General features: G+C 26.8%; 4 protein-coding genes across 4 annotated transcripts; 1 reads left to right on the top strand and 3 right to left on the bottom strand.

Annotated features, from left to right (window-relative positions):
• Positions 1-13,608: 13,608 nt before the first annotated feature.
• LOC135929638 (transmembrane protein adipocyte-associated 1 homolog) lies at positions 13,609-20,474 on the bottom strand. Its single transcript, XM_065466313.1, has 11 exons — positions 20,342-20,474; positions 20,167-20,299; positions 20,037-20,126; positions 19,923-19,995; positions 19,782-19,861; positions 17,968-18,084; positions 17,194-17,254; positions 16,678-16,780; positions 16,515-16,595; positions 16,216-16,374; positions 13,609-14,011 (listed from the first exon to the last, which is right to left on the bottom strand). The coding sequence occupies exons 1-11, from the start codon at positions 20,401-20,403 to the stop codon at positions 13,750-13,752; spliced, it is 1,221 nt and encodes a 406-aa protein (XP_065322385.1). The 5' UTR covers positions 20,404-20,474; the 3' UTR covers positions 13,609-13,749.
• Positions 20,475-24,075: 3,601 nt separating this feature from the next.
• LOC135930110 (ATP-dependent DNA helicase pif1-like) lies at positions 24,076-25,362 on the bottom strand. The gene has a single exon (XM_065466896.1). It carries the CDS (start codon positions 25,360-25,362, stop codon positions 24,076-24,078), a length of 1,287 nt encoding a protein of 428 aa, XP_065322968.1.
• A 173-nt stretch (positions 25,363-25,535) lies between these two features.
• Positions 25,536-35,148, bottom strand: LOC135930111 (uncharacterized). The gene is made up of 5 exons (XM_065466897.1): positions 35,095-35,148; positions 28,349-28,438; positions 27,508-28,062; positions 25,829-27,399; positions 25,536-25,755 (listed from the first exon to the last, which is right to left on the bottom strand). The coding sequence occupies exons 1-5, from the start codon at positions 35,146-35,148 to the stop codon at positions 25,536-25,538; spliced, it is 2,490 nt and encodes an 829-aa protein (XP_065322969.1).
• A 169-nt stretch (positions 35,149-35,317) lies between these two features.
• On the top strand, positions 35,318-51,418 carry LOC135929439 (malate dehydrogenase-like). Its single transcript, XM_065466015.1, has 9 exons — positions 35,318-35,458; positions 43,507-43,794; positions 44,118-44,229; positions 44,589-44,698; positions 47,116-47,241; positions 47,859-48,035; positions 48,344-48,394; positions 50,209-50,310; positions 50,813-51,418. Exons 1-9 carry the CDS (start codon positions 35,375-35,377, stop codon positions 50,951-50,953), a joined length of 1,191 nt encoding a protein of 396 aa, XP_065322087.1. The 5' UTR covers positions 35,318-35,374; the 3' UTR covers positions 50,954-51,418.
• Positions 51,419-55,032: the final 3,614 nt, after the last annotated feature.

Here is a 55,032-nt window from a genome sequence, read left to right on the forward strand (position 1 = left end):
TTCAGGGTTCTCATATTTGAGTGAGGAATTGATAGTCAGTCATTGTATTACCGCACGCCAGATATATAATTTTTTATATTTCCCATTTTAACTCTATGTCTATTTTAATAATTCTCTTTTTTCTTTATACTGTGTACCAAACGGATTAAATTAATATATTATGATCTAAAATCATTGATAAAATTTACTGAATAAATTCTCTCAGTCACATTTTATTAAGGTTGGCCATCCTTTATATTACTATGCTGGTTAAAGGAAGACACTAATAAAGTACAAAACATTGTCATATTTTTGAATAGGGATTGTTTAGCCAACTCTAATGGATATTATATTAATACCACCGAAAAAACAATAATATATAAGAATTTATTTTAAGGAAGTCGGCCGAAGGTCGGTAAATATGGGGTTTAAAAAACTTTTTAACCCTTCTCCCCTCCTTTTGGAAATCCCTGCTACGCCAAGTAATACTATAATAAATACAAAGAAGTTTATTACAAGTATTCGCTTTACTACCAAACACTGGCTAGAGGTTTTGAGAGATTGAAGAGAAATTTGATAAAGAGTATATAAAGGTAAAATTTTTAAAATTAGAGGCAATCCTTTGACCCAGGGAGTGGAGAATTTGTTGTCTAAATTGAATGCTACATGTTCGAGTGATGAAGGAATAAAAGCTGGAAAAAGGGCTCATGTTAAATTTATCACACGATGGCAAATGTCTGCCTCTTTTAATGTAATAGAAGATATTTTAGGGGGAAATAAACCCCCAAGGTACAAGAAAATTTGGGAATCGATTGCCAATAACTACTGATATAGGAAGTAGAGATCTGCAAGAGTAGGCCCGAGCCCGGCCCTTCCCGGTTCGGCCGGAATATTTTTTAAAGAATTCGGGTTCGGCCGGAATATTTTATAAAAATTCGGGTTTGGCCGGAATATTTTTTAAAAAATTCGGGCTTAACCGGGCCTATTATTTTTTTAAAAAATTCGGGCCGAGTCGGGTCGGTCTTTTGAAATTTTTTTAAATATGTCTAAATTTATCAATTTTATGTTGAATTTTTAATGTTAAATAAAAATTTTAGATTTTATTTATAGAAACTAGACCCCATATAACATATATCATTTATTTTGAGTAATTATAAAAATTAATTTAAAGAGTGTAAGGTCTTATTATTTATGGAAGATGGACTGTAAAATAGAGGTATAGTCAGAAGGGGAGCCCAATTTACATTTGCTTAAGTTTAGTGATAGGGTGGTAGTTGGCATGAAATTTATTTTATTTTATACATGATACATAATTATATCACACAAGCAAAAATGTTTAAAAAAATATACGAATAAATTAATTACATTTTTTTGGTATAAAGTGTTATACAACATTGTAATTTGTTAATATGGTCATTTTTTCCATCTTATAAAAATTGTGATTTACTAATATTGTCAATTATTATTTTAAATAATTGTAATTATCTAATATTGTCAATTTTAAATTATAATTTACATTTGTCATTTTTTTTTCTAATCATAATAAAATTTTGGGTTCATCATCAAATCAGATGTCTCATAGTGAATAAAATTTATACTTCAATAATTGTGTACTAATAAGAAAAAAAAATTTAAGCTTTATGAAAAAATATAATAAGATGCGATTATTATCAATCAGTTTGTAATTTCAGATTTCCTGTAATTAATGACTAAACATTATATTTAAATTTATATGATGCCAAAGTTAAGATTCAAAATGTTAGGCACGACTCGTATTTTAATTTGAAGGCAAATAAGAAAATCTTTTTTAAATAATAAATCAAAATTTATTTTAAAATAATAATTCATTTTAAAAATTAATACCTCTATTATTTCATTGAAAATATGATCAAATATCAAAATTCTATATCTTAGAACTACTTTGAGATTAATATATTAAAATCAGATTTAGTCCAAAATAATCCTTCGCATTGAAATTATAGCATTTAAAAAATTTTGATTTATTAAAAATTATCAAATATCTGTGATATCTTAAATAATATATTCATCAAATCTAAACCAAACTAAAATAATAAATATTTATATTTTTATTGTAATTTAAAAAGTATGAGGTTTATTTATCCCTACTAGATGGCAATGACTAATTATAATAATATGGCGGATATGTTAATTTCCATTAGACACTGTATTTATTTTTTTTCTCTATTTATAAATGGTGGTCTGAGTATTTTTAGGTAAAAAAATCAAGACCGATTCCTTCCCTTTCAGCCAATAATACTGAAACCACTTGGATTATTAAAAATATGAAAATTTTTATTATAAAACGGATACTGAAGGTGTATATATACTATGAGATTAACCCCTTGGGTCACGTGAAATTTAGAGTAGACGTACCCTATTTAGAGGGGCCTGAGCTAAATGGTTAATTGAATGATATCTAATTATAGAGCAATAAACTATTTTATTCGAAAATTTAACATTATTTATAAAAAAATATCGAATAATTTTCAAGTATAAATACGGAATTTTAAAATCTTAGAAAAAATAATGAACACTCATAAAAAATAAAACGAAATGTCTTATGTCTTTTATTATATTTTAGGGCATAATGAAGTTGAATTAAATAGAGTTGAAGAGCCATATCTAGCTATGGAAATTATATAATGTGCAAACATCATTTTAATAATATATAAATAAAATTACATATGACGAGATATAATAGGGGGGAAGAGATTTATTTTTTTAGGAATGGAGATATCTATATAATGATTCACATTTTATAAAAAGCTAAAAATAATAATGCTGAAGGACTTATTCGTCAAATGTATTATAAAAATGAGTATAATTAATAAACAATAATTGCTAATCTCGATAGGGGCTTTTGTACTGTAGCATCAATTCATAACAAAAAATTATTCACATCGTCGTGATGTATATATTTCTGATTTATCTTGTTCCTTAGAAAATATATTAATATCATATTCTCAAAGAATATATGTAAGTTTCATATTTGATTATTCTTTTTTGAGCTCAGCTTAATCAAAAATTCGTATAACTTTTGACGCCCTATGAGCTATATTGGCATCACAAACTTGCATGTAATTTACAAACCATTAAGAAGGCTTAATGATTTAATTTGACATTACAATATAATTATATAATAAATTCAATCGTATTTGATTCTCTAGCTAAAATATGGTTTGCTTATATTTTATTAAACTTTCACCATTTTTATGATACGATTTTGGCCAATTATAAAAGTTCTATTTATTTTTGTTTTTGTAATATACCTTATATTACTTCTGGATTTCACATAGAATCTGACAATATTTATCATAATGCTAGCATTTTATGATCCTAACATCATTTTCATATTTAGACGATAGATGCCAAATGTAAAATTTTTCATCTAAGGGATCTATAAATAAAGAATTTACATTTAGAAAAAATGAGGCGCAAATTTTTTTCAGTGAAATCCAAAAAGTAAGAAAAATTCTCAATTTCTACCATAGTCCTAAAATATTATTTTTGAAATATCGGGAAGGATAATTATTGCAATCATTATTTATCTATTGTAGATTGGAGAAAATATTTATTGCACTGATTATTTTCTAGGTAAGTATATTTAAAAATGTCATCGTTTAAAGAGAGAAAAATTCTATAGTTGAATTTAGAATAATATCCGAAACAATTATTAACCTTTCGTGTATCTAAATTTATTCTATCTATTTAAGCTATTTAATAAAATGTATAACGACACAATTAACGTTATCCATTTTTTATATTAAATATTGCTAATTTTATTCAGAGCTATTTACCGATTGTTTGTTTTATTATTTTATAATTTTATTGGAGTGAATACCAATTTTGCAGTAAAAATAACTAGCAATAATATTTTTATAGCGAATTTGCAAAATAAATATGATGAGCAAATAAAAAATATCTAAGTTAATTAATTTTACTATAACTTGTTAACATAAAGCATCTCATGTTAAATAAAAATCAATCAACCAATTAACAAATAAAAATAATATAAAATAAAATAAACAATTTAAATGTAATATTATAAATTTGCGAACAATGCATATCAACTAGGTTAATGATGCTTACTACCTTAAAGTACTACATATCAAATTTGAATTTTATTATTTTTCATTTGGATAGGCACTACCAAATATATTTATAATATATATTTGAAAAATCGTAATTTTTGGAAAGCCTCTATGGCCTAGTCGGCTAGAGCTTCGCTTACTGATCCCATGGTCACGGGTTCGAATCCTGATAATAATTATGTTTTTTTTCTTATTCTAACTTGGTGGTTCCATCCTTGGGGGGATGATATATAGGATGCCGGACTCGACCACGTGATTCCATTCTAATACATTAAATAATAAGTCTTATTACATTTTAATAAATTTTGGTCGATATTTAGCAAATTATGTTGGTATTTAGAATATTTCCATACATTCACTTGGTAGTAAGCTTCATTAACCTATCAACTACGTATATCTTCTGATAGTGATGTTATTATTAAATAAGAAAAGTATTTCAAATTTAAGCTGATGTAAACTTTAAAATTAGGAAAAAGAGAAAATAAATCAAAACTATTCGCCTACCCCCCACATCCCCTCTAAATTTTGCTTGATATCGATAGTGTCATAACGCTAACCTCTCTCCAATTTATAATGATGATCTTGAATGATAAAGTTTTTTGTTAGGGTTTGTTGCATTATGATAATTTTTATTACAATATAAATTTTATTTTTGTTATAATCTAATTTTTATTATTTGATTTTTATTATGTGTTATAATCTAATTTTATTTTATAAACGACGTAACCTTACTTTTTTATATATTATTTTACTTTTTGTATTTCGTTTTATATTCTAATTTATATTTTAGAAAATGTATATATACCTTTAGAAAAGAAAAAGAAAGGAGTTAATAAAATATATTTTTTATTTAATAAAGTTAATAAAACATATTTATTATTTACCGGCACATAATTCATGTTACTCTACATGGTGCCTCCAGTTTTGGCAAAAGAAACTCGCCTTATGGAAATTTTTTTTAAAAATAAAATTTTTTTTTCCCTTTGTAAATATGGTTAATAAAAAAAATTATAAAATGGTACAAACAATTCTATATAAGATGGATAAAAAAAAGGGTAAGTCATTTCAAAATTATTTTCATCAATTATGTTCGCCTTCAAACTACTAAATGTACCCCATCAAATCTCCATCTACGATATTTTATTTGATTTAACCTATAATTGCGATGTCAACTTTTCTAGGATAAACGGTACGGAGGATGTGCTGTTTGAATTTATGAATTTAAGAGACATGATAAATTGCTTTGAATTATTAAACGGGAAACACTATATTTACGGCGATAGTGATTTCATTGAATTAATTTGTATATTCGTTAAAACATAAATAGTTATACCAAAACTTGAATTAATAAAATAATAAATGTTATAATTGCTTATTTATGTGTCTTATTAATTAAATATGGAAATTAAACAAGAATTTACACATAAGATCCCTAAGTTAGTGGGTCCTCTTACTGAAATTTATTTAGACAGAATATTAAATTACTTTTCGACCAGTACATTATCGGACTCTATTAAAATTAATACTTTGCTTAATAATTTATCAGACGAAGTTTTTGACGACATTAAGGCAATTTGTTCTGATACCGATATTTTAGATCTTAAAATTGTGATTAAAAAGTTAACATATCTTTTACCAGCGCTAAATTTAAATACTTTAATTAATAAATTTAATCTTCTTCAACAAAACTCATCAGAGAGTTTTATGCTGTGGTACATTAGAGTATCGAAACTTCATAAGAAATGTAATTTTTTGGACGATAGTAGATTAAAAGAGAAGTTACGGACATCTACTTTAAACGATAAAATTAAATACAAATTCTCCAAAAATTTTGACCTTACATTGAATCAGATGGTGGAATTAGGGGTGAAACTGGACTCTAGTAATATTAAGTCTGAGGATAATGATATAAGTTATATAAATAATGACAAAAAGTTCGATAAAGATAAAAATATTTGCAGTAGAAATGATAATAATTTTAGAAATAATTATGATAATAGATATAGAAATGGGAATTACAATAATAATTTTAGATACAATTATGGTAATAATAATTCGCGATACCACGATAATTATAACAATTATAACTATAACAATTATCGCTATAATAATAATAATCAATCGAATCATGGTAGAAATAATACATGGTATGATAATAATCAAAGAAAACAAATCCAATACGGTGACGGAAATCGTAACAATTACCAATCTTATTACAACAACTCAAATAATTATAGAGGTAATGATAATAATCAGAGAAAGCATATACAATATAACAACAACTCAAATAATTATAGAGGTAATGATAATAATCAGAGGAAGCAAACACAATATAATAACAACTCAAATAATTATAGAAGTAGCGACGAAAATAATAGAAAGCAAATACAATACAATAATGATTACAACATGAATATTGAGGAAATTATTGAAGAGAAAGTTGATTCTACAAATAACAAAGATGATAATGATTTTAATGTCAACAATTTATCTGGTGACGTGATTAATGACAAAGATAACGCATTTATGACTACTGTAAAAGTGAACGATGTTGTTACTTGTATGCAAGTGGACACTGGATCCAAATACACTATTATACCTCATGGTCTGGCTAAAAAATTTGGTATTAGAGATCTTAAGAAATCTGAGCTACAACTCACTGCTTATGACGGGAATTTAATCAAAATCATAGGAACTACTCAAGTTAAAGTGACTTATGATGGTATTTCCAAATATTTACAAGCGGTAGTGGTTGAATCAAGTAAAAATGCCTTGTTAGGACGTACGTGGATCAATGCTTTCAAAAATATTTTAAATAAATTTATAGCAAATATTGACACTAATTACGAAGATGAAATAAAAAAATTGATTAAAGAGTGTGAATCGAAATTGACTAATGGGCCAATCAACTAAGCAAGTGTCAAGTTACATTTAAGAAGTGATGCCCAACCTAAAATTATACCGCCTAGACGTATTCCTTATTCAAAAATTAATCTTGTTAATAATGAACTTAAAAAATGGATACATGATAAAATTATTGAGCCGGTGAATGATGTCCGATGGGCAAGTCCTGTTACCGCTGTCTACAAAGAAGATGGGAGCATTAGGCTTTGCGCTGATTTTAAGGATACTGTAAACCCAGCTCTAGAAGACTTTAGATACCCTCTACCACGAATTAATGATCTAATTGCTAAACTTTCGGAAGGAAAGAAATTTACGAAGATTGACTTTAAAAATGCTTTCTTACAGATTCCAATTGATAAAAGTTGCAGAAATATTTTAACCATATCTACGCATAAGGGGTATTACCAATTTACTAGACTTCCTTTTGGGCTTAAGACCTCATCTGCAATTTTTCAACAGATCATGATTTTACGAACTTAATTATAATTTTTAATTTTAATTTTTTATTATTTTAATATTTTTTTAATTAATTTAGTTTGATTATATTTTTATCATATTATTTAATAAAGATTTAGTATCATTTTAGTTCTAACGTTTATTATTGGACGAATATTATAGAAAAGTATATATAATCGAGGATATTAGTCTGATTTAGTATCATTTTAGTTCTAACGAGGATATTAGTCTGATTTAGTATCATTTTTTTCTAACCTTTCTTATTTGACAACGATTATAATCACCCAATCCTTCTAAATTCTTATTCTAAATATTCAAAATGTTACAAATAATATAATATCTTGATACGGGCCTAATATTAAGCTACTTATACATATTTTATAATTTTTAAAAAATATGAAAAATAAATTACTTGATTAAATTTAATATATAAATTAATAACAGAATTGACGAAAATGGGAAGTCTTAATATTTTTTATAAAATAAATATTACCTAAAGTGCCATTTATGCCATATCACAAAAGGTTTAGCAGATGATATGCATTCGATTCGATGGGCTAGCCACATGCAGATGGCTACTATATTAGAGCTAAGGCAAAGGGCTATGGATATACATAGCTGTTTTCCAGTCATGAATGGGGCCATGATTGGAACCGGGGATGGCTTCCAATCCTTCAAAGTCTGAGTTTGCTGCATTTATTATCATATTATCGGGATTCAACGAAACGGGAGGTCCTGGGAGAGGTCAGGATCTATGGGAGTAGGTACATTATTAATGATAATTTGAGCAGATAAACGGGATGAAATAAAGGTTGAAAGAGAAAATTGTAGCGCGGATCGGATACCACTTGCTAGGGAGGGTGGTCTGAAACTAATGAGTCGAAAAATTTTATGTTCAATATATTTATGAGATACCAAATCACTGCATTTGTAGATCAGTGCGAATCTCGGGGCGTATAGGATTTTGGGAATATTAAAATAGTTTTTGATTAAAAAAAAGTTAATGTGCAGGTGAGTGATTAAATAATATGTTTAATATAGGCAAATTATTGAGAGATTTGTTTTAAAAAGTTTCAATGGTATTTTTTCCTTCTATATCAAGATCCAAAATTTGTCATCTTATCCCTGTTAATGAAATGTTAGGTTGTGCCTAATGGAATAGATGTAGGATTTAGGATACATATCTCACATTTAAGGTGATTGAGTGATAGTTATGTAACATGTGAGACATCCTCGATTAGGTGAGATAGACAGGATTGTGGAAAGATTGCCAGCAACAATGCTATCATCGAGATACCAGAATTTAAGGTAAGGATGGATGGATTAAATTTCCTATATTAATTTGTGGATCCCAATGCAAAAGAGGACAGGGTCTAATGGGTCTCCCTGTTAAATTCCCTCTTGAGATTTGATTAAATTATTATTATTATATCTTAAAAATTTTGGATTTGAATATTTGTGTTGAATATATGCGTATTCAGAATATTTGTTACAGAACAAAGGAAGAAAGTGTTGTCGTTTTATTGCAATAAAAGCATTATTGAAATCAAGTTTTAAAACTGCATCATCAGGAATACCATTTGCAATAGCTATACAGGCAAGATGAGTAGAAACTGCGCTTCCAGGAACGCCATACCCTAGTTGAAGTGGTATCAGTAATGAGGAAGATTCCTTAATTCATGAAGCTATGGTTTTAGAAACATTTCTTCGGATGCTATTAGGTGAATCCCTCCGTACTTTTTTTAAGAGCTATTAGACGAGCACCAAAACGGATTTGAATTGTCTCCTCAATGTTGATGTCAGTAGCGATATGATTGTTTTAGTTTGAATAAAAGGGGTGTTTTTAGCTTCTAGGGTGCTCGTTGTTGGGAGATAAAGAAGAAAACACTAAGAGCTTAGTTTATGTTAATGCTATTTATTTTGAAAATATAATGGCCCTATGGGCAATAGGGAGTGAAGTAGATTGGTGAGTGTGGAGGCTGGTATAATATTCGGATTGAAGAAGGATATTAAAGTTTTCATATATTTAGATAACAAGATTTTCTCAGGGAGAAATTGGTAAATTACGGTCTATTAAAAGTTAAATGGAATTTTTTGTAAGAAATAAATGCTCCCAATAAGGTTATAAGGGACATAATGAATGTTGGATAATAAAAAAAATTAATTATCTCAAGATTGTAGGTTAGATGTTTGTTGTGTTAGAGGTGCATTAGTAGCAACTTTTGGGAAAGAAAAGCTCACTAGATTTAATAGACTGAAAGGAGAAGGATCTATAGGTGTTATGCATGGTGGCCCTGAACCTAAGCAGAATGGATGTCCATGAATTTGATACTTTCTAATTGGTTATATTTGTAGATTTATTGCATATGGGGCATATACATTTGAATCACCAAATATTATTATTTGCACTTACAATATAGCTTTTTTTTGCTTTAATTATCAAGTTCTCCAGATATTGTTATTAATATGCCAAGGACTATATTAAATCATTTGTTTTTGACTCATATTATTGAATGATAGTTTTATAATAAAAACACTATATGTGATATTTAAAAATGGTAGAAAATTAATGAATTTTTTATATATTAGAAAGCCATTTTAACTTTAACAATTTATGTTAACGCACCATGGCAAATGAAGTATTAAGACATGTATCTGTTATTATATAATTCTTTATTAAAGCAATTAAGATTAATTTGTATTTTAAGATTAAATATTTGAAAAAATTTAACTGCAATAATTATTATCAATATTGTTAATGAATTATCAATAGAGTTGGTGATGAGATTTCTAAAATTAATGAGTGGAACCAGTGTGTATACCTGGACACCTAGATGCAAATGATCCATGAATGGTGAATTTATGTCTTGTTAACAGTATAATCGGCTACAAAAGGGCAAAGGATGATTATGTGTATTTTAAAATCTCTAATTTACAAGATTAAACTGATTCATAAGAATGAGATATTAGATTAGGGTTATAATATTTTAAGTGGTTTTTAACTGATTAATATAAATTTAAAGCATAATTGATTATAAGAACATTGATAAAGACAGCTGTTGGATAGCATTAGCGTTCATTTTTTTAAAAGCACCTGGAGCGCCCCTCCTTAAAATTGAGGAGCAGGAGTCATCTCCTTTTAGGGTTGGAGTGGAGGAGCGCCGCTCCACCGCTCCTTTAAATTTTATGTATAAATTAAATTATTTTATAAATATTAATAATAATTGTTAATTAAAATTCAGTAAAAATGAAATTTTATTTTATTTAAATTTATCCATTATTAAATGTTTAGCCGAGTTTTATATTGCTTTTTCATCTAATCATTTTATATATTAACTATCGAGTTTTTCCTTTTTTTAATGAAAATTTTTTGGAAAATCTTGTAAGTCATATTTAAATTCATTTTATAGATATATAACAAAAAATAATTTTAAATAATATGGATTTAAAGATCATAGATGAAGAAATCGAATTTCCATTTCCATCATAAAAAATATTTTAAACTTCTAAAAGATGTTGATCCAAATGATCAAACAAATTTAAGGGCAAAATGCCTTTTGTGTTTAAATAAAACTATTTAATTTTCAAAAGTGAGCAGCTTCAATCTAAAAAAGCATCTAAAAGTAAAAAATCTTTCTTTTAAATACAAAATGATTTGAAAGATTTTTTTGGATTCTATGAAATAGATCATCAGGAAGATAATATATTGGACAAATATTTTTTATGATAAATTCCCTGAATTAAAAAATATTTTTATAAAATACAATACCTCGCTTCCCTCTAATGTTACTGTAGAGGCCTATTTAGTATTGCAAAAGAGGTCTTAGGGGAGAGGCGTGGATGTTTGTTAGATTCTAATTTAGAAAATTTATGACTTTAAGCTAATAAATATTTTGATAGATTTAATATAAATAAAGCTTTTTGATAAAAAAAATATGATTTTGTTTCATATACCTTCTAAAAAAATGAAAATCAAAGGAACGACTATGGAGTGCCACTCCATTACTTAAAGGAGCTAGCTTCTTTTGAGAAGGTAGGAACGGGAGCGGGAGCTAGCTACTTTTATAAAGGAGCGTTAACAACTCTGGCTATCTTTTTTTTGTAAAAAATTATTTGAAGATTTTTGTCAATTCTTTTTTCAAATTCTGTAGGAGATACATTTTTTATTTTATTATATCATAAATTTTTCATCTATTTGGGATCTTTTCTAAAATAAATATAAACTAATCTCACAAAAAGAAAAATAAGATATAAGAAATCTCGTTCATAATTTTTAATTTATCATAGATATATATATATGAGAGTTTTAAAATAATTTTGTATTTCATCTTGAAAAATTTTCTATGCCTGAATATTACAAAATTATTTAATCATTTTTTCCCAAAAAATTATTTAGGTAAAATTTGATCAAAAATAAAATCTAATTATTACAAATCAACGCCGTCTAGAACCCCCCCCCCCTCCTTCTTGAGTTAATGATACTGTATTCCACCTAATGGCTTTAAATAAAAATTATTCAATTATAATAGGTAAACTCAACATGTACAGAAACTAAGATTATCTCCTCCCTTGAGTTAGTCCATAAGATCTTAATAATGCAATAGCGTCGTAGAAGGTCCAAAGCTAAACGATAAAAAATTAAATGATATTAATACATATTTGAGGAATATTATTATTTGATATTGTTCATGAGCATTTTATCGAATTGTTATCAATTGTAAAAATCATGAGAAATAATAACTCTTAAAAAATATTTTTGCTCCAAGCGAAATGTTTTATAGTATGTTTGCAGTATGGAGTTACAGTAAGGAGAAATGAATAATCATATCTAGCAAAGGAAACTATATATGATAGATATAATAGAAGTGAGGTGATTAATTTTTTGTAGTGATGTAAACATTTCTGAAAAAATCTAACGCATTCAACAAAAAGCATTCATATCGTTCAAAACTTTATGAATAAATGCCTTATCCCCTAAGATATATACAATATATCACTATTAAAAAACTAATTTGAAAACAAAATAAACATAAGTTAATATTTTATTAAAATAATGACTATAATTCAGAATTAGAACATTTTTATAAGAATATAATATAACTACTCTCCAATAAATTCTATGGCGAAGACCCATACATAATTGTGTTTCCCCTATAGAAATATCTGGGTTATTTGTAATTATCTCCATTTTTAATTCATATTATTATTTTTATTTGTTTTAAATGCTAAATAGTTTTTTCAAAATTGGATATTTTTAGATAATAAAGAATTTAAAATAATAAAAAATTATATATTATAAAAAAACAAAATAACAATTATCATAATATTTTCAAACATTTGGGCATATTAGTCTAGATATTAGTTTTATAGGAATTATTTAATTATCAATATTTTTAGATATAACATTAAAAAGTATGTCAAAAAAATTATATTATATGGATCAATGTGATTAAATTACATTTATAGCCATTTTGGTATATATAGAGGATCGGCAATTAACGATATCGGCCGTTAACTGCCTCTTAAAAATAGAATTGATCGCACCAAAATCATAGCCCAATCTCTTCTTTTCGTAGCACTTTTATTTGGCAACAAACTGAGATAAAGAGATAATATATATTTTATTACATCTCATATATCTTCCATATGATTATTGTTTACCTAAAAAAAGATATATATATATAAACTAATAACAATTTCAAAAGGAAAATAATAGAAATTTCATTCATTATTAATAAATTTCTTTTACCAATTATTTATTGCATATTTTATTATATATATATCATTATCATTCATTACGCTATATTCAGGGTTGAGAAGGTTACTTTAAAATAAACTGTTGACCGGAAAATACAAGTAAATTACAGACAGAAATTTCCTGAAAAAGACTCCCGATCAATGACACTCGGCAATACCAAAGTTTGAAAAAAAAATCAATGTTTTCGTCTGAGATTCTACTTACCTAGAATATTTTACTGATTTTGCCTGTGCACAGTACCAGGGGCCGATAATTAACAGAAAAATATAATTATATTTTAAAAAAATTATCGTAAAAAGCATTCACAATTTTTTTATCAAAATTATTTTTAACCATTACCATTCGAAAACAGTATATTTATCAAAGTCAATATTTTCTATAAATATTTATAAGGAACACTTATATATATATTAAATAATAATATATTATAATTTATGAGAATTTACATCAAAATTTCATTTGATAAATAAATAACAAACATCGAATAAAAATATACACTGGTAAATATTTATCTTATAAATAAAAGCAAAATTATTTTCCTCATACACTATCTTTAATTGTATCATTCTCGCTTTCTTTCGAATAAGTCACGTCGTGGTTTCCTTCATTGATTGGTGTTAAATTCGGTTTTGTGTGATCGAGCAAAAACTTTTGAACCATAGGACTCATAGGACTGGGAAGCGTGTTAAGTAAATTATTCCTGAAATTTAACCTATAAGAGGCCTCCGTTTGGTCTTGGAGTCCTAACTTCTCCGTGTGCTGGGTAGGGTCAGAAAAATTATTATTGTCACACAATGAGAAGCTTGATTTATAAATTCAAAATTATTTTAGAATAATAGGTCAACAACAAATTTAAAAAATCTAGCCCCACATTATTTATTTAAAACACGTGGGTTTATTTATAAATTATTTTGCAATTGTTAAAAAAAACAAATAACGTTTAAATATATTCATTCCTCGGGCTTTTTAACATAAAATTAACATTCATGTTAACTGAAAGTCTTAAGACTTATTATATATCCATATAGTCAAAAAAAATGCATAATTAATGATAAGGGGATCCTTATATTTTATTTTAACCCTTCGTTAACTAGATGAAGTGGCTTATACAATCTCACACCCAATAACAATAAAACTATTTAAGCTTATAATTTAGGTTTTTTTAGTATCCTTATAATTTAATCTAAACAATATTCATGCAAAAATTTGGTATATTTTTGATAAGCACTTTGGATTATTTATCATTCCATATTTTAATATAATTGAAATATTTTGAGCTAGAAATAATTTTATTTTATTATATTATTTATGTTATAACCATAAATTCTTATAATTTATTTAGTGTTAATAATTTATAATTATTTATAAGATAAAAAAATTCAAATTACAACTCGGGTAACAATTATTCCTATGATTGTAATATTATATAAAAAATTTTAAAATAAACAATAAGATAAAAATTTTATTTAATATGATATATAAAATATAAATTAATTTTTTATCGAGATATATAGAACTGTTGGCGTTCCTCAAAAAAAATAACGCTATTACTTTTTTTAAAAGCATCGAAAACTTTACTATGTAAAATGCTTGAATAAATTACTCTTTTATTTACGACATGTATATAATTATTATATAAATCTCAAAATTCAAATAAATAAATAATATTTTATATATTATTGCTTTAAAATAGAAGTGATGATCTATTTTTTTAACAATTTTGATGGTGAATCGTTTTTCTAAGTATTTAAGTTTGTTCATCTCTTCACAGCACTTTTATTAGGACACCCGTTCAATAGCTAAAGCAAGCAAAGGTTTATTATATTTAATAAATAGGGTTTTAATGTTCGATAATTGTTAACGTTTTCTTTTATAAAGACGGATTTTTTCTATAGATTGAATTTTGATAGTTCGTCAATCCGACATATCTTCATAAAAAAATCTCTTATATTTTAAATAAGTCTTGGCTAATTTACTCCCTAGATTTTTTTATTAATATTTTCCTCAAAAAAACCAAATACTATTTTTTTCATTCGTATGGCCTTTAAAGGTAATAAAATTATGAAAATTATTTACATAATGTTGTCTTCATTAGCACTGCCATCTAATAGACCTATTCAAAAACCATGGTTCTGAACCGAATTTAAATTGAGCATTTTGAGACCACAGACCAAACAGAGACCGATTCATGGGCAACCCATCAAACCCGGGGTAATATGGACCAGCGTCGGGCCCAGAACTCAGTAAAAAAAGAATATAAATCGAATAGTGCATTTAATCGTATAAAAATATCGAATAATTTGATATTCATATTTTTATGAATAGTTAAATTTACTATTTATATGCGATAATAAATCATACGAAAATTATTTTGATAATAATTTGTTGATAAAGTGAATGAATGGATCATGTTATTAGATAAATTTGAAATGCATTTTTATTTAATTTATAAAGCCAAAGCCAATTTTAAGGCAGAGTTTATTTTATTGATTCTTATTTGTAAGATATACGATTTTTTTTTTGATGGCAAACAAGTTCTAAACTAAGAAAAGCCTTAATTCATGATGTAAACACTGTTATTCGAATCACTTGCCAGAATGATAGGTTACATATAGTGATGATTTTATTTTTAAAACATAAATTATTAAGAATAATTTGTCGTTTTATTAATCGAATAATTCTTTTTTTCTCATAAATATTAGGTCTTCAATAATATAAACAAAAATGATTAATATAATAAAATATAAATAAACGCAAAAAATAACTAGTAATTTAATCGGTTACCTTTTTAGAACAGTAACGCAAGGAAATGTAACGCCATTAGTAACGATGTTATTTTGTAATGAATTAAAAGCATTAAATATAACACATTAAATTTCTAGTTTTAAAATCCCTAAAAAGACACTTTTGAGTATTTTTTTATCTAGTTAACGAGTGGTTAATATTATTCATTTATAATATTAAATTAGGTTTGCGATGAACTGTAATTATGTCAAAAAACCTCACCTAGGCATGTTAGCCTTTTCGTTGTAAAAAGAAGAATGATTGGGAAGACTCGTGAGGTCATCATTAGTGTTGGTAGTGATGGTATCGTTGGATAGTCCAGAACGTATAGAAGATTGATTGATTTGAGGTCGATAAGCAAACAGGCTAGCGTATGTTATTCTTAAATTATATATAAAATTTTGTTTGAAATTTGGTAAATTATTATGATCTTATAATTAATCCCAAGTTTTGTTAAATTGTTGTTTTTTTTAGAAATATTAAACATTAAATTTTATTATTTCAAAATGGAGTATCCTAACTTGAAGACTCCTTTGAGAAAAGTTCTGTAGACTAATGGGGCGAAGGATATGAGATAGATGTAGGAAGTTGTATCTATTATACTTTTTTTTTGTAAAAGAAAGTACAATATATAATAGCTTATTTATTTTATATAATTTTTAGTGAGTAAATAACTAAATTTACCATAAGGAAAATGGGACATCGAAAATTAGCATACACGATCCCAAGGTTTGCATAAGATTCAAGATGGCCAAGAAAGCGCAATAGTAATAAAATGTTTTCTTGGCTTAAAAATATATAAATTAGATTTAGAAAAAATATTTTTCCTTCTTCTCTTAAGCAGGGCACCAGGAGTGAGGGAAGTCAGGAATTAGGAAAGTTAACTATGAAAGAAAGAAATAAATATTTTCATTCATTCATTATTTATGTTTACCATTTTAATTTACTATATAAATATATATATATGTGTGTATCTTTCATAGAATGTTTTTTTTGAACTTTCAAAAAAAATCCCTGGCTAGTGTCTACTTCCGCTTGTTTAATTTGTTAGTTATTTAATTCTTTTTTTGCTATCATTTTAGGAAAATAAATCCACAATTAAAACTTACTTTAAAATTGGTTTAATTTTATAAAAACAAAATGTAATCCAGTACTTTTATATAAAAATAAATTCGCGCGTTGAAAAATTTAAATTATTACTTGGTAAGGATAATTTTTCCCTAATTTTTGTTTTCGGCAACATCAAAATGCCCAGATACATCTGTTAAAATTAAAATTTGTTTAAAATAAAATAATAGCTAAATTAATAATAATAAAAAAATCATAACAGCTGGCCATATTTATCCATTCGACGTAGGTCCTATGCCCAGGCCCGGCTCAAACTAAGCGAAATGCCCATTTTGGCGAAATGATATTTATAAATATAATGTATAGGCTTGGCATAATATTTTATATTTGTGTTGACAGATGAAATCGGGTTAATTTCAATTAATATGAGCCATGCCATATTAGAACTAATTTTTTTTTTAAATTATGCTATGCTGATTCAATGATTTACTAAAATATTATTAAAATGATTTTATTTTAACTATAAATGTACCCAGTAACATTTTAGAATAGTTATTACTTTAACTGTAATGTAGTTAAATTAAATATTAACAGATAACTATTGTACCTAGTTGTTACACATAACTAAGTACTTTTTATAGAAAAGTAACTCTAAATAGTTGCATTCAAGCGTTTTAAATGCAATTATATAAAAATGTAACTGTCACTAGCTACTTTTAAAAAAAATTTACGGGTTACTGTTTGGGTATTTTTTAAAAAATAGAAAGTAACTAAACCCAGTTACTTTTTAATGATATAACTTGTAAATATAAGTTACCTCAATCAACTACCATTCGATTTTTCCCTTAATCTTATTTTGAGAATCAAATAAATTGCAATAATTATTTTAAAAATATAAAAACTCACGCATGTGAAGATGGCAGAGGTAACAAATAAAAATATGGAGCCTCCTTGCGCAAAAACATCATAATCTTTATTGTCAATATTAAAACGCTTGTCGGGCATATATAATTCCAAGAATCCCTATATTCATAATTATAATTGATTGAAGATAAAAAAAATTTTTTAAAAAATAAATATAATTTAAAATTCATATTAATTTAATAAACATTATTTGCAAACTTAATTTTTTTTCTTTTCAAATTATTGAATATATTTTATAACCCGATCTGAGCCCAAGTTTAGGCGTATTTAAAAAAAATGTATTAATAAAATAAATAGAGAGCCAAACCAATCAGATAATTTCTAAATATTGGGCAGGCTGCTGGGTTAAACAAATTTTTAAATGAATGGGTAGGTGAGCTAAATTTTTCTTAAATCAAGGACTGGTGGGATCAGGTTAAAACATGCCATTGCAGACCTATATAAATATATCCCTTAGAATTATGGGGTACTCTTAATTCTTCAAAGAGTAGAGAAAACTCTCTTAATAAATTAAATTCTTTCCCCTCCCTTTCATGCTAGAGATTGGTACTGAGGGAAAACAAGTGTCCCATCCCCATGTCAGGATGTTAGTCTTCAAGATCTCAGTCCATTCTTAAAAATTGGTCTTAAACTTTCATTGCGCCTGACAGATGCATCTGTCCTAAGAGCAAAGAAGACTAAAAAAAATTGTTTAAAAAGGAAAATTGAAATTTTAAAACTTTCACTTGCACTCTTTGCAATGTAGAGTTGAGCAGTACGATAAATGCTTAAATTTATGGTAGTAAACATGGTAAAAATATCAAACAATGGGTTCATTTTGGTCCATGGAAATATTCTTGAACCCAAGTTTAGTTCCGTGTTCAGCTCAGGATTAGAAATTCATTTTTTTAATTAAAGATATTCATAATTAAAATAACATAAACTTATTATATAAATTTTATTTATAGGCAAAATATATTCAAAAATATAACGCATAATCATGTTATCAATTTTAAAATATTTATTTAGACTTATTGCGGTGAAAGAATAAATTTCAAATGTGAAACAGATCTTTCAAAGTTAACATATTTTAAATATATTTATATGAAAATATATAAAATTAACTTGGGGGTTGCAGAAAGAGCAAATAAGATTTTAGACAAGGGAGTTTGATGCAAAATAAACTAGTACTAGAGGTCTGCAATGGGTGGTTTTAGTCAAAAGGACTGACCACTTGTTTTAATTTTAGCTCCACCAGCTCACTTAAATTCTATTAAAAAATATACCCACCTGCCCATTTACCTATAAATTTTGCTTAATCAGCCCACATGTCTAATGTTTAAAAAAAAATTTAATGGCTGGTTTAGCTCTTTATTTATTATAATATATTTTTAATTAAATATATATATAATATGCAATATTTTGAAATAAAATTATTACTTTTAATAAATTGAGTACTAAATGATATATCTACCCTGAATTGCATATACAAATTTGAATATTCTTACAACCCTTAAACTGATAAGTAAAAAGATAGAGGAAAGATCTTCTTGAATAAATAAATCTTATGGGATATGAGTTAGAATATCTTGTCTGGGAGCTTAGCAAAATCTAACAATTTCCAAGAATAACAAGATATAACACTAGTTACCATAACTCAGAGGAAATATGGTAAAACATTCTTGAAGTTTTTAAAAAGACAGCAGAAATTTTTTTTTATTATTTTTGTTTTATATTAAAATTTATTTGATCTTAGCCCTAATATTCACAATCATGCATTTAAAAATATTTGGTTTTTAAAATATACTTTTTAATACCTGTATAAATGAGAATATTAATGATATCATTGATGCAAAAAACATAACCCATCTTATACTTTTCTGACTTTCAAGCTTACCTAAAAAAATCAATTAATTATATAAAAATTAACAATAAATTTCAATATATTAAATACATACCAAATGCCAATCCAAATATTAAAACAGACAATTCAGTTGAAAGCAAAAAAAATCGTAGTATAAGCCATAATAACTACATTATAATTAATGAAAAATTGTTATAAATTAAATTACCTTGTCTATAGTATCTTCAACAGGATTTTTGGCTGATACAGACATGTATACTACACATCTTAGAATATTTAAAAGATTGCATAACCATATCTATTAATAATTTAGTCATATAAATAAAATATATAGATACTAAGTAATAAAAGGTTGATATAACTGGCATCCTTGTAATTCTCAATTTAATTCTAGCCTTTTTGAATCCATATATCAAAAATAAAGAAAATACAATGTTAGGAATTAGTATCATCAAATCCCATAACCTAACCCTATATAATAATAATATATTAAAATATATATCCATTCTTTACCTTGAAACACCTATTTCTTTAATTAGAATCCATTTACAGGGCATAAAATGTTGTATTGCCATGGTCCTTTTAATTAAATGGTTCGGTTCGGGCCCTATACAACAGCTGCTAAGAGTCAATATGAAGACAGATGGCAAAATACAAACAAGGCATCTTAAATATTTTATTTATTTTAATATATTTTGTAAAATATTTTATACAAATTTTCAAAATTATTAAATTATAAAAATAATTAATTAGATGTTATAAGATTTGATATATTATATTGTTTGTTATAAATACAATAGAGAATTTTAAGATATTTTTATAAATATATAAAATGCAATAAAACTATTTTTAACAAATATATTATATAATTAAATGATAATTTATGCAATATTCAATACTAATATAAAAGTAATATTTAATTAAATGTAAAGGAAAATATCATCAATATTATATCATTTAGGTCATGACTAGAACTAACGCTCGTGATATTTAGTAAGAAGAAAAAATAGATTTAGAAATAATAGGTTTAGAAAAAATTAGGTATTCTTGCCACTATGGGGTATGCAAAGCACAGTGACACGGACAGGTCAGATCCCAATTGTTGATATTTAATATAATATATATAAGAAGTACCAATGTTAATTACTTAATATTGAAAATTAGATTCAATGATTAGGTTATAGTTGAACGATATTATTGAGTTATTGTCAGGGGCCCCTACAACGGGGGGGGGGGGGGGGGTCCGAAGCAACTGCTTCAGTAAATTTGAGTGGGGGTACTTTTTTTTAACTTTTTTTAAAATTTTTTTAAAATATTTTTAAAATATTTTTTTTTAAATTTTTTTTTACATCCATCATATGTGATTTCTGGTTTATAAATGTAATAATAAGATCCCCCTCCCCCACTTAATATTTAATTTAATATATTGATGGAAATTTTGGTCGATGTTTAGTAAATTTGTTATCCGAGATTTCTTGTCATAAATTATTTTTCCAATTTTAAAATATGCCTAAAAATATTAACCAAAAAAAATACAAATGCCTAATAAAAAATTGCAAATCGCATAATATAAGAGATGATAAATGGATAGATCACATTAGAAAAAGACATGGTGGGCTTAATATTATATAAAGAAAAACTTTGAAATAGTAGCTTTTAAGAATGTTACTCAAAATTGGATAAATAGCAAAGTAATTTTTTTATTAAATATTTAATTGTTTATACATATCTTATTATAAAGGGTATTAAATCGCAATTTAAGAAGAAAGAAGTAAAAATTGGGAACTCAAAGCTGTTGGTATAATAAATATTTTTAATTAATATAATTATCTTTTAAAAGTGTCCTAATAATAAAGAAAATGTGTTAGAAAAAAATATAGTATCTGATGATTCTGATAATGATCATGGAATTAGTGAACCTGAGGTCATTTAGTTACTCATATTTTTTATCTACTATATTTTTTATAGGAAGACATAGAGCAGAGATTTGATAAAGTAGAACAAGAAATTCCTATTATCTCTCTACTGGTAATAAATATTCCTTGAATATCTAGTTGAGCAAAGTTATGATGGAGCCTCAAACATGAGTGGAAGAATCAATGGTGTGCAAGCCTTGATTAGAGCAAAGGCGCCAAGGGTAGCTTTTATTTGGTGTTATTGTCATCGATTAAATTTAATCGTTGTTCAATTATGCCAATCAATTAAAGAACTTTGAAATGTTCTAGGAATACTAGATGAGATTTATGTCTATTTTAATGGTGTAAAAAGATATGAGGTACTCAAAATATTTCAGTGTAATGATCTGAAAAAATCGCAACGATTTCTACGCGTTAAGAATACCACTCGGTAATAGTTCCTTATTTATTTAGATTTTATATGTTTTTTTTATTTAGAAGCTGGCTATCGTCATATAAAGCTATTGTAAATTTTTTTCAACTTTATGATGCCTTGAGGGCAGCTTTAACAAATTTAAAGGATTCTGAAGATCCTGCCACTTTCACTATGGCTAGTGCTATAGTCTTTAGAATAGAAACATTTGATTTTATCTTATCACTTTGTGTTTTGGATAAAATATTGTTGATAACAAGTTTGGCTTGTACAAAATTGCAAACCATTTCGAAGGATATAGAGTATGCAATAAATCAAATTCGGCAAAAGATTGCTTGATTAATTTGAGAAGTATAATATAAATTATTGTCTTAATTATTTTTTAATCTAATAGATAATAACACTGAATTTTTGGATGTTTTTCAAAGGCGCAAGATTTTATGAAGGAGAGAAATCTACCCTTTGATTTTGAAAGCTCTAGACTTCAAACATTACAATCCAAAAAGGAGAGGTATATATACTTTCATCATTAAATATATAAATTTTTTTTAGCTTTAAAATAGGTGTGTTTTATGCTGCACTCGATTTAATTATTATGCAGTTTAACGAAAGATTTAATGATGATTCCATGAAATTTTTACATCAAACATCATTTTTTACGCCGAAGGGAATGGCAGAAAAATCAATTATTAAAGAAGATATCGAGGATATCTGTGAATTTTACAATTTAAATTCAAGTCAAATTTTCGAAGAATTGCTCAATAAGATTCTTTTTTTTAATTTCCATGGTTGTAGCGCTTGCCCTAAAATTTTGTTGATTGTAGTTTGCTGTAAATATATTGTGTAAATTGAAAGTATAAAATAGAATTTACTGATAATGGTATCGGATCTTTGATGATTTTGCTCAATACGATTCTTTTTTTTAATTTCCATGGTTGTAGCGCTTGCCTTAAAATTTTGTTGATTGTAGTTTGCTGTAAATATATTGTGTAAATTGAAAGTATAAAATAGAATTTACTGATAATGGTATCGGATCTTTGATGATTTTGCTCAATACGATTCGTTTTTTTAATTTCCATGGTTGTAGCGCTTGCCCTAAAGTTTTGTTGATTGTAGTGTGCTCTAAATATATTGTGTAAATTGAAAGTATAAAATAGAATTTACTGATAATGGTATCGGATCTTTGATGATTTTGCTCAATACGATTCTTTTTTTTAATTTCCATGGTTGTAGCGCTTGCCTTAAAATTTTGTTGATTGTAGTTTGCTGTAAATATATTGTGTAAATTGAAAGTATAAAATAGAATTTACTGATAATGGTATCGGATCTTTGATGATTTTGCTCAATACGATTCTTTTTTTAATTTCCATGGTTGTAGCGCTTGCCTTAAAATTTTGTTGATTGTAGTTTGCTGTAAATATATTGTGTAAATTGAAAGTATAAAATAGAATTTACTGATAATAGTATCGGATCTTTGATGATTTTGCTCAATACGATTCTTTTTTTTAATTTCCATGGTTGTAGCGCTTGCCTTAAAATTTTGTTGATTGTAGTTTGCTGTAAATATATTGTGTAAATTGAAAGTATAAAATAGAATTTACTGATTATGGTATCGGATCTTTGATGGTATTGCTCAATGTGGTATCGTTATTAATTTGTAGCGACAGAATTTAATATGTCCTGATATTCGACATTAAGAGTAAATACTCTATTATCATTCAAAAGTGTGCCCTGGTATTTTGTAGGTAATATTTTTATTTTCATATTTTTTTTAAATCTGCAACGTGTTAGAGCGACATAGAGCTGACCATGGGAAAACACAGGTTCAGGAAGAAAGAGGCCGACATTGTCGAATGTTTGACCTTGACTTTTGTTTATAGTGATAACAAAAGAAGGAATTATAGGAAATTGGCGTCTTTTTAATATGAAAGGCAACCGGGAATCGCTCGGGGAAAAATTCGAGGAATAAAAACGCGATGGCCATTATGCGTTCCTGATAATATTTCAGAATCTATGAAATTATCATGTAAATTTTTGATAAGAAGTCGTGTCCCATTGCATAAGCCTCTGCTGGGATTCATGTTACGAAGAAGCATTATTATTGTCCCAACTTTAAGATTTAAAATATGAGGAGGCATTCCTGATGGGGTTTGAGAATGAAGAAATTCAATGGGGAAATTAAGTAAATCCTCAGGATTATCTGTTTGTATAGAATCAGCGCTAAAATATATCTTAGAATTTCCTGGTAGTTTTTGAATAATTTCGTTATTTAAATTTAGGGCTATGTTATTTTTAGTGGTTAATATAATTTTTTTTGAAAATAGGTTAATATCAGATATTTGTATGGAGTCTCCATATATTGATTTGATTAATGAATTTTCTAATAATGAATTTGGGATTTCAATCGAATCTGGAGGGAGTAAAGGATTGGAAACATTTGATAAAGATTCTCCAACATTCAAAATCCAGGAATTATACTCAACATCTTCAGAAGATAACAGCATATTTTCATTCAGATGGATAACTTTAAAATAAACCCATAAATCAGAAGACTCAAGACATGATTCAATAATATATGCTTTTGAACTGTTTGGAATGACAGGTAAAGTTTGCCTAAAATCGCCGCCCAATAATATAACTTTACCACCTAATGGGAACTGTATTTGCATTATATCTTTAAGTAATCTATCGATACAGCGTAAAGCGTATTTAGTCATCATTGTGGCTTCGTCGATAATAATTAATTTGGACCTTTTAATAACAGTAGCATCAGGGGAATGAAGACTCATGCGAGATACAGAGTTATCAACAATCGGAATAGGTAATTTAAATCCACTATGTATTGTTCTACCCCCTTTTAAAAGAATAGCGGCAATGCCTGTTGTTGCAAACGGTAAAACTATTTGGTTGCGTCCTCTAATGTAGCACATTAGGGTATTATACAAAAAAGTTTTTCCCGATCCACCTGGACCATCAATATAAAAACAACGCTGAGGAAAATCATTATTTTCGATAGATTGAACGATTAAATCAAAGGCTGATTTTTGTAAAAAATTTAATTTAGTAATTAGTTTCAATGCCTCAGCTGCCTCAAGATCATTATTATAAAAATCATCCTGAGCTATTAAAGTAGGAACAGGCAAATTGAAATTACTGCAACGAAAACCATGGTCGTGCAATACTTTTTCTATATCTGATAAGGCCATATTAATTGCAATAGAATCTGTATGGGTATGTGCGAAATCTTCTATCATATATTTTTTAAATTTTCCCAGAGGTTATTTGGATTTTCTGGCTGACAAAAAATACAAATAAAGGCAAAAGATTGACGCAACTGTATGGGCATTAAAAATGTTGACGCTTCTTTCATAAATGCTTCCTATTCCTTGTCATCAACCAATAAATTTCTTTTAAAAGCTGCCTCTTTAAAAGTATTATATAAAACTCCATTTACAGTTCTCAAATATTCAAAACTTGTGGCGCCAACAACATGAAGTAATAGTAAACGTAGGAAAAATCTCTCGCCGGATTTAGGATCAACAGTATACATCCTTGAAATTATATTGTTTTGTCTTTGCCTTGGTTTCCACTTATTAGCGCTGAAAGTATAATGATATGGTATAGTGACATAAATATTGACGGGCATTAACATCATTTTTATTTAATTCAAACCAGACAGTTAATGTAGTATTTCTGCCGGCAGATTTCTCTAATGCCTGACGTTCTTGTCCTTCTATAAAATATACCGGTTGATGAAATGGCAAGTGTATTGCTAATCGATTTATACCGTGAGATCGATCATGCATACGATTTTCTAATAATCTCCACATGGCTTCACATGCACATACATATCGGGCATTTATATGCATTCTAATTTCATCATGAGATTGAAGCGAATTAGTTTTAAGATCTATATTAGCGCAGTCGTATCCTTTGTAAACGTACTTAAAAATATATTTGACGGATTTTATTGATGTACATATTTCAACATTTATGTGTGCATTAAATTTTAATAATAGATATTTGTTATAAGGGATTACGTATCGATTATCAACTGGCTTACCTCCGACATGATTAAAACCCTTATCTCTACGTTGATAAAATGGATATCCATTCGCATTGTGTTGAGATTCTTTTTGAAAATCTTTCGGAAATTTTTTTGTACACGAACCATTTTCCATGCATGGTGAGTGAGGATTCAAAATACCACATGGTCCATGTATCATAAAGCGAGTTACAATATCATATAATCGGGGTTCGATATTTTTATCTGGGATTTCAGCTCGAACAAAATTATCTATACACTCGGTTGTTTCAATTTTATTATTTTCGCTTAATATAATGAGCAGATGAGCATGAGGTAATCCTCTCTTTTGAAATTCTATGGTATAAACATACGCCGAACATTTGCCAAAGAAATCTTTTTTAATAATATCGTGTAATAATTCAGATAATTTTAAATGAAAAACTCTAGCTAATAAATCAGGTCTATGCGAAGGGTTCTGTCCTTTATAAAGATTTTCTTTAATTTCCCTCCAATTGGGATTGCATGTAAAAGTTATAAATAAATCAGGCTTACCAAACTTAGAAACGATAGCCATAGCATCATGATATCTATCACACATGTTTCTTTCGGACCCCTGAAAAGAAGAAGGCAAAATAACGGCTCTTCCTAGAGGTAAATTAGTATTATCATTTGCTTTAGAAATATGATCCATAAACCCTGAATATTCCTCTACACGTAATTTTGATTGGTTAAATTTTATATAATTCAAATTATTAGCTTCGACTTGGAGGTAAGAATCAACAACATATTGATGAAATAATCGCCCAGCATAAAGAATAGGATTAAAAATGTTAGCACGAATAGCTAACCTTGATATTTTAAATTGTAACATAGTTATATTTGATCTTGTTCCCTTGTTAAATGGTCCATTAAATTTCATATCCGTATGCCATCCATGATCACCATAAGAAAATAGTAAAGGATACACCATAGGATCTAAATTTGGGCTAAGAATATTTAAGATAACTAAATTTGAATCATCATTTCGTGGATAAACTTTAACATCACGTTGAAAAGGTGGTTCTCCATCATCGTTATTAAAAATCATTGCTACTTCATCAATAGTAGGAATATTAAATCTTCTTCTATCATTAGCACGATCACGGCGAAAAATCATATTTACCTTTGATATAGGACGGTTTTCTAACCTAGCTTTCATTTCTTCGGCCTTCTCAACCTCACCCAATGTTTTAAAGCTAATAGCATATGGATTTATTTGACGAATTAAAATATCAAGTTTTTTTAATAAATGAATATCACAGGCTGAATTTTCTTATAAAAGTACATGATTTTCAATAGCCTGAGATGTTTCAAGAACATTTAATTGTGCATATTTTGGGGAAACGCCATTAGGAGGATATAAATGTGAAGTTCGATGATAAATTTGACCATGAACCCTAAAACAGTATGGGCCTTTATTTAATAAATTATCATTTTTAGCCCCCATCGAGGCAAAGGCCAAGGAGCTGTTGTATGAGCGGATATTCTGAGAGAAATTTTTATAATAATGATTGTCTAAATTTGAAAGTAAATCTATTAAAAAATCTGGATATTGTAGAGAAGGCAATAAAACACGACCTTTGTGGCAGCAATTTTTAAATTTTCCATCAGATGGTTTTTCAGAAATAAAATTTAATGCATTACAATATGGGCATAGAATATTTAATGGCCCACAGTAATGTTCAACTTGTTCTTGATTTTCAGTATTTTCAAGATGATTGGATGTTGAAGCAAATTGTTTATTTCCAGTATCTTCAAGATGGTTGGATGTTGTAGGAATAAGACTTTGTTCGTTCCTTTTCTTGATACGACAAAGTGCCTGTCTCTTTCTAGCTTTCTCCTTATGTTGATTTATTATTAAATTTAAAAATATAAGAATTACTCAATTTTATAAAAATAAGTTTAGTTTAAAATATTTATTATTGTGAACATAAAATAAAATTACTAAATATATACTTCATAAACATATTTATAAAAAATAATGGATAATATTAGAATAGCCCCTCACCTAATAAATATATATTTCGGAATCACATCTTATAAGATAGGAAAAATCTGATTCCTCGTCATTCTTGACGGGCTATCAGCTAACATACAATACAAATTAAAATAAATATAAAATTTACTCTTGTTGAAGCAATAATGCCTTCTTTAGATTTTGGTAGTATGAAACGTTCCATTGTTTGGTTTTGTTGAATGGTATCTTGTGTAGGAATCTAAAAAAAAATAATAAAATAGATTTTAATAGCCCACAGTAATGTTCAACTTGTTCTTGATTTTCAGTATCTTCAAGATTAAGATGTGTAAATTGAAAGTATATGGTTTTGCTCGATGTGGTGTCTGTTAAAAAATATAATTTTTACTGATGATTGAAGGTTTTGCTCGATGTTGTGTCTGTTAAAAAAAATATCAATTATTGTAATTATTATATTATTATATGTTTTGTAATTGTTTTTTGTATTGAAATTCTTTTTTTGAAAAAGGCGGTTCGATTTGGTTTATGAATGCGTGTTTGATATGTTTAAGCTATGATGATTTTTATTGAATATATATATCATAGATTTAATTCCTTAGCTCTTGTAAGATTATCTGCAAACATTTTTTTCATATTAATGTTCCTTCCTGCCTATTGCCTCAAAATACTTCTGAAATGCTTTCCATGAAAATCCATTTTGCTAATATGATCTAAATTGGCTTAAAATTGCTATGATAGATAGATAGATAAATTATAGATATATAGAAAGAACAATATATTTGACATCAATTAAGAAAAAATTCAACTTAGAAATATAATGCTATTTAAAATAATATATAATATTATAGATGGCGCTAAATATCATGAAGATTAAAACTACAATTTAACATAACCTAAATACCTCCGAATTTGTTAATATTAATAAAATATTATTAAGAATCACTCCCTATTTAAGTAGGACAAACGTCAATAATTAATAAAGAAGTTGAATAATACATAATATATTAACAAAATTATAATTGACTATTATCAGGTAAAATAATTGACTATATAATGTCACAGTTGTGACTGTGAATGTGACAAGCCTATTAAAAATTGATGCAATAAAAATTATTTATGAAATTTATGTGTGTCATAATCATTTTTTGGAGGGGGAGGGGATACTTTTCATGGGGGTATTCTGCTTCATTCGCTCAAAAAGTGTAGGGGCCACTGGTTATTGACAATCTCAAAAATTTATTAGGATATTTCCCTTTGCTGTTTTTTATAATTCTACAATTATAAACCCGATAGTGATATTAAAGTGGCTAGCCCTACAGTGTTATTCCCATAGGCAACACTAGCTTTTACAATCTCAGGGGCTTAAAATTTTTTTTTATATTACTTTATTTTTTTAGCAAATATTTTCAACAACTACCCTTATTTTAGATATTTTTAAAAAGAAATTCAAATTTTTGATGGTGTTTTTAAATTTCAGGGGGTTAGAACTCCTGGGGACACTTCTAGTTATGCATTACAACAGAGTTATATATAGTAAGAGAGCAAAGCTTGGTTCTCTCGAACAAAACCCCATTTGTCTGTCGATAGTGTTAAGAACTTTCAAATCCATGATTTTCCATTCTCTAGATGTCAAGAATCTTGTTTACCAAGAATATTATATATTCATTAGGCCTTTTAATTTTAGTAAGTCAAACTTACACCACTATTGCCACTGATATTTCATCAACACAACAAACACCCAACCCACAATCATGGGTTATAAACTCATAACTCTACCTAAATTCCAACTATCTCTCACATACTTTGTAGAGTACTTACTATTTTCGCGAAATCCTTCAATAAATTGATCCTTCCAACTAACTGAAAAAAGATCCAGAAATCTTTAATTTGTAAAACCTGATAGTTTTATTGATTTTACTCTTAAATACCAAGTAACAGAAATAATCATTTCTCCGAATTCATGTAAAACTTCAATATCCCTCTTCGCATTTGTAGTATTGTTAAAAAGCCCGATTTGGGTCGATTTTAAAAAACGGCCCGATTAAGATTATAACCAGAATAACATTATGTAAAATTAAAGATTTTGCACATAGGTAGCAGATGCTTAAACATCTATTTCTTAAATCTCGATGCTTACATAATATAACCAAATCGGGCTTTTTAACAACATTACTCATTTGGACAAAAGCTTACTGTGTTGAGAAATATTGAGCACATTTTTTGTTGGGTAATTTTGATATGTTTTTAAAATAAATTTTCTTATAATTGCATCACAATGGTCAGAATGCCAGGATTTAAAAATAAGCCAAATAATTATCAAGGTAAATTAATTGTATTTTAATTTTGTTTTTAATTTTAAATTAATAATGTCTTTTTAGCATATGAAGGGCAAATTTTCCTTTCTTCATAATTTATATTTTAGGTTTATATTGATACAAGATCTAGCAAATTAGTTTGGCTTAATATTATATTTCTAAAATAGACAAAGATTAAAATTTCCATTGAATATATCTATATTAAAATGGATTAACAATAAAAAAGCAGAGATCGTTTTTTATATATGTAAATAATTGAAGTTTATTATAATCATTCAAAAATTACATAATAATTATCATTTATATACACGATACAAAGCATATCTATATTATATCCCGATGTCCTCACTACGTCATCGTGACGTCATGTCATCGCTACGTATTTATTTTTATATTTTTTATTTGTTGATTTTATTAATTTATTTTATACAAACAGATGATCCTACCAACAGTCTTAATTTATTTTTAAATAGATTATATTTTTTATTATTTTTAGCGATTTATCACATTTGCTTTTGCAAAAATGGGTAGATATTTATAAATAATACTGCTTGGACGATGGTTTAACAAGTTAATCATTTTCCTTGAATTCCTGAAATCGGAGTGCCAGTATTTTAAAAAAATTCTCTAAATAAGGGCACTCTAGGATTTTCATGTGAAACAGACTGAAGGCTATGGATCATACAAGTATAATGTAAATCTTCAGGCAACTAATCCTTATAATTGCCTTATTCACTTATATCTGTTTGTTTTCTGAAGTTAAATAAGAATATTAAATTAAGTTAATTATACTAAATTTTTTATCTACTTTATAAATTTAGAATAAGAATCTTTAATTAGGTTAAAGCATTGTGTAAATTTAATCAAGAAAGTGTTAATTAAAAATAGGAAATTTGAATGCAGGTTGATCTTATGTGGTTCAAAAACATTATGACCAATGTAAACTGGGCTTTAACACTTACTTTCACTAAGTATCACTAAATATCACAAAATTTCAAACAACTACTTGATATAAATTGCCTTATTCAATCACATTCCCCTGTTTTGAAAATTTTAAATATTTGAATAAGTCTATTAAATTGTGTTAAATTAAACTGAATTTCTTATCACATTTTCCTGGTTTGAAAATTTTAAATATTTGAATAAGTTTATTAAATTCATCTATCTCATAAATTAGATTATGAATTATTAAAATTAAGCCAAACTGTTGTGTAACTAAAATTAATAAATTGATGACTAATAACGATACAATCTTCTAAACTTAATAAGGAAATACTTAATCTGAAAACAGATAAATTTAAACGTAACGTAGGAATGTAAATAGTTTTATTCTTCCTTTTCCTCCAATTTAAATCATTTATTTTTGGGGCCATTTCTATAAATGTTCAAAAAATAAATCACCCTTATCTTATTTTGTTTCATTCGCATGACTTTTGCGCACAAATAAATATAAAATAATTTTTAAGAATACAAACATAAAATAATTCTGGAAAATGTAAAGGAATAGTGAATAATTCAAAAGTATCACCTTCTATCTCCTGATAAGACTTAATAATTTAGGCAAGTCATTTTTTAACTTTTTAATTAAATTTATATTATTTTAATCATCCTACCTATTTTTAAGGCTATCCATTTTGTCAGGCTGCACAATATGTCCTTTTATCTCTTTGAATATTTTATCTAACTAACTGAAAAATATACAAATTATATTTTAAATATTTAACTAAATTAATATAACAATTTTTAAGGATCCTACTTTTTTAAAAGCTTACCATTTTGTCGAATCCAGAGATTTACCTATCTCCAGGTTTGGGAAAAAATTTTGAAAATTACTATGGGTTGGCCAGGCTTGAGAAAAATTTATAAAATTATTATGAGTTGGACTGGGCTTGGAAAATATTTTTATAAATTATATTGGGCTGAGCTTGGGGAAAATTATGAGCTTGGACGTTTGATAATTTTTTTTATTATTAACTATGGGTCAGACATTGGCCTAAAACAAATTATTTTGCAGGCCTGGGCTCGACCTAATCAAAAAACCAAGGCCCATGAAAATCTGATTTTTATTGTATTTATAAATTCATTATGATTATTTAAATGTTTTATTTCAGCTCTCAACTACCAAAATTATTATGATCGTTCATTCAGCTTGGATGAATTTTTCAAAATTATTATGAATTTGTACTTTACCTGGGAATTTTTTTAATATAAAATATTATGTATAAAATCAGTAAATTTGACATACTGGTATTATCAAGTAAAAACTTTAAATTTATTCTTACTAAACCATAGTATTTTGTCTTAGTTTTAATGGATTGAACCTGGCCTGAAGGGGGGAAGGGGTAAAAAGAAAAAAATTGGATATAATTTTCAAATAACAGGTAACATCTAGCATAAATATTAGAAGAAAATTCTCATTCCCCGTCATTTTTGACGGGCTATCTACTAGTATTTTTTAAAATTTTGATTGTAGTTAGCATTACAAACATGAATAAATCCTCTAAATTGCTGAATACAGCTAACATATGCTACCAGTGATTATAGAAAATACCTAGTTATTACGACATACCTACGATATTTTTATCGTATATTTTTTTGGGGCTAATTTACCAATATTTCTCAACGGTACTTTGGAATTACTAAATGATTTACCAAATGTAAGGGTATGCTTAAATAATATTATTATTACAGAACCCTCACTTAGAATATACAAGTATTACATCGTATGCTAAAATGAGAAGAAAATAACCAGCGAAAATGAAAAAATATAAGATATTTAGGACACCACAAAGTTTGTAAGCAACCCGTCTAATATTTATTAAATATTAAAGAACTATATGTTTTATATGGCCTAATTAATTATCAAGATAAAATAGATCAGTTCTATATGGTAAGAGTGTCAAATTAGATAAACTAAATGATACCAATACCTAGATACCATGGTAGATAATAGAATAAGAAAATGTGTAAGAATAAAAAATCATATAATTAACAAAGATCTAGTACCATACAAAACCGTTAATAGAGATAGCTTGTGATTTCTCAGATAATTGATTGAGGGAGGGGGGGGGGGTTACTGTAATTTTTTATAATACCAGATGAGACGCTTATGGGTTTTCTAACGTCTAGATAAGCGGAGGAGAGAGCATTTAGCTTCCAAATTTTTGAAGAGGGGTGTGGGCTAGGCATTTAATGGAGGTAGGCTAGAAATAGCATAATTTTATTAAGGAGTTATCATAACTCTTTAGATGGCAAAATATATTGCTGTAGAAAATTATTTCTTACTTTTATAATGAACCTATTATAAAACAATTATATAGCTTAACATCTACTAAATCAATATATTGAGACAATTATGGTCATTTATTTTTAAATAAAACTTACTCGATATTTTTCCGCTATCTTTTAAATATAATCTTAAAAGTTTCGATATTCTACACATTCATGCCAAACAATATACAAATAAATAATGCATTCGTCGTAAGGGATTTTAAATTTAATTTAGGTTCATAAAAAAATAAATAAATTCAATTTTTTAATAGTTGTAGAGTAGAAAGTATTGATAAATTAAATTATTATTTTTACAAATTAAAAGCAAGTTTTTGAGGTAATAGGTTTTTGAAAACTAAGAGGGGGGGGGGGTAGAGTTTGCTTCTAATAAATATCTTGTAAGGTAGACGCTGTGCGACCCAAACAATCAAGGAAAAATTGTAAGTTCCTATAGAAATGGAAATGTCAGCCTTAATATTTGCCGTTTTCATATTCTCTAATGTATTTTGGAGGAAATTTTTTTTAGCAGAACAAACCACTTGCAAGAATATGCAATCAATATACCTAAACAGAATTTGAATATAAAATAAGTAAAATTTAATAATTTTTTAAACAACAACTATAATTCAAATTTTTAGAAAATAAGCATTTTTATTATAAAAAAAAAGTGAAAACTCATGGTTATTTTTGTAAAAATATTACACAGCCAAAGGCCTAAATTAAGTGAAACAGAGGATCTCCAATAAAATGGGGAAAACGCAGTTTACTGCAAAATTGTGTGAAAGTCATAGTAGATATTCTAAGGATATATATTTCGGTTAAATCAAATTTTTAAATTTAAATATGGGCTTTAAAAATGATTTAAAATAGAAAAAATAGCACATTGACGGAAAAAATATAATGATGCCACCGCATACAATTATTATAAGCAAAAAAAACATTGTTTATAAATTTTATATAAAATGGGCAAAAAATAATCAAGCTACTCTAAAAAAGATAGTCAATAGTATATTATTTTTTGATAATGGTACCAATAATGTGTTACTTTTTTTGTCAAATAACGATACCTGTAGAGTGCTTCCTAAAAGTATATAAAATATAATAATCACCTGAGGGAATAGATTAGCCCCTATTTTATTCTCCGAATAAATAAAACAAAATTCAATAATTTTTAATACAATATTCATCAATTCTATAATTCCCCTCCCCTTCCCTCTTATTATCAATATTATTTTTTGGATTCCTTATCAACTATTTTATTCCTACTAGTCTCCTACAATTATTCAATTTAAATAAAGATTTTACATCATACCCTACCACTAGTAGTGAGCCTGAACACCAATTCGGCAGTATCGGGATCTGACATAGTATTGCTTCTTTTAAGCAATCTTTTATAACGTGTAATTTTAAATCTAAAGTCTTATATTAATATTTAAACTAATATCTATACTTACTCTATGCAGATAGGTATTATTCTTTAATAATTATGATTTTTTAAAAAACATATGTAATAAATAAATTATTAGGCAAATTTATTTATTTCTTTAGGCATTCTGTCTTTAAATAGTATCAACTAATTAAGAAGGTTTAAAATGAATTCACGTTTTTTAAATTCTTTTCAAGTTCGTAATAGTAATATAAGATGTTTCTCCCTTAATTCATGTAATCTGCAAAAGGTATCAAATTTTTTTTAATTTTAAACTGAATTTACATTATTAGTTGACAATTTAAAATAATGTATTAAAGGAAATGCTGAAATAAACCTCTTTATCTTTGTAATTTAAAAAAAATATATATTGTAACTTAGAACTATATATTAATATGTTTATTTTGGGCTAGAAACAATAATCATACCCTCATATTTCTAAAAATAAATCCCTAGATATTCTCTCCAAAACCTGTTTTAATCAAGATATATTTATAAATTGGGTTATAACAATAAATTATTTTGCCCTCCAAAATAAAATTGTTACCTTTTGCTTTGTTTTTATGGCACAAACTAATTTTCCTATTTTAGCTCATAAAATATTTTATTTACCACAAATTATTTTTTAACAATAAAAACAAATGATTAAATATTGACTTTGCAAAATAAATAATTTAATTATATATACTGGCATTTTAAAATTATATATTGAACTAAGAATAAGGTTTGTTAAACAAATTGTTTCAATATTATTTTTTCACAATACTATATAATGAAAGTTTAGATTTACTTATTATATAGCTTTTAAAAAAGAATAAACAATTGAGGAATCTAATGGCTTTTATCTTAAGCCACCATATAATATCAACTTAGAATAACATATTATTATGAATTGTAGTTAAAATATAATATTATTATGCAAATTGACTAGCTATGGCAAACATTTATTATTTTTATTAAATTCATTTAATCATACAAAGTTTTTATCATGTCTGTTATCAAAATAATATTTTATGAATCTAAGCTGATTTTTTAAATTTCTGGCAGTTCTAAAAGAGATCCTATAAAAATATTGATTCAGGGCCAATATCAGTATTTTGAAAAAATATCAGATAAAGCCATTATTTTTTAAAAACATCAGATCCAACATTTTTTATTGTTTTTGTTTTGGTTTTTTTATGATTCTATTATAATTATATTATTATACATAATTTCATAATAATAAATTAACAAAAGGAAAGAAAATTCAATTTATTTGTAATGTTTAAAAAATCAAATTATTAGAAAAAATAAAGTAGCTAAAAATTTGATTATTCTGTTATCTGTAACAATAAAATTGAACATATTGATTGAGTTGCATTTAGATAGTGTTTAAACAACTCGATTTTACTGATTTTTAATGGCTAACTCAAAATTATAACATCCACTAGTGTTGTTAAACTGCTCGTTTTGAGGCGAATTTTAAAAACGGCTAACTCAGTTTTTTATCCAGAAAAATATTACGCAAGCCTGAAAATTTTGCTCATAGAAGGAGCAAAGACATAGACATATAGTGTCGAAATTTCGAGGCTTAGTCAATATTTTTCTAGCGAAAATATTGAGTTAGCCGTTTTAAAAAATCGGCTCAAAACGAGCCGTTTAACAACATTAACCCAAGCTTTAAAATTTTTCCTACAGATGACAAAAAGGTTTGGATATTATTGGCGATATTTCAAGACTAAAGTCATTTCAGCTATTTACAAAATGTTTTCTGAGGCACGTTTTTTGTATAAATTTTTACTTCCAAACAAAATTTTTTTATAGCTTATTTTTTTTATTACAAAAATAATATCCCCAGAAAATGGACCAATGTTATTTTAAACCTAATATTATTTACTTGTTAATATATAAAACTTAAAGTACTTACAAGGCCTAATTATTTTCAAAGAGCCTATACAAGGAACAAGCAAACTGTTTATTTAGAGGAATAAGTTATTTAAGAGAAGACTTAATTCTTAAATAGATTACTTTTATTAAAATATTATTCACCAGATAAGCTTACATATTATTATAAAATTTAAATTAATAGAGATTAAAAAATGTTGGCAATGTATATCTTAAATTTATAATACATGTTTTACAATATTGAATTAAGAGATGCATTTAAGAAAAAATAAGGGATAAAAATAGAAAATCTATTGATGCTGCTATGACTTATAAAGAATTAAAATCATTGTTCTAAGATATTCTGGGATAACTGTAATATCTCATTTGCTAAATATTCATTTCTATAACGATGATCATTTATAGTTATCTAACAATTCTATTATCATAATTCCTTAAATTCATTGAATACCTTGTTTTATTAACAACAAAAGTATAAATTAATATATAATAAAATAATGATGCTTAATCAATTTAAAAATACTTTGATTAAAAATTATATATAAAAAGGTGTTTAGTAAAACTCAACAAGATATGATGCAATATACTATTTTACCTTTTCGAATATAAAATTCACAGTTCATCTAATACTTTACTTGAGTAATTATTTCACCTGGTTTAAAATTATTGCATATTCCACAATCGTATTAGGCGCCATTTAATCATTAAAAAAATGTCAAACTTAGTTTGATATTTTTAAAAAAATCTCATGCATTAAAAATAGGCTGTGTTTGAAAGGATACTTCTATTAGGCTATATCTGTTCTTTCTCTCTTTGGATAAAATAATGTTGTGTTTTGCACAGTGGCCTAAGGTAATAATATTTTGGCGAAAATCTTTATTTTGCCGTTTTTAAAATTTGGCCAAATCGAGTCGTTTAACCCTACATTGACAGTTAGAGTGAATTCGCGACGGAGTGTACAAAATATGATATAAATTATGATAATTTTACATCCATTTTTGTATACTTCGCGAATGCAGGGTAACAATTCTATATTCAGCCATAAACATTGCTGTTTGGCCAATCTTGCCGGTAAGCCCCGTAAAAAAATCCCCAATAATAATTCTTAAAAAATAATTCACCGATTTTTATTCCATGGATATATTTTATAAGGAATTTTTTTTCCTGTTTTATTAATTTTGTAATTTCTAATATCTTAAAAAACGGGGATTTTTTTCCTGGGGAATTATTTTCCTAGATTCAATCTTGTCCCTAAGAAGTCGTGTTAGACTTGAGTTTCGTTTATAGTAAACGCGATTTGTTCAAGCGGTGCGATATTTGCAAGATCAAGCCACTAATTTGGAATAGTTTATAAATACGGATCGTAACGATGAAAGCGATATGATAGAATTAGAAAAACATATGTTGCGACTTATATTTTAAAAATTATTACGCTATAAAGAATTAACTGATTTAATATAAAAAAATGAATTTACAATTGCGGAGCTCTATTACCACCCCCTCTAGGCATCTGTATAAATTCAGTCTCACCTTTCTCAATGTTCTCGAAATTGTATTCGTCGCATGCACAAAGCTCACTTTTATAAGAGAAATTAGAAATATTAATTTTCCTTTAAAATGTACTTAATTTTCTAAATATGTATAACCCTAAAATCCATCAATAGTTTTTTCAAATACTCTAATTTTTATCATAAGTATAATCTTATTAAAAAATTATTTTATATTCTCTTAATAAAGAAAAGAACAGTTTTTAGTACCTTTGCTCACCCTTTTCCAGATCTCACGATTTCGCTATGAGAATATGAATAATGCATTTGCCACGTTTTCTCGACACTTTTATAAAAATAATTAATGATACATTTTCAAATATTTAAGCAAACATGTGTTTTTACGAAAGCACGCCATATCACTGATGCTATTTTCTATGTATGCGCTAATCATTTGAATTGATCGATGATTATTTCAGACAAATATTGTTTAATTTGATTAATATATTATAAACTCGATTAAAATTGAATTTTTGAATTGTCAATATTCCCAGCCAAAGACCTGACAAATAGTTCGGGATTCTATTAGATTTCACCCATTTGAGCATAAATAAGTATTTCGATTTAGACAATGAAATATGATTATCGATTTCTGTTCTTCTCGAATCAATAAATTTATTTTTGTCTTTAAATTTATGGGATAGTGAAATCGAGTTCATTCAAATTTATCAAATTTTAGGTTATTTAAGTTTTGGATTATTTATTATCAAATTTATTTTACAATTGGAGGCCATTTATATTTCAGTTATTTCTTCTTTTACCAATTTATCGTTTCAATTTAAACAAATTTGATGCCATTTTAACCGAAATTTATTTTTGATTAGGGGTCTCTAGTATGTAAGTCACTTAATTCGAGATCTGAAACCCGACCCATGGTTTGGATCATTGCAATTAATTTTTATCTTGGTTGGGTCGGGAAATATTTTTTTCTGGTGGGTCAGGTTGGGTCTGGAATATGGATTTCAATTGTTAGGGTCAGGTCGGAAATAAAATTTTTTCTTGTAGATAGTGGTGGAAAATTGCCGGGAAAGAATGTTAATGATTTTTAATAAAAAAAATTGGGAATTTTGGGAATATTCCCTTTCCTTAATAAATTCGCAGGGAATATTCCCGAGTTTAATCTCCTTACTTGCACATCTCTAGTATATAATATTGAATGCCTTGCCAGACAGAACAAGGGCATTTTTATCATTCGATTCCATTTCTGGTCAAAAAAGTGTTCCAATCTGGGAATGTTGCTAAATACAGTTCTTATTTTATTTATTTCTATATTTATTATCAATTTTTTTATTTTATTTTTATTTGTTATCAATCAATCAAGGCAAGGCACATATCTAAACATTACCACATTTGTTTAAAAAATATTATTTTAATCTGTGTCCTGATTGGTGGAGTTGATATATTTTTACTTTTGAATAACACATTTGATAAACAAAATTAACCATTGAAATTTTTCAACTTTTCAAATTATTTTTAATTGACTTTTTTAAAAAAATATATGTTAGCGGTGAATCTTTTGAGCATTTTTAAAATTTAAAAATCTGATCTTCCCATTAATATATTCAAACATGCCTATCCTATAAATTTCAGATAATTTTCCCATGAACTATTGAATTTAACATAATTTATATCCGTTTTTTCACATAAATTTTTTATATAATTTATAAATGACAGAGTTTAATGGTAGAATTATCTATAATTCATAAGATACGTATTCTAAACATGCTTAATACAATTCCGGTAAAACCAGATTATTAAATTTAAAAAAAAACTTTCCAAAAAAAATTTAAATTGAAAAAATAGCACACTATAAATCTTAATTATTTACATAATATAATTAGTATTGTCAAGCAAACTTATTTTTTTTTTTCAAAAAAAGAAGAAAAACAAAATAAATATATCATATTTAATATGTAAAATCGATCTATGGTCCAAAATTGATTTTTTTTTAACTTCTACTTTTCATTTAGCTTTAATCTATTTTTGATGCATTTTTCCTAAACTGTTTATTGAGCAATTCCATTAAAAATAGATTATAACCAACGAAAAGTTAAAAAAAAACTGCCTTGGACATAGGCGTATCCAAGATTTTCCTTTGGGGGGAGGGCACTATTAGCAATGATATAAGAATACCTAGACGACGATGCATTCATTAAAAGTGTACATCAACGAAAACAGTTGGGGGACTCCATTTTGGTTACCCATATCATTATTAAAAATTTTAAACGAGAGGGCAATTCATTCCTATGCCTGACGCAAACTTAAAAAGTTGCCTGATCATCGAGATAATAAGGAAGCAAGTTATCAATTTAATAAGTAGTTTTAACTTGGAAATAATTACTATACGGGTTACCAAAATGGCGGGCCCAGCTGATTTGCATTCAACGACGCCTTCAAATGCAATATTATAAATGCATCGTCAGTCTAGGTATTATTATATGACATTGACTATTTGGCAGGTTTTTCCTCCATAAATTCTTTAGGAGGTTCTTAGGTCCACTTATTATAGTCCTTTGGCTATATTATATTTGTATAAAAATTTTGAATCATTCCTTCAAATTCAAGGAAATTTTATTATCTTAAAAATGATATTTATGAGAACAGGCAAATTTGCTATTTGGTTACGCGCTTGGACAGAGGGTAATATAAATTAGGAGATCTCTTTATTATTTTTTTTCGGAATGAGCATTCCCATTTCACAGTTTTGCCTAAATTCCGTTAGAAACCTTTTTAATAACCAAAGTTTTAAGCTTAATAACTAATCCACCAACCGTTACGATTTTCTGGACCCCCTCGGTTTGAACTGATTCATAACCATTTTTAAAATGGTAATTACTAATTATTATATTGTTTTAGAATTATGATTTAAAATATATTTTAACGACAATGTATTTTTTATAAATTATTAACGGCAAAATTGCCTACAATTCATAAGATAGGTATTATCTATACAAGCTGGAATACATTTCCTGCTTAATCAGTTTTTACAAATTTTTTTTAAAAAAAACGCTCAAAAAATGATAAAGTTTCAAAAAATAACATATTGTTGATATCGCTAACGTAATATACAATTTAATAATTGGTACGAAAACATTTAAAATACGATTTTTTAGATTTTTGTAAAAATTAACGCGCTTAAAAGATTATTTAAGGTTGAAAATTAAATATATTTTAAGTTTAAAAAAAACGTAAATATAAATAGATTGAAAATTTTTTTTTATCTAATATTACTGCGCACAAATTGGGCGTTTCAATTTTGGTCAACGATCAATTCTTTAAGAACTCCGCAAATTCTTGTTGTACAAATAATAATAATAAGGGTGGGGGGGGGGGTACACTAAAAATAGATTCCTAGTTATAATTATTTGTAAATTTAACTTAACCTTATATAAAATGTAAACTTATCTAATTAGAACGGAATATTTATACGAAATTAAAGGACAGACAATTAATATAATTTACAAAGACCAATTATCATTTTTTCGTAATTTACTATGCATTTATAGGAAACGCGTTATCTTCGATCGTTGCGTTATTTAACGGAACGTTATTACAGCTGATTTAGTTTTAAAAACTAATTTTAGAATAGAGATAATTATTTTATATAATATTTAAGAAAATTCATTATACCCTTTTGAATACTCTATTATTTTTATAATCGTATCTTATTGCATATTTTTTATCACGCATCGCATCATATGTTTTTCAAATTTTATCATAAAACATCATTTTTATAACTATTTATTGGCTAAAATTTTGAATCGACGATACATATAAAAAAAAGGCAGCAACCACTATTTAAACAACGGATTATGGCAAGACACAATTTGCCCATTTTTAGTGCAAATATTTTGACGAAGATTAAAAGAATTAAATTATTTGGGGGTCGCCGCAGAGTACAGATATTTTATTTTTAGTGAAGCGACACGTATCTTTGAATTTTTTTCTAAAAACAAGTAAAATAATAGGCAAAATTTATAATTGACTATGCCATGAAATAAATCACTTACGATATTGATTATAAATTTTACCTAGAATTTGTTTGCTTTTGAAAAAATTTTTTAAAATTCAATTAAGTTATTTTCTTTAATTTTTGTTTACCTTTTATTTTTTTTTAAAAAAATATATATACCTTTATTAGATTATTATGGTCCTATTTATATTATGGTTAACAAATTTCAAAAATAAAACTTATTACAGCTAGGTAGAAGTGTTTGAATTTTCTCGCAACAAATTTATTCAAAAAATAGTCTAAACGGAATTTTGTTTAAAAAAAATGTAAACTTGGGCCTCATTGTTAGTTACCGCGATGCATAATGCCAAGTTATGGCTATTCTATTGTCTAGCAGTGAATTATATACCACTTAGGCCACACCGCGGTTACTATAAATGAAGCCTTAGAACCGGAATAGGACTCTACCGTTATACATGAGGATTTGATTGACACTTTGGTCTTAACATTTATGACAAAAATATTTTTGATCTATCGTTGCAAAAAAAAGAAAAATTTAATTTGTATATAATATTAATGTTTGCCAATTTTTTTCAAAATTACTATATTTTCGTTCCATTACATGTTCATTTTTTATCCCTCGTCAAAAATATTCTATTTAATTTGCCAACATATCCAGTCACCGGACTTAATAAAATTTATAAAATAACTTATGTACATATATATCATAATAATTATATCTTATTCCGGTATATATATAAGTGTATATATACAATAATGATTGATATAGTGAATTTAAATGCAAATCTTGTTAATGGAAAATGTAAAACTAAGAAAAAACAAACGATAAAGTTTTTTTTTGAAATGAATACAACCTCAATATAATATCAATTTAAAATATTTTTATGTATAAAGAAAATATCGGTGATCGGTGCCCAGGGTGGCATAGGCCAACCCTTATCCTTGCTTCTCAAAATCCTTCCTTCTCTCTCCTCCAGTTCGATTTCTCATTCTAACCCTCAGATTCCGAGTACTTCTAAAACGACCTCCAATAACCCTCTTCCACCTTCATCGGCCTCCATCGCTGCCCAACACCCGACTTCGCACCTATCTGCTACCACCATAGGTCACTTATCCTTATACGACGTTGTAAACACCGAAGGGCTGGCCTGCGACTTGAGCCACATAAATACGCCTCCTACTGTGCGTTAATTAATTTCTATAACTTAATTTAGGCCTCGTTTACAGTAAGCGCGAAACCAATGTCGCTCAAACGATGCGTAATAATACCTAAACGGTAGCATAGCTACATAATTTAACATTATATATATTGTTAATTGCGCATTTCCTGAGGGACATCGCAATATTTCAGGATTACTCTGAACGAGGCCATAGTTTGCAATGACAACTTACCCTTAACACTATTGGCTAATGTAAATTCTACGAATACTCACATGATCATTAAGTTGACCTATCAGGCCTTTTTAAACGGTGTTTTTTTTAAAAAAAAATATTTAAAACCTTAGGTCGAGGGCTTCAAAGCTGCCGAAGGAAAGGAAAAAATCCGTGAGAACTTGGCGAAATGTTTGGAAGGCGCTGATCTGGTTATCATTCCTGCTGGTTTGGCTAGAAAACCCGGTAAACCATTCCCCTCCCTCGACGTCAGATAATTTTTTACGTTGAATTGATGTCTGTCTATACATTAAAAAAATTGTTGGATGTATATAAAATAAAATGAGATAGAAGATTTGTTTAAAGTTATATTCATTATAAAATAAATTCAATATTTGAATACAAATAATTAAGATGGGGACAGTTTGTAATAACATTCGATATAATAAGTATACTGATACCTTGAACACTTTATCTTTACGGAAAAATGCAGAAATGGAACTACCTTTTACCGTGTTGTATATATTTTAAAAGTGTTAAGTTAAAAAATGTTTCAATTTCTTCGTTCCCTCTATCATATCAAAAAAAAATATCAATTAATTTAGGCATGACGAGGCAAGATCTGTTCGATACTAATGCCACCATAGTCAAGGATATCGCGCAACTGGCCGCTAAGCACTGCCCCAAGGCATGCTTTTGCATTATCACCAATCCGGTAAATCCGCGTAAATAAACTTACGCGAAACGTAAATAAATTATTCATTTATTTATGAAAGGAATAAATTTGAACTGTACGAGCAAAAATAATTAGAAAAGGAAAATAAATTTATTTTAAAACCAAGTCCCAATTTCTCGAGTAATAAAAGGTTTTCTCCATTTTTTTTAAAAATAAAATTACTTCAATATTTTGATTTTGCGTTTTTTTTTTGAAAAAAAGTTTAATTTTAAAAAATTGACCGATCAGGATTTGTAATCGATAGATAATGAACTATTCATTTTTTTTAACTGTGAAAGAAATGTTAGTTAGATAATTTAAGATTATTATATTGAATAAATTTAATCTTAAATTCACTGTTAGATTTTTTTTTTTATCTCGTTTACTAATGTTTACTCATTTTTTTTAGAAAAATCATAATCCATTATCTACGTTTTTGATTGAATAAATTTAATCTTAAATTCACTGTTAGATTTTTTTTTTATCTCGTTTAATAATGTTTACTCATTTTTAGAAAAATCATAATCCATTATCTACGTTTTTGGTGTTTTGAACGAATATATTTCTTATTTTCAATTCATTTTTTTGGCTATCCAGGGATCCAAACCGGACCTTTAAACCGATGTTAACCTATATTATATCGAATCTGAACCGAACCTAAACGGAACCGCTATATTACTCTGATCCAGTTCTAGCCTCATAATTTTGTGCTTATGAAATTATGTAAAAGTTATTATTAGTATTATTGAAAACATTCTAATTCATTTTTTATAACCATTAGTAAATCGCTATTTTACAACATTTAAATATTTTTAAGCTTAGGTCGTGTCCAGGGTCGACTTTATTTTGATATTAAATTGCTTTTAGTCTAGGATAAAAATTTTTTGAACTGGAACGAACACCCTATTTTTGATTTTTTTTAAATTTGATGGCATTGTTATTTTTCGTATTTTTATTCGTTTTTTCTTTAAATTTAAATTTTTTTTCTTTTGTTTTTATGCTTAGAAATAAATCAAATCCAATTTATAAATTATTTACATATAGTATTATAAATAGCACATCTAAATGTAATATTACTGACTAACAAACTATAAAGGTGAACAGGGAACAAATCTTGAGAATCACATAAAAAGAAACCACCCTCTAGAACTCATTAAATTTTACAAAATATCTCATCTCAACTAATAAAATGTATAAATCGAATGTAGGTTTTGTATACAAAATTGTTCAAACCCGTTTTTTTCGAACTAAACCTTAATTTCGAACCTTTATTTTTATCCGAACCTGAACCTAATATCTTAAAAAATATATCTTTTTCCTGGTTATTAATTACAAATGGTTTGTAATTAAAAGATTAGGTTATAATAAAAAGCAAGATTAATAATTTATAAAGCATAAAATGAAACCCTCCTTTCCTTCCCTCACCCCTCGTTTTTAGGAATTAAATCCAGAGGCTTGCAAGCCCGAAACCTGACCCGGTGGCGGCCTCCGCTACTAGCGTTAAGCTACTTCGAAACCTCCAAATTATTAATAATTGAATATATTTTTAATCATTCCAATTTGCCACACAATTTATATAATATTTATATTTAAAACAGGGGTTAATCGTATATGACATTTATTATCTTTAAAAGAAAAAAGATAAGATTTTATATATTTTTTAGTGCTAAAATTATTAATTTTGATGATTAAAATATAATAAGAAAGGAGGTGCAATTAATGTAACTTTCCCCATTTATATATTTTTTTTTTTAAAAACGCTACGCCTCCAGATTTGGCTAGGGGAGGTGGTATCCACATGATACCACTCGCAGAATTTAAGAAATATATTGAAACATATCGTCGCCTGAGAATTATATTATTCTATATCCACTTTTTGTCAAAAATGGCACATAAATCATTTTTTTAGTTACATTATAGCCAATATAAGGTTAAATATCCTCTTGAAAACAATTAGAAACATTTTTTTTAAAATTGCTCTTACGAAAAGTGGAGATAGAATAATCTAAAATAATATATATGTTCTTCTAACCTAGGGTAGGGATAAAATTGGATCTGCATATTTAGAGAGATTATTATATCTAAGGTGTTCTTTAAGATTTTCAGTGATTGATGTTAGTTTTTTTTTTACCTTAAATATTGGATCGATTCTTCGACGAAGTTCCCTAAGGCGATATAACCTAAGGAATAGATGAAACTTTAACAGAAACAAAAAATTATCGGCACTCTTTTTTTTTCTCCCGCGTCCTCAATTAGGTGAATATGGTCATTTAAAAATCCGAGCTAACTTAAAAATTTAAACCCCTACCAGTCTCTTAATTAAATATTATACATTGATATATATATATATCTATTTCCTTTTTTTTATCTAATTAAATAATGCTTCGATTTATGTTTTAAAATATGTTTATATACAGGTTAACTCTACTGTCCCCATATTTTCAGAGATTTTTAAGCATTTCGGGGTATATGATCCCAGAAAAATTTTCGGCGTAACAACGCTAGACGTAGTCAGATCCTGCACCTTTATATCCTCCGCTAAGGTTTAATTTAATTATATATTTATTTAAATAAAGATTTGACAGAAAATGTAAAAAAAAGAAAAAATATATTCACGAGAGCTTAAGAAGTATTGCATTAACACTTATGGGGAGAGGGGTAACTTGCCCCTTCTCCTAGAAATTATGTTAATTTTCTTAGAGATAATATGCTGTTATTCAAGATTTCTCATTTAAAAAAATTATTTTTTACGGTTACGATGGGTATTAATTCAGCTGCATAAGCAAGATGATCATGGATTGTGGATTTACGAGATACTTATTTAGCCACTTTAAAAAATTCTTTTTTTATTCATTAATTTATTTAAAGCCTTGGAAATTCGAATAAATAACTAAAGAGGAATATACAATAACTGAAGGTATGCTAATTGTTAAATTGGCCTATTGGCTGTATATTTCATAGTTGTCAGGTCTCAACATTAAAAAAAACAACTAAATGAGAACATCTCTCGTTTAAAGCACCGATAAAAAAATTTTTTTAATTAATGAAATAATAGGGAATGAGTCTCATAGAAATCCGGAATTTTTGGGGATTAATCAATACAGGTTCTTCGACTCTGGTATTTTAAATTATTTTTATCTAAAAACAAATTGATAAAAAGAGCCTTCCTACCTACAAAATGAATATACCCGTGATTGGAGGTCACTCAGGCAATACTATAGTGCCCTTGGTATCTCAATCCACTCCCCCTGTTTCCTTCAAAGAGGCCGATATAAAAGCCTTAACCAAGAGAATCCAGAATGCTGGAACGGAAGTCGTCAATGCTAAAGCTGGAGCTGTAAGTTAACATTTAATGAAAAATGGATTTGAATTAGGTTTTTTTTAAAAAAAATTCATTCATTGTTAAGTCGCTTAGTAATATTTATCCTTCGATGCGATTAGATCCGACTCGAAAAGAGCGAAATTCGCAAGAACTCTGAATTCAATATGGCTAAGCAATTGAATTTGCGCTATTTATTTCGCAACGAACCAATTTTTTGCTCAAAATAAAAATTATATCAAATAAAATCGCACCATTTTAATAGCATGCTAGGATGTTAGCCTAGAACATTTATAATAATATTTAAATTTTTTAAAATATTTTAGGGATCAGCAACTCTGTCCATGGCATACGCCGGAGCAAGATTCGCTCTTTCGGTTAGACAAATATTATTTATTTTTTTTGTGCGCGTGTTAATGAGAAATAGAGAAGGGGATGAAGGAAGGAATTAAATAGGAATAATGAATGTAAGCAAAGAAGTTAGAAAAAAAAACATGATCGTTTTATTTCATGGGTGTGGAAAATTAAAAACAATTTTTTTTTTTGTAAATTGATTTTAAATCCAATTTTTTTTAGTTTTCCTTAAATATTTAACGTTATTAACAAAATGTATCACTAAATCGATATAATATAAAAAATCATTTGATTAATGATTATTAGAACTCATAAATATATTACCAGCTGATTTTTGCTATTATATATAATTTTTCGAATGTATTTATGTTTGTTATTAATAAGGGGAATTTTTTTTAAAATCTTTTAATCTATTTCTTCATGCTTGGTTTCTTTATCATTTAAATATATGGATATATTAAAGTCTTGGTTTGAATATTCTATGATTTTAAGATTTTCTGCTGAAGGAGACTCAGCTGGTATTTATTTCAATATCGTTTAATCTCTCAATTTTTTTTAGTTGCACATAAACTTTGATCTTTTTATGAAAGGTCCTTGTAAATTATGATAAAAAAATTTTTTGCACTGTGTTAGATTTTTTTTATAGTGCCACCTAATTGTGCATTTCGTTTTTCAAAACGCTAACAATGCGTTTCAAATGGTATCTTGCAAATTGATCACAATTTATAAATACATTTTAAAACGCAAACTGGTTTGCTTTTTTTCTTACGAAAAAGTTCAATTGGGGCACGCTATTATGATCCATTAAAACGATACTGTCTATTTTATAATCCGCCATTATAAATGAATGAAAAACATTTTAATAATGATTTTTTTAATAAAGCTTAAATCTATATAAGCCTGACCAGAGTTTGACATGCTCTTCAAAATAAAAGAAATTCAAAGATTTTGAACTCTTAAGATTTTTTTTGTTAAAGCTCAAATCTTTCATGATGAAGAAATCACAAATTTTAAAAAAAAAAAATTTAATGAAAAATATCTGAAATTTTGTGATCTTTCAAAAGACTTTTTGCTCAAAATTTTGGGCAAAATATTTTTCAAACTCAATAATAGGAATTAGTAGAGATTTTAAGAGTGCTATATAATATTAGAATATGATTTAGTGATTTCATACATATAGTGTTGTTAAACGATTTTAGCCGATTTTAAAATCGATTAACTCAATATTTTAGCTAGAAAAATATTGCCTAAACCTCGAGATTAAACCTTTGTTCCACCTATGATTAAAATCTTCAGGCTTGCCTAATATTTATCTGGATAAAACATTGAACCGTTTTTAAAAATCGAGTCGTTTTAGCTCTTCAAAATCAAAAAAAAAATAATTAATATTTACGTCCACATATCATATAAGATTTGACCAATAAAAATAATCCCTCGCAAAAATGACTTAACATAGTTAATTACATTGTGCGTTCATTATTTATAGTTAATGAATAATAATTGGTGTGCTTGGTTCAAAATATAATCGTTATTTAATCTGGGGGTGGGGGAAGCGGGATTGTTTTTTGATCTATAAAATAATTAATTACCATTGAAAACTATTAAATTGGAATGACAAGAACTTGGGGTAAGGGGGGGATCTGGCCAAGAGTGAAGGTAACTCCCTTAATAGAGGAAGTAATCTTTGCCCAAGAATTTAAATTATAATGTATTGTTCAGTTCACTAACCTTTTTTTTTCAAAAATAACTTACTAGACGGTAATACATAAGTACCCACTTTTTGGATGATAAATGTGATATAAATCTCTTTTTTACAAAAAAATAAATTCTTTACTAGTTATTAGAAGCTTTGGACGGAAAAGATGGGGTAGTTGAATGCGCTTACGTTAAATCTGATGAAGGTGATGCCAAATATTTTGCAAATCCTTTGTTGCTAGGGGTAATGTATTATTATACATATATAATTTGAGTAAACCAAAAATATATGATTTGCCTATCTATGATCGTAAATTCGTTCACTTTTCTGATTGGTCCATTTAATAGCTGTAAATTAAGATTATATCTTAAATATTGTTTAAAAAAATTACTTGGGATAATTATCTGATATATCAAATGAATGCATAAATAGAATAAATACCTCTAAAATTTTTTTATATTGATAAGATCAAAATCTTACGATCAAAGGGCACCCTCCCGAATAGTAAATCCTGGCTCTTGCCAAGACTTTATGTCCATTTCGTTTAAATATTTATCGTTATGTTGGAAATCTGTCATTTTATGTCCTCTATAATTCAGAATAAACCACACTCCTTTAAAAATCAAATAGGGTTTTAAATTTAAATATTTTTTTTTACGTGATATTTAAACCTACAAACTAAGTTTGACAAAACAAGCCGCGATTTTTTGATAAAATATATTTTAAAAATTGTCTCATTTTTTAGAAAAATGGTGTGGCCAAAAATCTTGGAAGAGGAAAATTATCCGATTACGAAAAGGAACTCTTAAAAATAGCCCTACCAGAACTCAACGAAAATATTACCGCGGGAGAAAAATTTGCCGCTAATTGTATTAAAGCGATGTGATTTTTTTTAAAAAAACAAATTTTGAATCCAATTTTTTTTCTTTTTTTATTAGTTAGTTAATACTTAATTTTATAGAAATTTCTTGTTTACAAAAAAATAAGAAAAAATTTGAAAATGTTAAAATTTTTTATTTTAAATCGCATAAGAAATTTTTTCTCTAACCTCTTATTTTTTTTTATATAATACTATTCTGATCCTTATTAACACTTGTTTGTAGTAAGTATTAAAAAAATATATTTTTTTAAAAAATTGCTTTTATTAACCTAAAGAGTTTACGTTAACTTAGCTATTAGAAGTTTTACTTTGATTTTAAAATCATATTTTTACAATTTATAATGTGATTTCCTTGTGATTCTAATATTCTATTCACTTTTTTTCTTCTTTTTTTTTTTAAAAAAAAAAATTGAATTCATTGACAAATTACTTATAAAGAAAAAATCAAAATAAATCTAGTTTTTAAAATTGTGTTAAATAATATTATAGATGCAATCAAGAGTTTTAAATTAGGTACTTAAAAAGAGTCCTAAAACAATGACATTAATACTAATCTAGACTCGCCACCACACCATTCTTTAAAATGCAGTACACTTATTTAATAAATTGTTTTAACATCTTTATTCTCAAGTGGTACCGGTTCTTTTATTTGACCCTGTTTTTTTGATCCAGTTTGAGTTGTGGTTCTTAGATATAACTCAGATCTTAAATATATTGCGTTTCCGGTGGCCATGGAAAAAAATTAGACGATAACCAACTCAAAAACTGTTAAAGATCACAAATTAATTTCCAGTCTTTAAATAATATATGAACGCTTAATTTTTAAAAAAATTCTAAGTTTTTTTTTTTTACAAATAAATCACTTTCTGGTTTGACATCATTTTTTTAAAAAAAATGAAATATTATTTGAAAGCTAATATATGAAACGCTGTTCGTAATTTTCTATGGTCCTTTGTTCATATTTATGATTGATGATCGAAAAGCCAATATATTAATTTTTTGAAATTTGAGGAGTCATATCTTCGCCCACGTGCTAAATCTATTTCTAACACTTTGGCAAATTAATACTAATCAATGCCAAAACACTGCATATACCGAGCACTGAAATCTAAGAAGAAAAAAATTTAAATATATCTATAAAACTGATCTATCCATATAGCATTAATGAATCCATTTTGTAATAAATTAATAACTTTTAAATAAAAAGAATGAATATAATTGGATAAATGAATTTATGAAATTAGCGACGTGACGTGGATGTGAGATTTTATTTATTAAATTACAAAATATAAATGCATCACTAAAAAATTTCATAATATTGGATAAGCAAAATAAGATCGTCAGATTTAGCTGCTAAATTACAAGTCGAAAAATATATTTTAAATTCAATAAGTTCAATATGAGCCACTTTGGCCATAAAATTTTTCCCAACCACCAGTAGGTCCTGTGGTCACACTAGTAGTAAGCACGAATATAGTGAAAGATTCCTGGGATTCTTTATTGAATTAAGAAGTTAAAGATTTTTATAAGCAACCAAACTACCTCTAACTGAAAAGTTCGATCATTCATTTTATATTCGTCAATCCAGCGATGATATTATGCCATATATGGGACTAGAAATTTGGATTAGGAAATAGGACGCCTACTGAGCAGGAAAACAGATTTGTTCGTTAATAGTGTAAACACTTAATATTATTTTTCTAAGAATTTATTATTCAGCGGATTTAAAATTATTACATGTGATATATGTTAGAGACTGTGTTATTTTTTTTAACTTTAAATTATTTTTTGAGCGCATTTTTTTAAATTTAAAAATCTGATTATATTGGAAAATATTCATTTAACTAGAGATTTAATATTTAAAAAGTTTTAAACTAAGTAAAATAGACTGAGTGAATTTAAAAAAAGGTTAGTTATATTAGCTGTCTTCAATGGGTATTTTTAGCTTGCCGGGCAGGGGTAAGCTAGTTAAAAATTTTAAACATTGGGTGGGCTGGTGGATTTAAAAATAAACTATTGGCGAGCCGGTTTAAAAAAATTTTTAATTAATTTCTTGGAAACTTAGCACAAACTTGTAAAATTAAATATTTTATTAATTATAATTTTGTTCATGTTTATGAATATCTGGAATCATTTAGTGTAATGGGATCAATTTAAAACAATCAGACAGAGTTGTTAAGGTAGCATTTTTTTGCAACGATAGCTAATAACGAGTAAAAAGAAGTTTCATTTATAATTAAGTTTAAAATTTCAAATTTTTTATATTAATTTAATTTGGATATATAATTTATAAATCCTTCGATCTAAAAGAGTGGCTTACCTGTGACAAAGGGTCTCTTCCTAGACCTGTCGATCTAATTTTCTGAGCACCCACTACTAAAAATTTTATTTTGCACACATAATTCTCATAATTATAAAATATGTTTATTTATTATATATATAATTCTGTTATTTTATCCAGTGTGTATTAAATATCTACTGTACAAACTATATATAAATTTATCAAACAAAGATAAAACTTTAGTATAATTAAAAAGATAGAATTTTACTCTAACCGCATCACATAATTTCAAACATAGAAATGTTTATCATAATAAATATAGTTTTAAAAAAGATTCTATTTCTACCATCTAGTTTAACTAAAGAAGAAAAGGGAACATTGAAAGATCTAAACATTTCAAAAAGAAATAATGTCGAAGTTTGTTATACATCTATACAAAATTTATAAACCTTATATGCAAAAGAATTTTTATCATTTTTTTCCCCAATAAATGTGAAAAATGTTAATAAGAATATATATTCAAAATTAATTATTTTAAATCTAATCGAATTTTTAATAGTGATTTGAAATGCCTGATAAAAAGATATAACGAAATCACATTGCCACCCCCTTCCTCGCTCTTATTTCTCTGACTTAAATTCATTTGATGAAATGTCCAATAATAAGTCAGATAAAAAAAATTTGTCTGATATTTGAATCAGCTCAGCTTAGGTTTATTTTTTAAGGCTATAAAGAGCACTTATAATAGAATCCATAATATAGATATAAGACCGTGCCATTCATTTATCAGTTAATCATCTGTCATGGATTCATTATCTGACAATCTCTAGTCAACTGGTTAATCATTACAAGGTCTAATGTATAAAATGCCCACTATTATTGAGAATTTTAAACTAAATGACGGACTTGTGAAATATAATCTACAATTTGTTTGTAATATAAAACATTCACTTTAATTTTGTTGTCATTTAAAAAAGTAGGAAAGCAAAGTTTTAAGAATAACTATAATAGTCAAATGCAAATCTATAAGTCATAAATTTTAAGTTCTTACCCTTTTTTAGTAAATATTTTTAAAATGCTTCTGGAAAAAAAAATGAATATGAATGAGCCAACGATTATATAAAAGAATATTTTAATTTTTATTAAATAAGTGGCGTAAAAAATAACGACACTTTTAGCATGTTACCTTTATTTAAAAATATGTCGTGCTATTTTATTTTTTGCAAAGTACCTGTTAATAATACATTACAAAAAAAAATTAATAAGCAGATCCTATAAAAAAAAAATTAGCACGTAAAAACTAACGCAATAAATAATTTATTTCATATATTTTTATATCAATTTGGTATTCTAAATTTGGTTAAAAATAATTTTTGGAAACTGTGTATAGATAGGACTAAGAAAATATACGCAAAAAAACCATCGAAAAGTTTCAAAATTTTTGTAAATTTATGTTAAATCTTTTTATACTTAAAATAGCTTATTAATTTATTATCATTTAATTTTTAAAAATTTCTGAAGTTAATTTTTTAATGTTTCACATGCTAAGGGATATTTTTTGCCAAAAATTAGTATATATATATAGTATACATTTCAAAAAATTTAACTTATTCAAATTTGAATAAAGGTTCGAAAATTTTTCACTCCCTGCTATAACCCGGCACAACAAATATTTTTTTGGGTGATTAAACCATGGACTTTTTCACTCCCCTAAGCTTGAGACGATATTAACCCCCTTTCGGAAAATTTTACCTTTCTTCCAATTAAAACTAACCTCCTCTAACTTTATTTAAATGACGATGCC

Source organism: Gordionus sp. m RMFG-2023, chromosome 5 (genome assembly GCF_954871325.1).
Source record: "Gordionus sp. m RMFG-2023 chromosome 5, tfGorSpeb1-WG-v2, whole genome shotgun sequence".
NCBI lineage: Eukaryota > Metazoa > Nematomorpha > Gordioida > Chordodea > Parachordodidae > Gordionus > Gordionus sp. m RMFG-2023.

Coding starts and splice junctions, on each gene's coding strand:
- LOC135930111 (XM_065466897.1), bottom strand. CDS start 35,148: ATGTCAGATCCCGATACTGCCGAATTGGTGTTCAGGCTCACTACTAGT. Junction 28,439..35,094: donor GGCTCACTACTAGTGGTAGG/GTATGATGTAAA, acceptor ATTTTTTTTTAG/ATTCCTACACAAGATACCAT. Junction 25,756..25,828: donor AATACTACATTAACTGTCTG/GTTTGAATTAAA, acceptor TTATACTTTCAG/CGCTAATAAGTGGAAACCAA.
- LOC135929638 (XM_065466313.1), bottom strand. CDS start 20,403: ATGGCAATACAACATTTTATGCCCTGTAAATGGATTCTAATTAAAGAA. Junction 19,996..20,036: donor TTGAAGATACTATAGACAAG/GTAATTTAATTT, acceptor ATTATAATGTAG/TTATTATGGCTTATACTACG. Junction 16,596..16,677: donor GATGTCCCATTTTCCTTATG/GTAAATTTAGTT, acceptor ACAAAAAAAAAG/TATAATAGATACAACTTCCT.
- LOC135929439 (XM_065466015.1), top strand. CDS start 35,375: ATGAATTCACGTTTTTTAAATTCTTTTCAAGTTCGTAATAGTAATATA. Junction 35,459..43,506: donor ATTCATGTAATCTGCAAAAG/GTATCAAATTTT, acceptor TTATGTATAAAG/AAAATATCGGTGATCGGTGC. Junction 44,699..47,115: donor TTTGCATTATCACCAATCCG/GTAAATCCGCGT, acceptor GTTTATATACAG/GTTAACTCTACTGTCCCCAT.
- LOC135930110 (XM_065466896.1), bottom strand. CDS start 25,362: ATGGCCTTATCAGATATAGAAAAAGTATTGCACGACCATGGTTTTCGT.